The sequence below is a fragment of the Spermophilus citellus genome, assembly GCF_964194105.1.
Source record: "Spermophilus citellus genome assembly, chromosome: 7".
Lineage (NCBI taxonomy): Eukaryota > Metazoa > Chordata > Mammalia > Rodentia > Sciuridae > Spermophilus > Spermophilus citellus.
The window spans coordinates 96863689-96935777 of NC_138188.1; the positions used below are offsets into that span (position 1 = coordinate 96863689).

The 72089-nt window shown below is 39.7% G+C and overlaps 1 protein-coding gene across 1 annotated transcript; it reads left to right on the top strand.

The window, feature by feature from the left end:
- The first annotated feature begins 5792 nt into the window (after positions 1 to 5792).
- Positions 5793 to 52385, top strand: PLCXD2 (phosphatidylinositol specific phospholipase C X domain containing 2). Its single transcript, XM_081302124.1, has 5 exons — positions 5793 to 6006; positions 6333 to 6497; positions 33088 to 33548; positions 38882 to 39123; positions 46612 to 52385. The coding sequence occupies exons 1-5, from the start codon at positions 5985 to 5987 to the stop codon at positions 46769 to 46771; spliced, it is 1050 nt and encodes a 349-aa protein (XP_081158250.1). The 5' UTR covers positions 5793 to 5984; the 3' UTR covers positions 46772 to 52385.
- The last annotated feature ends 19704 nt before the right edge of the window (positions 52386 to 72089 follow it).

The window sequence follows — 72089 nt, forward strand, 5'->3', positions numbered from 1 at the left end:
ATTCTACCTATTTTAACTTTTTTTTTTTTTTAAATGGGAAATTGTCTGACATTTCCAAGCCTTGATCTCAAGTATTTGGGACATAATAATCCCCTGGGGAGCCTATTTAAAAGACAGGGGGAAAGGATGTCACGCTCAGAAGATCTGATTCAGAAGTTGACACTTGACCCCAGGAATCCCTACTTTGCATAAGCTCCCCATTGTTGCTGGTGCTGGTGATTTTGACATCTTTGGGGTAATTGAAACTGAAGGAAAATCTTCAGTGTCTGAAGTGTGCCCTTAGTACCAGCAGGTGGCTCCATAACATCTTAAATCAGGGACTTTGCTGCTCAATGATCTTTTCTAGGGGTGGGAAGTAGGGTAGGAAGAGCTGCAGCGTGCAGTGGGAGAAGGAATAAATGGGCATTAAAACAAACTCTATAATCATCACTTGTTAGTAGCTCAAAAATGTTATACCAATGTGGTGGTATTGCTAAAGGAAATTTTCTTTAAAGTATAGCAGAAAAACTTCATGTACAAATCATTTAAAAGACACGATCGTTTTTAGGTTCTTCCTGAGCACTGAGCTTTCAAATATGGTAGAAATGATCTTCTGACCAACCTCTGCACCATTCACCCTTGGGTCATTAGGCAATCTCAGTTATGAGCCATAAACACCAGGTGGGCATGAGGTAATATCCACATCACTACTTCCTGTTAAGCTACTACTGCTCTTACCCAGATTCTCAGGGACACTCCACCTGGATAAAATCAGGGAATGTGTCACAGTAACAATGACAAAACAACAGTCTCTGGCTCTAGCCCTGAGCAACAAAATTACTGGATCCCAGCATCCCGAATGCTTCCTGGATGGGAATGTGTGCAGGGTCTCCAGTGTATCATGTGTTCACAGGACAGTGTGCCTTAGTACTACCTTTACCTTGGAGGTTCCTGAAGGTCCCCTAGTGATGCAATGATGTCACTCTTCCTGGGGGTAATTCTACTGCTGTCATGTCCCCAAGCACCACCCATGTTGGAGCCATTTCTTCATTCTACCCTATCACCATTTTTTAATTTGAACTAGGAGAAGGAAACTGGGGTTAACTAAGAATAGACTCTGATGAGATGAAGCCACAAAACAAATCAGTTAAAATTCCATCTCATCTTTCATAACCTGGCACCTCATTTCAATCCCTTACCCTCACCTCACCCCACAGCCAGGAATAAAATAGTGTGGATGAGACATCACTGTGGAATTGAAAGCATCATAAAGCCTCACTCAGTTCCAGCCAATGTCCCTGGGCCGAATGTGCCTGTGTCCTGATTCTGTTTGGGGTCTGTTCCTGCCCATCTAGAACACAATCAGGAGATAAAACTTATATAGGGTCTCAGCTTTAGGGTCAAAGACAGCCCAACCTCAGCATCACTAACTTAATATACTTCCTTTGAGGACCTTTGGGACCTTCAATCAAGTAAAATCCAGGCCAGCTTATCCTGCTAACCAGACTTGCCTGAATGGTGAACTGTTTGGATACTTGCTTTAGGACCCTCATTATTCATTTATGGCATGAATTCAAACAAAAGAAGCCAGTTTTAAAACATAGACTCTTCAATGAATAATGTAGCCCCTAAGGAGTTGGTAAATGCTCCAATCAACTCTTTGGGAATCCAGTAAGGTCATCAACCAATAGAGGTAACAAATCAGAAAACAAAATATTTGAATGCATTTATAGAAATGAATTTGATTGTATATAATACAAGTGGATGAGTGACAAATATATGAAAAAATATTCACCTTCTCTAGCAATTAGAGAAATGCAAATAAAAACTACTCTAAGATTTCATCTCACTCCAGTCAGAATGGCAGCTATTAAGTATACAAACAACAAAAAGTGTTGGCAAGGATGTGGGGGAAAAGGTACACTCTCATACATTACTGGTGGGACTGCAAATTGGTGCAGTCAATATGGAAAGCAGTATGGAGAATCTTTGGAAAACTGGGAATAGAGCCACCATTTGACCCAGCTATCCCTCTCCTCGATCTATACCCAAAGGACTTAAAAACAGCATACTATAGGGACACAGCCACATTGATATTTATAGCAGCACAATTCACAATAGCTAAACTGTGGAACCAACCTAGATGCTCTTCAGTAGATGAAAGGATAAAGAAAATGTGGTATATATACATAATGGAATATTACTTAGCATTAAAAGAGAATAAAATCGTGGCATCAAGTAAATAGATGGAGCTGGAGAATATAACGCTAAGTGAAATGAGCCAATACCCCCAAACCAAATGCCAAACGATTTCTTTGATTTAAGGATGCAGATTCATAATATGCTGGGGGTGGGGATTAAATGAACTCTAGATAGAGCAAAGGGGAAAAAGGGAGGGAGAGGAAAAGAGGGGCCATAGGGGTAGGAAAGACGGTGGAATGCGATGGCCATCGTTACCCTAAGTACATGTAAGAAGACATGAAGGATGTGACTCTATTTTGTGTACAACCAGAGATATGAAAAATTGTGCTCTATATGTATAATATGAATTGTAATGCATTCTACTGTCATATATAACAAATTAAAAATTTTAAAAATTAATTTTAAAAAGTGGATGAACATTTTGATGAGGGTTTCAAATGATGAAACTTCATTTCAGGCTGCACTCAGGTCCTAGAATTGTGGGCCCTTGGAAGTGATGTGAGAGGGAAGTACCAGAGTGAAGGAAGACCACTCAGCTGGTGCCAGGCCCTTCACATGCTTTTTCACATTTCTTTCACACAGATAATTGATTTCAATGATTTACCTGAAAGACTCTTGTCTCCTTGACCATTTCCCATTCTATAGGACAATACCACCTAAAGTAAAATGTGAATCCTTTTACTCCCCTTTACAATGGTCCCTTTTGTCATAGAAAAGGAAAAAGGCCAAACTCTTTAATCAATTCGGTCATAAACACCCTCTGTGTGGTTTATAGTAATAACAGGTAACATACACTCACAAGTCCTTGGCACAGCAGGGGAGACACTTGGAGTCATGGTTCTCCCATGAACTAGCTGTGAAATCTTGGGCAGGGTTATGTGGCCTGTAAGCCCTGGAATAGCACCAGTGCTTAACTCCCAGGGCTCTTGTGAAGGCGAAATGAGAGTAGAAGTGTTATCCCATGTGCTGCTCTAGCATGCTCTCTGTTTCTTGCATCTGCTGCTGATTGTCCTAGCTTTGCCTTGGTTTTCTCAGCTGCATCTCCCTTTCCCTCAGCATAGTGCACCACCTATTTTTCCATGAGCAGAAGCTTTTCTCAGAATTCAAGACCTAGCTGGAATGCCTTTTCCTCTAGCTCTTCCCCCATCAAAATGTACACCTCTGCATTATCTTCATATGTCTTGTTCTCTATTTATTTTGCTGTACATTGCAATTGGAAATTCACATATTTGACTCCCATTTCTATTGGCTTATAGATCTGAGGATAATTTAACTTTCCTTCCATTCTTAGCACCAACCAGCATAACATGTACATGCCAAACACTCCATTTTGTTGCAATTATTCATTAACATCAAATTGCTTTAAAATTTCACTCCTCTTATTAATATATTTCTTCTCTCATTGACAATGTTTATGGTATAGTATACAAAAATATTAACTATTCAAATTCTAAATACTAATTTTATTTTAAAATATTTTCTTGGAACATCTGTGGTACAGTAGTAAAATCCCATTAATATGTTAATTTTTATTATATAATGTGACAGAGAAATTATTCTCTTAGAGATTGTTAGTCTGGATTTTTTAATATATATTTTTTGTTGTTGGTAGTCATTTATTTACTTATTTATTTGCATGCAGTGCTGAGAATTGAACCCAGTGCTTCACACATGCCAGGCAAGTACCTACCGCTGAGCCCCAGCCTCTGCTCATTAGTCTGAATTTTTAATGTACATCTATTTTTAATTACAAAAGATATATATATATATATTTGAAACCTTGGAAAAGGGAGAAGAAGCTTTGCATACCCTCATCTATCAAATTGAGTTCATTCTCAAAGTATAGTCTGATCCAGCCACATCAGCATCAGCTGGAATCTTGTTAGAAATGCAGACTATCCAGGGCATTTCATGCCTATTTAAGAAAAATGTGATTAATTTGGACCTTTAATTTTGAAAAACACTGCTTTTAGGTAATACCTAAAGCCCAGCAGAGCATGTCTCAAGAGCATCTCTCTCCTTCCAATAAATATTTTTTGAGCACCTCTATATGCCAACTATTATACTAGATGCTCTTTTCATCTTCAAGATTCTTTCCAGGACTGACTCAGGAAGAGTGTTGGCCTCCTTTTGAACTGTTTCTTGGTCAAATCAAATAGGTTAGCTCCTAATTTCAGAGAGGTGCAAAGCAACTCATTCTGAAGGAGTTCCACTTCTCTTCTTTTCTAGTTTTCACTCAGTAATGCCTTTTAAGTCTCTAAAGTTTGATGCTATCTTATATGCTCCCTCCTTCCATTAACAGCTGAAAAATGCAAGGGAATAAAGGCTTTAAGATGAGCATTTCACAGTTGAGGTTAAATAGCACATTTTGTTTGCCTTATGTGGCTTCCATATATTTTGTGTTTGGGAATTTTGTATCTATATAAAAATACATATTTACATATAATATATCAGAAATTATATATATATATATATATATATATATATATATATAGAGAGAGAGAGAGAGAGAGAGAGAGAGAGAGAGAGAGAGAGTCAGATATAATATATCTACAGATCTGTTACAAGAGACTGCAGTCTTCCCTTTGGGTGATTTCAGGCCTTTGTTTTCTCTTCCCTCAAGGTTCTCCTGAGTCACTGAGAATCTGCCTGACCAAGGCTCTCCAAAGCCCTACTATCAAGACCAGGATGCTTTTCTTAATTTGCTTGTTTGCCAAAATGTCTCTGTGACTTTCGGTGTGCAAAGTTCTCATATCGGTAGAGACTCTAAAGACCCCATCATAAATAAGTTTGAAGTAATAGGGATACTGCAGAAAGCAGGGGAACGCATTTGTATGTCTACAGACCTCCCGGCTACAGGGCCCCATTCCAAAATGAAATTTGCAAATAGTTCTAGTGCATGACCTGATCCCGGACTATTTAATCTGTTAAGGGAAGCATACCAGCAATCCTCCTTGCCTTGGGGTACTGTGAGGAGAAAATGGGACAAATAATTTAAAAGAAGGTTCAAACAACCGAGCAATACAAATGTGAAATATCATTTATTTCTTCATCCATAAAGTGGGAATCCTAGTGCAGATCGGCTGCTAAGTATTGTGTAGGAGAATCTTAATAATGTAATGCTTGAAACACAAACCATCCTTGATATTTTCATCTAAATATGAGATACAGCATCTTTCTCGGCTTCTTGGGCCTCTGAGCCTCTCCTACTTCTGCTGCTACTGTGATTTACAGAAATGTAATACTTTGTGGGTAATTGTCACCAACTCGAATGTGTGCAGGGCGGGGGAGATAGGATGTAGAGAAACATTTGTGGTCTCGCTGAACACCTGAGTGCTGGCGGTGTGAAAGGCTGAAGAAGACCTGAGGACCCACTGCCCAAAGCCTGCAAATCTCCACGTCCGCAGTAGCTGCGGAGGCAGCGGTCTACACTCAGGAAAGCAGGAGTAGCAGAGGGCGGAGACCTGACAGCAAGGGAGGTGTGGAAGCCGGAGGGAGGGGCAGCCCAGAGGGCGCCGGCCAATCGGAGCGCGCTGCGCCAGCGGCCAATCACGGGCCGCGTAGCTTGGCAAATCTGCCCGGCTGTGCGGGCGGGGCTGCCGGGAGTCGGGGTGCCGCCGGTTACTCTTGTGAGTGCCTTTCAGGAAGCCACAGGGCGGGCGGCGTCCGCGCTGAGGACCCGGGAGCGAGTAGCAGGCAGGCCCCGTTTATGCACAGCCCAGTGACATACACAGAAGCATAAATCCGGCTAGAGATGGAGCGCCCGGGGGCGCACATGTGTGCAGACCCCTAGGCATGTCAGCATGCCGTGTGGGCACCTGTCGTGTGAGTAGCTCCGGGCGTGGCTGCTCCTGGGACCTTCCTTTTCTATAAGATTTATTTCTAGGGGCCTACCGCCCCTCTCTCCAGAGGGGAACGTAAGAAGTTTAACGGAGCTGGGACTGAGAAGATTAAAGGAGTGGAACAGAGAAAGGGCCTAAAGGGTGGGGACTGTGGGCGCTGGGGGTAGAGAACCGGTTCTTTGACCCCTCTCCCAGCCAGAAAGGCATTTTGGAAAGACTGGCGTGACAAAAGTGGCCCTGAAATGTCTAGAGAGCTGGAACAGTGAGTAAGTGTCACTGGGCTGAACCTGGCCAATTTGTGATCCAAAGGGATGCTAGCAGTTAGAAAGGCAAGGAGGAAACTCAGGATGGGGACCATCTGTTCCCCCAACCCCAGCGGGACAAAGACCGCTTCAGACATCTGCAATGCCGACTGGATGGCCTCGCTCCCCCCTCGCCTCCACAACGTCCCCCTTTCCAATCTGGCAATCCCAGGTATTCTTCTATTCCTACTTGTTCACACTGTGTTGAATTCTGCCATTTTAGTGTTAATGGGTTGGGTTGCTTTTCCATTGTGCTGAGAAAATAATTGTCAGTGACCCCTTTTATTCCAAACCCAAAACTTAACACTGAAGCAGCTGCTGTAAAGAGATTTAAGAACACTGCATCATTGGCAAAGAGGACTCATGAGAAAGGAGGCACTGTTGTTTTTGTTGGTTTTGTTTTTGATAGCCTCATTCTATGAATATTAACCTTAATGTTGGGGCCAGGGGATGTGTGGGGTGCACTTACTTGAATCACTAAAAGAAAAAAGGAGAAATCAAGGGTAACGATTAAAAAGTCATCAACAATTTTAGATCTGGATCAAAATTAAAACTGAAAAATATTTCCTTTCTCATATTAGAGAAGCAAATAACAACAACAACAACAAAAAAAAAACAACAGATAAACATTACAGAATAGCTTTAGAATCAGGACTGAGTATAAAGACACATATTTGTGTTCTTGTTGTTTTTGGAAAGGCCAGAAATAGGGACTGCAAGCTATCATCACAGGTAGTCATTAGGTGTGATGAGGTGGTGGTGTTTGAAGCTTTGTCTATATATACACAAGTGTCTGCCTGACTGATCAAGAACTGCAGTCTTGAAAAGCACTTCTGCTCCAGCCACTGTGCCTCTGCTGGGGGTTTTATACCTTGACATTAGTCTCATTAGACTTGTTAAATGTGTTCTTTTCCTTCCACTGAAGAGGATATTAAACATGGTTTCTAGGGACAGATGTTTAGACCACAGTGAACTTGGCCTAGTGTGCTGAGCAAAGTCCAACAGTGGAAAACATTCAAGGAGCAAAGGGTGGACTACTGCCATGTTTTTCTCCCACTTGGAGTCATAACAATTAAAGTTCACCTCTAGACTACCAGGCAGACTATCAAGCATTCTCTGGAGCAGTCTGCCTTTTTGGTGGCTGAAAACATGACCTCATGCAACCCCAATTTGTGCTTTCTATGCATGAGGAAGAACAGTGCTAACTTCACATCCAGGCTCTTTGCACACCTCGTTTTCTGGAGGTCTTCCAGGTTCGATGTCTTCATGGGTCCTTCCTGCTTTTGAGCAAGGAGAGGGCTGCTGTCTTTCTTTATACTTAGGATCACTTCTGATTTACTAACATTTGACTACACACAGCTCGTTAGAAAATGTCAGACGGTCATGCCTCAGAACACGTCTTTTCCATGTTTAATTGACGCCTGTGGAGTCATCACTGAAATGATGCATGGGCCACTTTTAACATTAGTCATTTGCCTTCAGGCTTTCCAGTGCAATTATTTTGTCGAATGATATGGAGGGTAGTGTGTGTTTGCAAGCAGAATGGCATCTGAGGCAGGTCATAAATGGCCCTGTCATTCCAGGCATGTCCGGGTTAGGTAGAAGCTTCTTCCTTTCTTGTTGTACTTTGGATAGCTCAAACTGTAGCAGCAGCTCTGCTAGTGGATTAGCTGTGAATTCTGACTCCAGAACTCCAGAAAGGAGTTGGGCGTCTTTTTTCTGTGATCTATAAGATATCTTGCAGTTACTAGAATTGCTGGGGAAGCAAACAGCTGGGGTCTGTTGCGGTACCTGGAAATTCTATGATTAGCTGCTATGTGGGGCTCAGGAATTTTTTCATCCTATTTTGTGAAGTCCAGTCCTGCTAAGCAAAAAACAAAAGGGGGTGGGCAGGAGAATCTGTTTTTGAAAAACATGCTGAATCCACTACTGTGAAATGTCTTTTTCACCCAAGAATGGATGGAACATAAGTGTCTGTATATGTAAGCTCAAGTAGATGGTGGCACTCAAGTTCTGCCAAGCTTTGCTGAGAAATTCTGAAATATGGAAGACTTTCGGAAAGTGGGGTCGTCATCTTTCTTCTTCCTCTCTTGTTCTTCCCCCTGTTGTCACCTTCTTCATAATAACTATTCCTTACTGAACTCTGCCATGCAGCAACTTTAGGCAGACATAACCTAAAGTCCTTACACCTCCATGAAGTAGGTATTAACATCATCAGTTTGGAAATGATTATCCAGAAATTTTAAGTAATTTTCTCAAGATCACACAACTGCTAAGTGGCAGAGCTAGTATTTAAGCCTGTATGTAGCTACAAAACCAATACACTGTCCCTTTGCCCTTGAGGGGGCTTTGGGAAGTGCAGAGTAATGTAGCTAGTCTCTAACTGAAAACCAGTGTTCACAGACCACACTCTGCAGGGAGTAAAAGACTTTTTAAAACCAGGTGGTCTTTATCTGAGTGATTATGCATCACTGTGAAGATTAGGCAGATTGGTAGAGCTAACTAGATAGATGTATTCATTTTATATATCTGATGAAAGATAGATAGATCTTTGTTTAGAACTGGAGCCCAGTCAATTTCAAATTCAAATTTAGTGCTTTGACTTTTGTGTGTGTGTGTGTGTGTGTGTGTGTGTGTGTGTGTGTGCACTCCAGGGCATCTGTAAGACTGGGTCAGCTCTGTCAGGAGAGGGAGAGGGTAGCAGTGACATAGAAAAGGTCAGGGATAAGGCAGGGATTCTGGCAATAATAGCAGAACTGGAATGGAGTGAACTGTGTCAGATCTGAGTGCACCTGCTGTGTTTTCCTAAGTCATGACGGGAGAGAACATGTGTGAATGTGCACCTCTCAACTGTACTCATGTACTATTTCACTTCTGCAACTGTTAAGAACACCTGTTAATCACCAGTGCCACTCAAACATATTGAAATATCTTAGAGAAGAACCTCCAAAGACTTCTTATTGCCAAATTCATAGAACCATTTGATGTCCAAATGGTTGAAGGATCTGGAAATTGCAAAAGTTGGGTTTTAAAATTAAAACTCTAAACTCTACAAGTGTATTCATAATGTATTTATTGATATTATTGAAAACATGATATTTTCTGTGGATAGGTAGACTGAGAGGGGAAATATTTTTCTATAATGTGTACTAACTTTCAATGAATTATTTTTCTTTGTATATTTTAGTGCTATTTCTTTTTCTTTTCCTTTTAAGCATGCTCTTTCTCTGTTATTAAAGGTAAACTATTTTATCTGTTGGGAAATCTTGTTGATTCTCGTTGTGTGATATTGAAGAAGTATCTGAATTTCTCAGGACTTAGTTTCTTCATTCATAGTTAAGATATGGTATCAAATGAAAGACAGAGTCCTTTCCAGATTAAAAATCACTTGATTAATTTGAGGGTTTTGTTTTGTTACCTATTTCTTGTCCAAATTTAGAAAGAGATGGAAAGAATGGTTTGGTCTTTTTTAGGTCTGAAGGCCATTTCTTTTATGCCTCCTTAAAACAAAAACAAGGATTCACAACTTCCCAAAATGAAGCAGGATCCAGTCCATTCAGCATCCTAAAAGGGGATGTGTAGGTTCATTGACTGAAATGAACTTCCATCTGAGTATATTTTATGAAACTTCTACGCTCAGGCCTGTGGGAGACCAAAAGATGAACCAAACCCTATAGTCAAAAAAACCTTACAATGTAATGAAATCAGTAAATCTGTCTATCCATACATCTATCCATCCCCCCAACCCCCACCAAACATAGTTTTAAAGAAAGAAACAAATTGGGGTAAATGTCAGAACAGATATAAATAATGTGTTACATAAGAACACAGAAGAGAAAGATTAATTACAGCTTTTAAGATGACGAACTACTTTGTTGAGAAAATGCCATTTGACCCAGATTTGAAGAATGTCCAGGATTTCAAAAGATGTGGCTTGGAGGGTGTTCAGGGTTAGGAAGAGGACTTTCCAAGTAAAATAAAGTTAAATATTGAGGATCAATCAGGAACTGGCTGGAAGATCCCTCTCCTGCCCCTCCATATCCCTTGCTGGTACCTTTATCATAACACTTCCTGACACAGTGTTATTTTTAGGTGTCTGTCTTTCCCATGGTCTGTGAATAACTTGCAGATAAAGAATATGGCTTACTTCTGTTTTTAACCCTAAATTCTTGTAGAAGGCAGCAGCTCAATCACTGGTGACTGTTATGCAAATAATTCAATGCATAGACCTGCTGAGTAAATAAGGCTGCAGGAGTGTCTTGTAGCCAACCTCATTTTCCACTGGGATCAGAACTAAATGGGCAGATTAGTTAGGCTCACCTTTCATAAATAGCCACCTGAAGCCACAGGAAGACTTTTCCAATCCGTTCCTTGCTGTGTCTCATTCTAAAGCCCTACTATAGAAGGCCCCAGTTAAAAACAAAAAGAATTGAGACAGAAAATATGGCCAGAAGAGTCAGAGGCAGAACGTGGTGTAACTTCTGTTCTAGAAACAATTCTTTCACCTAGCATGCTTTCTGCCTTCTTTCTTTCCTTACAGCATCTCATTTTCCTGCCTGGCTGCTGCCTCTCCCTGCTCCTATTTCTTCTTCCCGGCTTCACCCTCCCTTTCCATGCCTGCCCTTCCTTAGGTGCTCCTCATGTTCTCCAGTTCCCAGATGGCTCTGTCTTCTCAAGTTGCTGGTGTTCACCTCCTTCTCTTCTTTCCTACTTTTCTGGAATCCTACCTTTCAGGGTTGCAGTCATGCTGATGACCACTTGGTAATTTCTATTGCTCTTCTCCCTGTGGGCTCCTGCTCTCTTCCCACAAGGAGACATCATCACTAAGGGGACAAGAATGATGGAGCCCTAACTCAAGTCCCACTGTGAGAAGTCAGACCAGGTCTTTTTTAGCTAAAAGAGAGTTGGGAACTATCCCCAACGACTGCAGAATAGCTTATCTAACACAAAGATTTGGTTGGCTCTACTTGAAGGATAGCATAAGCTGTGATTTGGGCCTAGAACAAATCCATTCTTTCACAGATGTGAGACTGGAAAACCAAGGACCAAGCTGCAGCTACCATTTCTGACTCAGTCAAGAAAAAAAAAAATTAGAGGAGACCAAAATGGTTTCTTAAATGGAGATAGTGTTTTGTTTTACTTCTCATTTTTCCTTTGGGTGATCATTGTGAAAAATAAAAAGAGGTTATAACTTTGATGTTCCCATTAATAGGTTCTTCTTCTGAGACAGTTCATCACTACCCGAGCACCTTCCCTACAAATCACACAAAAGCCACCAAGAATTCAGAAATCACACATATCTATAAGAAGCAAGATCATGGATTGGTTAATAGTATGAATGCTAGAGCCAGACTGGTTGGATTTACCCACCCTCAAGTTGTGTGATCTGAAGCAGATTACTTAACCTCTCTGTACCTTAGTGTCCTTCTCTTTGAAACAGATGATCATGGTACCACCTCTTTTGCCTGAATGTAAGAATTTAATTCAGATAGTGTACTTTCTTGATACAAAATAAGCATCATATAATAATAATTACTGTTGTTATCACATCATAATATTCATTTATTGAAAGCCTGTGCCTAGACTAGATAACAAAGAAGAGGTGTAAGATGCAGTCCATACCCTCAGGTAATTCACAATCTCATTAAGAAGGTGACTATCCAATTAAGCCATGGCACTCTATTTGATCAGATTAGGGCAACTTGACAGGCCACCCCTCCAGGGGGCTTTAGAGTTAAGGGAAGGATACTCAGAGGGCTGCCCAAGGAGTCTTAAATGCAGTGTGAGGGTGACTGATGAAGAGAGCCAAAAAATGTCAGACTTTGTCATCTACACACATGAGAAGCCTTTGGGAAAAATTCAGTTCTCTGTGACGTGACGGGACCATATTGTTCATTCTGCTTCTATTCCCATCTCCTCATCATTTACCTGAGTCCTAGCCCAGTCCTGTGTCTCCAGCTCTAGAGTGAGAGTACTGCAGAATGCTTTCCTATAAATGAACCTGTGTACATGTTCTATCACTTATCTCCCAGCACAAGCGTCATCCCCATACGATCATGCGAGCATCCTCCCTCATCTTCACATATACGCACACCCATACACATACTTGGCTGTGAGCTTGACTTTGCCCTCAGAGGCCTGGGTTCTTATGCCTGTTATTTTCACCCTTCATAAATGCCCTGGACCACACTTGCTGTCAGTTCATATGGTGGAAGCCTGCTGCTTGGTCCCTAACCTATGATCTGACTTGACCTCCCCTAGATGTGACAGGTGGTAACATCTGGCATATCTCTCTAGGGATAGCAGGAGCTTATGGGTACAGCACACTCAAAGTAATGTCAGCAAATGTTTCAGCATCCTGTAACTGCCTTTGGGAAAATTGCAAACCGCTTTGTAAATGCTGACTAACCCCAATTAGAGTTTTGAACCAGGCCTGCCTGCAGAGGAAGGATTATGTATAGATATTGTAATAGGTGGGTGTGTTTGTATGTGTGAAAAGACTTTGAGCACACATCAAGAAACAAATCTAGGTGGGGAAAACCTGTGATCAAATTTCTGTACTTCATGTGTTTGGTTAAGCAGGAATCTTGCTATTTTCTCACTTGTTTAGTTAAATATTGGAAGACCTTTGGATTGTATTGCCAGACCATTAGAATCAAACATTATACAGGATGGCATTTCCAAGAGAAAGTGGGTTGGGCTGTGGAGCCCTGTGTTGCTGTTAAGGGGGACATCTAGGCTGTGTTTTCTGGGAGACACAGGTAGTCTTTTCATGAATTCATTGTCTACTGGGCAGACTAAGAGAATAACAGTTTTTTTTTTTTTCAGTTACTCTATAACTGTTGGTCATAAAATATCCTTTCTTCTCAAAGGATATTTTATTTTATTTTATTTTATTTATTTATTTTTTTGGTACTGGATTGAACCCAGAGGTGCTTAACGACTAAGTCATATCCCTAGCCCTTTTTTTATGTTTTTTTTAAAAATTTTTATTGGTTGTTCACAACATTACAAAGCTCTTGACATATCATACTTCATACATTAGATTGAAGTGGGTTATGAACCCCCAATTTTACCACAAATGCAGATTGCAGAATCACGTCAGTTACACATCCACAATTTTACATAATGCCCTATTAGTAATTGTTGTATTTTGCTACCTTACCTATCCCCTACTATCCCCCCTCCCCTCCCCTCCCTTCTTCTCTCTCTACCCCATCTACTGTAATTCATTTCTCTCCTTGTTTATTTTTCAAAGGATATTTTATCAGTATTTTTTTTCTGTACCGATCTAACAGTATCAAAATAAAGGAGAAAATAGGACTCATTTGTGCCCAGTAATTGAAATGTTTTGGAATGCAGCAATAGTCTGCAGTAATGATAGAACTGAAAAATTCCTAGACTCTGTCAGACTGGGATGAATATTTTATGAACATGTATGATTTGAAGGCTATGTACTGAAAGCAGTATTCTTAAAAGTGCAATTGAAACTAGATTTTTTAAAAAAAGCCAAACAGCAAAAGGTGAAAACAGGGTTTGTACCCATCCTCCCTAGGTTTGAGTTCAGATCCTGGCAGGAAGTGCCCATATGGATCCTCATGAAAATTTTGTGAGCATGTTGTATTAATTTGACTAAAAAAAAAAATTAGTGCCTGTGTACTCCTTTTGTTTTTTCCAGTTTCCATTACCCATGTAGAAAACTGCATTTGTTTAAAAGAAAATTAAGTCACAAAATATTTATTGAGTATCCTTTTGTGCCAGCATTTGTGTTAGATAAAATGATTATAGAGATGAATAAGACTCTTCTTTCTGATTTTCATGAGATTATGATCTTAGAAGAAAGCTAAAATTCAAACATGAGGGGCTGGGGATGTGGCTCAAGCGGTAGCGCGCTCGCCTGGCGTGCGTGCGACCCGGGTTCGATCCTCAGCACCACATACCAACAAAGATGTTGTGTCCGCCGAGAACTAAAAAATAAAATAAATATTAAAAATTCTCTCTCTCTCTCTCTCTCTCTCTCTCTCTCTCTCTCTCTCTCTCTCTCTCTCTCTCCCCTCTCTCACTCTCTCTTTAAAAAAAAAATTCAAACATGAAAGAAAAGAATGCATAGTATAACACTCAGGAAACCAATGCCCAATTTTATTACTAGTAGTAAGAGAAAAGCTTGATAAACTGGGCTTCGAAGAACAGGTGACCTTTGCATTGAGCTTGGAAAAGTGACAGGAACTAGATCTTAATGTACCTCGTATGCCATACTAAGATTGAACATTATCCTGAAAGCAAAAAGTAGCCACTGAAAGACTTGGTCAGGTGGAAGCCTGTAAGATAACTGTATAAAAGTGAAATGAAATATAATGACCCATCAGTTATTAGAGTGAGGGTTAAGGTGAGAAAATCATTGTTTCTTTCACTCAATACAACATGAGTGTGTTAATTTCCTTCCATACGCCAGGCTCACTACCAAGTACTGGTAATTCGATGATGATTGATACAGACATAGTCCTTACCTTCAAAGAGCTTACGGTCTAGTTGGAGAAATGGATATTTCATCAATTAGTTATAACATGCCATGTAGGAGAACTGTAGGAGTATAGGTTACAGCTGGAAGAAGATATAGGCTCCTTAGTAAGTCTTTGGAGGCTTCCTGGAGGAAATCATGAGAAGCCAGACTCTGGAGGATACACAGGAACTAGCCCTCCAGATAACAATATTCTGGGCAGCAGATTACAATATAGGTGATGACCTTCAAGAGAGACAGTGGCCATTAACGAACCAAAATAATTTATCATAGTTGTACCAAAGTTTATAAGGAAGAGAGTGGCTGGAAATAAAGGTACTTAGAGGTACAATAAAACATGTTAAAGGGATTTAGTTTTATCTTAACAGGAATGTGAGGAGATCTAAGCAGGTGAATAACAAGGTCAACTTTGTGTTTTAGAAAGATCTCTCTGGCTGCAGCACAGAATGTGGGGAACCAGGAAGAACTGTGACCAAGGGGATGAATTGGGCTGCTGTTGAGGTCATTTAAGTGGGAGGTGACCTGAAAAAGAGAGTAAAACCATAGGCTAAGAAAAGGGACAGACTCTGGAGACATTTAGAAGGAAGTATCAACAGGCCATGGTGATTAATTGGAGGGTTAACACTTGAATAAGTGGTAAGTGGAAGGAAGTGGCATTCCCAAGGACACTAGCACAGGAGAAGCAGCAGGTTTGGGGTGGTGGAAGGAACAGATACACTTAGTCTGGGCCATGCTGAGTTTGAGGTACTTGTGGGACATTTCAGAATTGAGAGGACACAGGTGGAGCCGGGGCGGGAGGTGATTCAGGACTGAATCTTATATTTCACAATTTGTATGTTCCCTGCCCTCACCTATCGCTACTATTACATCTAAGATCAGATGGGTTGAGTTTAAAGCTTGTATCCTTATTTATTTTATTTTATTTTAGATTTCAACTAAAATTTTACTTCTTTCAGAAAATCTATCCTAAATTTCAAGTCCCAGAGAGGAGAATTTCCAGTCTGTCTCTTCTGCATGAGTTCTGTTATTTCTTGTTTATTTCTCCAGTCATATTGGAAGCTTGGAGGTGAGCATGGGAGTTAGCTATGTGTGCCAGTCAGTTCTGAAATGGGAACCTTTTGTTACTTTTACCTCAGTCATCAATACTGTTGATTTCACACATTGATGTACAGAATTGTACCAAAAGACTCAATAAAAGCAAGAGAATTTTGTAGTAGAACATTTAATTTAATTTTTTCTCCCAGCCTAAACCTCAGCATCATTCTTATAGGTTAAACAATGAAATGTGGTTAAATAAATATTGTCATCTAGAACTGAGACATTTCCTCAGGGAATGCCCAAGTGTCCCTCCTGAGGGGCTACTTGACAAAAGACGATGCCATCTGTTTTGGAGATGACAGAATGAACATTAGCAGAATAGAGGAAGAATTTCTTATTAATGAATCATCTCCACAATATCTTTTGGGGTATGGGGTTCGGGGTCTATAGAACACTTGAGGAAGAAGTGAATCTCTTGCAAAGAGAATAGAGACCACCCATGTGTGGAGGGATTTCAAGTACCTCCCATTATTGGCATTGAAAACCCTTTGACTTGAATGAATCATAGGCTGTGGGGTTTGATTTGGGGGCTGTCTATGGTGACTGAATAATTCTTGTGCCCTTCAGAATCCTGGAGAGGTTTGCCACCCTCTTGGTACCTCCCAGGACACCTCAGGGCAGGAGTGAGGGCTTTGGAGAGAGGCCTTTAACCAGAGAAGCTCTGCTTGCATTTGTTTCATGCATAAATATTTCATTTGAAAATATCATCAGTCTGAAAAGCACCCTGGAAACTTCCCATATACTCCACTTAACCTGTCCAGCCAGGTGGGGGTAAAAGCAGGACCCAAGACTGATATCTGTCCTCAGGCGGTGGATTGCTCACTAGCTTCTCCACACATAAAAATGAACAAGTTGATCAATATCCTCTGCTTCCAGGAGTCCTGCCTTCCACATTGCTTTGTTGTATTGTGGGTAATTACAAATTCAATGGGCAACTGATTAAAAATTAAATTGGCCACATGGCTCTCTTAGATTTCGCTGGCAGTTTGGTGGTTATTATTAACACTCTCCCACATGCCTCATGGAAAAGAAGGCTGAAAGGTGAAGTTTGTCCCTATGGATTGACAAGAAGGTTTAAAGATGTTGTTCTTCGGATGGAAGACTACTAAATGGTCCCTCAGTCTGGTTCTGGGACTCCAGGCTGGCTCATTTTGAATATGCTAAATAGGCCTCAGCCTTTCTGCACTTGTTAATAGGGAGTCAAAACCCCTACAAATGCTGCAGTTTTTTTTCTAAGGACCTAATTCAAATGTGTGAGATGAGAGGTCCCAAGGAGAGGTTATTAGAAAATAAATTACACAGGTATAAATTTCAGGGAATCTACTCTCTGGGATTTTTTTAATTGTTCAGTGCAATATTTTATTATAGCCCTCTTTTTAGTCATCCCTTCTGATTTATTTTTGTACTCTGTATTTTCTGACACTTTTCCTCTTCATTGACCCAGATAACTCAAGCTAGAAGGACAAATGGAGATAAATGGATCTAGGGGTAAACAGGTGCTGGGAGTGAAAAGGTAGGGAGAGTGAACTCTACCTGTGTAAAGGAGATGAATGGAACAGAGAAGCTTGGAAAAGGATCAGGACATCTATACTTACCAGCTTTAGGCAGCCCCCTGTGCGTCTGTTCATTCAGATATTCGTGACTTTACTTATTTGATATTTATGTATTAAATACCTTCTATATGCCAGAAACTTACCAAACCTGGAGATATGGGCATGAATTAGACATTATCCTGCCCTTAAAGACTTAGTCAGGTGGTCCAAAGTTCATCAGGTAGGAACTAAATGCCCTGGAAGCACAAAGCAAAGAGCAATTAAATTGGCATACTGGAGCCAGGTGACTCAAACCAATGATTGTGAGCTGGTCACATATAGGTAATCAAAATGTGAAGAAGCCTAGGAACAATAGGATAGTTCCCAAGGATAGTAAGGCTTCTTTGTTTTTTAAACAAATCTGACAAGAAGAACCTAGAGGAGAAAAAGCTTATTTGGTTATCATGGTTTTATAGGTTTCAGTTCAAAAATGGCCAACTTCACTGATCTGGGCCTGAAATGAGGCAGCAAATCATGGTGGAAGGGCTTGGCAGAGGATAACAGGACAGAGCAATCCAGAGGCAGAGAGAGAACTCTGTTCACCAGAGACAAAGTATATGCCCCAAAGAAACCCCCAGAGACCTAACTCTTCCAGTGACACCCTACCTGCCTACAGTTCCCACCCAGTTAAACCACTCTAGTGGATTAAGGCACTGAGGGAACACCTTATATTGAAACCATAACAGCCTCCATAGCTAACTGTAGAAATGACAGGTGAAAGAAATGGAAAAGATCTGGCAAAACACACCTATACTGGATTGTTTCCAACATTGCACTGAGTACTTGATCTTTGTTTTGTAACCTCTAGGGAGCCAGAGGCAATGTAGGACCCAAAGAAAACCCCAGAAGGAAATATAATGTCCTTTTTATTACTTCAGTCTTTGAACTTCTCTTTTCTCTACCATAATGCCCTCTCTTCTAATACCCACCCCCACTTCACTTGGCCACTTATAATTCATTCTGTAAGAAACAGCTCAGAATGGACTTCTATGCATGTCTCCTTTACAGGTGGGATAGTGTCACCCACCGGGACTGTTCTCTGTCTCTCTGCTAGGCACAGCAGTGTTTTGTCTTCTCTGTACAATTGGTGTCTGGCTCAGAGTGAGTACCTTATGGAAAAAATGGAGGTAGTCTGAGACGCAAGGAAGAGAGAGACATGGAATCTTGAAATGTCTACAAAGGACTTATGCATAAAGAACAGTTATTTTCAGGTAAGTTAAGAAAGCAAGTAATAATGCCTAGGATGAGACACAATCTTGTAACAGCATTGAAAAATCTTAAGGCTTTTAAAATAAGAAAACTACAATAATAGTAATAACAAAAGTAAAAGAATAGTCTTCTTAATCACACTTGTATAGGTGTCCAATATTGCTTTACTTGATGTATGTAAACCCTATTAATCCTATAATAACCCAGTGATGTAGGTATTCTTGTTAACCCCATTTTACAGATGAAGAAATTGAGGCACAGAGAAGTTAAACAGATTGAAAAAGTCCTGATAATAATGCTAGAATTGTGAAGATTAGCCTTACCAAATTTATTTAATTGCATTTAAGTAAAGGACATTTTTTGAGTTGGAAATTGACCTAGTATTCAGCTATAACTTCAGCACTTTTAGTTGGTTGTAATAAAAGGCAGTATTCTTTTAATCGGAGGGCTTTGTTTCCATGCCAGGCTCTTCTGCTGAAGCACCCATGAGGATGGTTATGTTTGAAGGACTTCCTGCTGACCTGGTCTGGCTGAACAAGTGCTCTCTCTCTCTCTCTCTCTTTTTTTTTTTTTTTTTAAAGACCAGACATCTAGGAGGCTTTTTATTGACTTGCAACAAAAGCAGCCTACTGGTTTAAGTGGTCTGTGTAGTAATCACCCAGCAAGGCTCTAGCAGAAGAAAAATCTTTTGCCTCTGTACAAAAAAATCAGCATGAGGCTTTAGCAGGTGGGCAAGCTCCTCAGAACACTGGTCTTTGAGAGTGGGTGTGTTTCTACTCACTGTCCCTGCTGAGTGTAATGTACAAATTTCCTTTAAACCTATCATTCCATATAATTTAGACTGTGACTTATTGTATTTTCCCTCCTCCCTTTTCCCTTTCCTCTGTCAGAGCACTGGGCTTAGCCGTTCATTTATAGGAAGGAAGAAAGACCCTTCTTGTCCTTGAGGGGATCTGCTGAAAAGCATCTTTCTATCTTGGTTATTCTTCAGTTTGTCAAATGAATCTTAAAATAACCCTGCACTGTGAAATATTTCAGCCAATCTTCATGATAACAAAGGTGAATTATCTTCTCAAAGCCCCCATGATAAATCTTATTAAAATTGCCCACAAAGTAGTGAGCCCCAGCCTTTAGAGTAAAGGAAATTGTGACATAGAAACTAAACAAGCAACGAGCTTCCAGCCAATGCATTTGGTCAATGTAGGGTAGACCCAGCGTCAGTGGACAGGAAAATGTCACTGTGAATCTGGAGGAGAGGAAAGAATTTCTCCAGCAATTTGATGAAATTCTGGATGATCAAAAAAGAAATAACAACCTGTTTTGGAAATGATTTGAGGGCTTTTTTTTTTGTATATATGATGAGTTAAATCTAAAGCACATTTTCAGTTTAAGTGTGGTAAGTATGAAAGAGACATTTCTTTGCAATCGTTAATAGTCCTTGTTAAATAGGGTCATAAATCCCTTTAATGAGTAGTTAATAAACTGGAAGCATCCAATTCAGGATAGAAGAGACCCTAAGGCTTATTTTATCTACCTTCCTAAGTTTAGAAATGGAGAAACTGAGCTCCGAGTATGAATTTGCAAACCCAAGTTTAAATAAGTACCAAAGCAGAACCAGCACTGGGACCAAGGTTCTGAGCAGTGGAATTACAAAGGAAATGTTTACTCAACTGAAAGAAGGTTAGAGTGCCCTCCTGTGTCCCTATATAGAAATTCTTCCAGTCTTTACAAAATTTAAATAGCTTTAGTCAATTTTCTCTGTACTGGGATGAGGGCCAGGCATTTAGCTCTAAAGAAAAACCTTGGGTGTTATCAAAAGTAGATGAGCATGTATTTGACTTACTTAATCAGCAAAGATATAGAAGAAATTATGTTATCCCTAGAGAATCTTTATGTGGATTTGAGTCTGACAGACCCAGATATCTATCCTAGGTGGCCACTTGGAATCTTTGCAACCCTGAGCTAATCCCAGACTCTGTTTCCTCATCTATAAAATGCAGGCATGTGACCACTGCCTTGCAGGATTGTGGGAGAGATCAGATGAGATGATGTAAATAAAATGCCCAGCCTGGCATGTGATTAAAAACATTCAACAAACTGAAGTTGTTTTAGTTAGTTTCAGACAAGAGCCCCTGCCAGGGGTCACCAGCAAGTTAATGTAGAAATATGAGGTACAAACATTGGGGAGGGAAACCGAGTGTCTTTTAGTTCTTAGGTGGAAAAGCTTCCATGGGCACTGGAGGCAAGGAAAAGAAGAGACCATTTTTGAAGAAATGCATGCTGAATATGTGGTTCCTCCAAAACAATTTCTCTTTCAAACAGGGAAGTTTCAGTGGTACTTGGCCATATGGTATTCCCACAGATAGGAACTCTTTCAGAGGTAACACCTGATCTCTAAGCACAAAAGGTCTAGCAGTTAAAAAAAGAATAAAACACCGTATATGAAGGAAAATTTTTGAAAACTAGGTCCTATTTATGTCATTATTCCAGTTCTTTTAGGAATATTAATTTATTGTGAAGCAAACCGTATTATAATCGATAAAAATTGAGGTACAAAACAATAGCTGGATGGATTCATCCTTTAATTTTCTTCAACTCTTTATGACATAAGCTATCACAGGTAAAGCATTCCGCAAAATTGCAGTAAATCAAATCTTTTTAGCCCAGGGAACTTTCAAAGGTTTCCCCAACACCACCCCCGCCCCAGTATCTCTCAGAGCTATCCCTTTTGTACATGTGGGAGGAAAATATCATTATTTATGATACAAGGAGACTTGACCTTTAAATGTCAGTGCAAGTGTAGAGTCTGGCCATTCCATCTGTATCTTCCACCCCCTTATTGGAGAATTGCAGGAAATAGTTCGATGGTGTATAAATGGTAGGGAGGGAGGGGTGAGAGAAACACAACAAAGGGGCCACCATCTTTTTGTTACACAACTGGGAAAAGTAAAGGAAGAAATGGGCTGGCTTCTGTTATCCAAATACATGTTCAGGTACAGCAGTCCCAGAAAGGTTTATGTAGATTATTATCCTTCCAGAGCAGATTTTAAAAGACTGCTCAGAGTTTGCAGGCCTCACTTCTGAGTCCCAGTAGCTCGATTTCCCTTTCTGGTAATCTGTTACCTTGAAATAAGGCACACACAGTACATGAGACGAGGCATGCATTATTTATAAAAATCAGAGTCATTTATAGCTGTGGAGCCACAGAGCTGGAGCCCCTGGTCTTGGTGGTGCAGACCTGCCTCATTCTAAGCCACCAGAGTGCTCCTCTGGGCAGAGTAAAGCTCCAGCTGGGCTCCTTTTGTGGTCATGAATGTTGAGTCAACTAATGAAAAGACATTCCCTGCCTCATTTTTGAAGATCTCCTATTTGTGCAGATTAACTGAACAATGCATTGTTTGGCTATTGCTGTAGTATTCGTGAAATGCTATTCCTGCTGTTCATCTCATTTTCTACTGTGCTCTTTTGTTCCTTTATTTTGTACATCTTATTTCTCCTTAGAATGCCCCCAACTCTGTACATCTTGCTTACCTGTGTTTATACTTCTGGTGGACCCTGTGAGAGGGTTCTAATACCAGTACACCCAAATAAATAAACAAATAAGGGCTTCCCCTTACACTTTTCTACCTTCTTCTCCCCTTTGGGTAGTACAACCCTCTTCCCCAGTAGATTGGCCTCTGCCTGTAGAATTTTGTCCAGGTACCAGGTGAGACAATGCCAGGAGGGAAGATCTGAGAAAGCAGAGCTCCTGGTGGGATGGGGCCTCAAAACAGAGTTGGATTGAGACACCTGTGTTCTTCAGACAGCTTAATAACAGGGCACTCTTTTAAATTGTCACTTTAAAAATATTCATTCATCTTTTAGTGAGAAACACAGAAGTGAAATTGCACTGCATCTATGAGAACTCTGCATTTGGTTTGTCTCTTCTGGGGACTCTGCTTCCTTCGTCCTGCATCCCCCTATCAGATCCCCTTTCTTTGCCCTACTTCCAGTCTCAGTTTCCTCAGCCTTTACTCCTAGTGGGTGGGCTTCTCTCCCCTTCCTCCCCAGAGCTGCTTAGGTGTTTCCAAGCTTCTGTATCCAAACTTGTGTGAACTACCCAGTTATTAATACCGGTTCAAGTGTGTCAAAAGCTCTTAATGCCAGAGATGAATATTTTGCTTGTGCTTAGCAAACAGAAGATACTGCAGTTACCAGGATTCACTCTGCTTAGAGGAGAATGGGGAATTAGAAATGGCTTGTTTTCTCTTATCACATGTTCTTTTCCAGATAAGGCATTTACTATGCACATTCAAGAGAGCATTTTTGTTTTTTAACATGTCCATTTTGTAAGAAGTCATGGGTAAAAATCTGCATTAACTGGCCCCAGATTTGTGGTTTGTTCCTGCAATTTTTTTACATCCCTGCTAGACTGATTCCCTCTGTCCCTGCTCTGCTTGTGTGCCCCTTCACAAGGACATAATTGAAAGCCCCCAGTCCAACAGAGCTGGCCCCTGTCCTGAGTCAGGAAAACACTGGAAGGGAGGGCCTCCACCGGGGGTCAGGGCCTGACCACCAGCAACCTGGAGCCCAGCTGGACCAGTGCTCTCTGAAGGGCCTCAGATGTGACCCACGTAGTTCTTGTCACCACCTAATCTGAGTGCACACTCATGCAGAGAGAGTGAGCTGTGCCCAAATGAGTGAGAAATGCCTGAATTGCACTTGCTGACTGACACATATTGAGACATTTGGAGTCATTTGTAAATTTAGTCATTTGTCAACAATGATCTCTCCAAACCTTGGGAAAATTGCCAGATTTTTTAATCAAATGATTTTGAGTGGGAATGTTTGACTGCCTTCATTTTAGTACATTTGATTTTTGTTTTTCAACTTCTAAAAAAATCATAAGTCACTAAAATGAAGCACTTTTAGCGAGATAACGTTGAAGACTAAATCTCATTTTCCAGTCCATTTTCTAAAAAATATTGTTGAGAGATTATTTTAATAGAAAGTCTGTGAAGACAGAATCTTCTGTTCTCTGTGTAAATCAAAGCATGAATTCCTTTTATTCTCTCAGATGAAAAAAAAAAAACAAACCTTTAAAATTGCTTAATAAGCAACCAGGCCATCATCTCTGAAACTCAAAGTTGGACTGACAGTATGAGGTAGAGCCATTGTCCTACTGAGCCTCTCAGTTTCTGATTCCAATTCCATTTGGGGTGTGTTCTCGTTTCTTTACCTTCTTAAGAGATAGGAGCAAATTACTCTCTTTCTTGGACTTACACACTTAATGTCTTTTCTATAGCACAGTGTAGCCTTCTCTTCTGCTGTCTGCACTGATCATCTTCCAGGCCACTTGAGCCTTTGCTATTGCCCAGACACCTCCTGGTGGTAGCCAGCATCATATGAATGACCTAGCTTTACTAAAGTGTGAGCAAGTTTTTGGTCTTTGGCCTGTTTTTGTTGTTGTTGTTTTTGCACTGGGCAGGGTCTTTGCAACTAAAATCTTAATTTGCCCACAATATAGAATTTGTACTTACTGTGTGTATTTTACATTAATTTAGAAGAAATAAATTTAACATTAAGTGCAGTTTTTTGCAGCATCAGCTTCAGTGGGTAACTGAAAAATCTGCTGTACCAGGTGATTTTTTTCCCCCCAAACTGCCTGTATTACTCTGGCCTCCCATAACACATATGGTGTAGGCTAACAGCCAGGGAAAGAATATGCAAATTACAAATTAGGAAACCTAAAATTCAGACTGATAAAATAGAGAAACTCTAATGGAACTCTCTATTTCTAATAGAAAATATATGCATGTCAAGTACATGTTTTTAGCCCAAACTTGTAATGGAACATACCATCTTAATTTCTACAAAAATAATATGATTTAGTCCTGATAAAAATATGGGGTTTATGTGGTGCTTAGGTGATCCTATCAAAAATGGTCCTAGAGTAATATTTGCCTCTAAAATGTTTTTAGAGAAAAATTAATAATATCTATTAGAAGTTCTATCAAATATTTTAGAGAAATAGATTTGTTCACTTCTCTTAAAGATACTTTTTCAAATAAATAAAAAGTGGTATTTTTCCCTTAAATAATAGGGTGGGTTTTTTTTTGGATTTCATTTCAAATGGGCCAGTTTTATACATATAGACATGCACACAAATACTTTAATTGAAAGAACATTAGTTCTAAACAGCTGTATAGATATGCCTCACTATCCAAACTCTACCTATCTATACATTTGCTATAACACTTACGTTTTACTGGGAATTCACTGTCTGAATTTTTTTTAAAAAAATCTCATTTCAGTCGGTTTACATGCATGAGCTAACTAAAACATTTAAGTTGCAGGTGCATCCAGGCCAGAAGGTGGAGAATGCATTGCATCCTTATTCTGCTGTTTTCCCAGTAGACTGGAGTTCTGCATTAGTGCTCTCAACTTATCACATTATTAAGTGAAAATGTCTCCCAAAAAAAGCAAAAAGACTGTGAATAAAATGGGCAAAGTCAAGAAGCCTCAAAAATCCATACTTGCAAAGAAAAACAGGAAGTGATAAAGCATGTTGAGAAAATACAGAAAAGTTGTTGTTCAAAATAAATCCAGAAGAGGTGTTTTGAGTGTTTTAATGATACTTGTGAAAACTGTTAGGATGCTTTTTTCAACCCATAACCTGGAAAGACATTACTGGATTTTTTTGTTTCCATTTTAAATAATGGATTATGTAGACTTTTACTCTCCAAAAATCTTCTATCCAACATGTTTTTTTTTTCAATAGGTTAGATTTGTTTTTCTATTTTTTTATATTTAAATCCCTTGCAGATGTCTGACTCTATAATTTAAAAAAAAAGGTTCAAGAACATTCTTGGAACTTTTTTTCCTACACTCTCAAATCATGATTATTTCCAATTATGGACCTAGGAACAGACTGGACATCATTTATAAGTTTTGTTTTAGTGCTAATAGAAACTTTAATTGTATAATACTGTGATTTGAAGTTGCTTCCTTCAATATTGATTTTAACCTAAAATAAATCACTTAAACTTCAGACTTCTTTTTCCCAGCTCTAAATGTTAATTGTCATGACAGTACCTAAATATAAGTATTTACTGAAGTTTCAATTATTTATTTCTCTGATAGTATCATCCAAGTAGAAGATGACAAATTCTTTAATAATAGGTTATGTTTGAGCCCATTCTGTTGGCCAGGGAATCTTCCAAGTGCTTTCCTGACTTGATTCATTTAGTCTTCACAATAAACCAATGAAGTTAGTACTGATGTTATCCCCATTTCGCAGATGAGGAAACAAAACACAGTATTTCAGTTATGTAGCTAGTCAGTAGGTTAGGAATTCAAGCAGCCTGCTACCAGACCCTATGCTCTTAACCACTGTGAGAACTCTCCACTTAGCTTCTTCTGAGCTGAGGTAGTTCACTAAATTAGTCTCAGGGCTCATCATTTGTAAATTTCTGCTTCCTAAGCTGATGTATAGAGACTGCTAGTCTGGGTCCTTTGGGGCTGAGAAATGACTTCTTGGTCCCAGAGATGACAACTGGGAATACCTTAGAGATAACTGGAAGAGAAGAACTGAAAGGTTCCCAGCCTTCTAGTGTTCTGGGTCAGAAAATGAGAATAGAACTTCTTGGTAATTGGTCACCTATGGATGGAGGTCCAGTGGGAAAGAATTGCTGGAGGGATTTGAGAAACATGCCAATAAGGACAAAAAGAGGCATAGTCTCAGAGGTGAGGCCAGACAAGCCAGGGGCTCAGTCTAGGGCACTGTTTCTCAGTCTTTTGTTTATTATCACTCTGCTCAGCAGTCTTTTTAAACATCCCTATCCTGATGGCAACCCCCATGTGAAATTTTAATACTGCAGATGTACTATGTATCTATTTATGTACCTTATGCATATCTGTGCATCAGAGTAAGATTCCCCCCCTCCAAGAACTAATTTTTGTGATGTCAATGCTAATAGGCCAGTTACCCTGAATGGTGAGAGGCACCCAGTCAAGGAAGGGGTCCGTGAGCCAGCCTGGAAAGGTGAATGGACTTCAAAGTTGAAGGCTCAGCAAAGCAGAGCAGTACTAGAGGAAGGTGGAGACAGAGAGATTCTTAAACATGTCATGTGATGAGTTCTTTGACATGGGATCACCACCCCCACCTCCCTGTATGCCTCCCAGAGATTTGGTAAAGAAGTTTCCCTGAACTCCTGCCCCATTCCTCCCTTCATGGCTTTGAGTATGATTACCACATGTTCTGATGGGCCACTGTGTTGTAATGCAGTGGATAATTTTAGGTACAGAGTGTGTGATTTGAATTCTTTTCATTTTATTTAGAAATCAGGTTCCCAAGAAGCGCACCTTAAGTTCTTTCTAATTGCGTTCAGAAAATGGCTACTATTCCAATTTGCGAGAAATGGGTAATGAAAGTGTTTTAACTAAAAACTGCCATATGCTCACTTGAGATTTCTAATCCCCAAATAACAAACCTGTGAAAGAATTAAGCAGCAATGTGCGCTCCAGATAAAGAGCAAACTGATTGTCCCTGCAACTCACAGGGTCACCTTCTTTCTTGCTGTTGGCCTCTTAGATTTTCTTGTGCTCCAGTGGTGTCCAGGAAGAAATAATTGTAGCTCCAAACAAAGATCCTGGAGCCTTTTTCCACAATAACTCTCTTTCCTCAGGGCTTTGCTGCCCCAGTGACTTCCTTCTGAACTCTCCAACCAAACACACATCCCAAAGGCCCCTATTAATCTCAAGCAACCTCTTCTAATCACTGCCTAGAAGATACAGTAAGGAAAGCCAGGTCTCCCAATATCTTTTTTCTCCATTTAAAAGCTGTGATTATTCATTGAATGTGGCATTCCTAGACAAAGGGATGGCGAAGAGAGCATCCATCTCAATACAGGAAAAGCAATCTTGTTATTTGGAGAATTGAAATCACTAGATGAGCAACCTAAGAAAGCCACATACAGAAACCAATGAACTTGTTAGGAAAGATAAGCTTGTATTAGGGCCATGGATGTCAAGCCTGGGAATGCAAGAGAATCATCTGGGGAGCTCCCACTCCAGAGAGATTCCAGATGGGATCATGGTGGGGTTGTGTTTTTTGAAAACTCCCTCTGAATGATTCTAACATCTAAGGTTATGGATCACTGCTTTCTATTACAAAGTGTCTTTACATACATTATCCAGAGGTTGGTATGCATAGAGAGGAAGAAGAAATTTTATTAATGGCTATTGATGGTCCAAGAAAATAGAAAGAAAAAAGAATAATAACTGTGAAAAATAAAAAGACAGAAAACTAAATTTCCAGAAAATGGAGGGGAGAAAAAGAAACCTTTACTTTTCTATAGCTAAAAGTGGTCCTAGGATTATAGAGTATTAAGGAAGGACTTATGTTCATATATCTTACTACTTATACAATTAGTCTTCAGATGACAGCAAAAATCCCTGAGGAGAAAAGTCTGAAAAATAGTGATCTAATAATATTTGATGCTTATTGTTTCCTAAAACTTACAGAAGAGGAGAAAAACATTTGCTGTTAATCAAAAAATTTGTTATGGGCTGGGGCTGTAGCTCAGTGGTAGAGTGCTTGCCTTGCACGCGTGAGGCACCGGGTTCGATCCTCAGCACCACATAAAAATAAACAAATAAAAATAAAGTTGTTTTTTTTTTTTTAAATGACCCTTCTTCTTTCCCTTCCTTCTTTAAAAAAAATGTTGTTAGAAAATGTCATGTTAATATTTCCATGTGCATCTTGGGGCTGTGCACATGATTTATGTGAAGACAATAATATGATTTAGCAGTGATTCTAACAGCTTTCAGATAGTTATAATTACTAACCCTGCAGGTGACAATGGTAACTGAATGGCCTCAGAAAAAAAGCTGAAGGATGAAGAAAATCCAGTACTGGGCTTTGGGATTGGTGAGAAATGTAAAATTGCAGTTGCAATGAGGCAGAGGAAAAGTAATTGTGATCAGAAAGTAGCAAAATCAAATGATAGGATTTTAGAAGTGGTTGTGACAGCTTAGTCTGTGACTAGAGAATGTTAGCTGTGTTCAATAAAATGCAGGCTAATCTGTCCTCTGTATATCAACCAATAAGACTGTGAGGAACAATGAGTCAAGTACAGAAAAAAAGAACACCTTCCAGAACCTCAGTATTGAGGATAAGGAGCTTCAGTTGATAAGTCCTTTGCCCTCTGGTTTCTAACAAATAAAGACTGGTTAATAATGCACATCATGATAGTCCAGCACTTCCTGTGTGTCAGCGTGTACCTAAGAACTTGGCATGTATTAGAATATTCACAATTCTATGACAACAGGTACTGTTGTGCCCATTTTACAGATAAGAAAAGAGATATGAAGTGAGCAATTTAATATGGGCTGTAAATTCTGGGGAGGAGATATGGACAGATTTGGGATGAGAGAATATTTTACAAAGGGTGGCAGCAAATGAGAGTAAACAGAGTCCAGAAAGAGATCTGTCTTTCTAGGTATACTGCACTCCAAGGATGCCAGGCTACATAGTGAGGTCTGGGGAAGGATGAGGCCATGAGGCACTGGAGCCATATTGGAGAAAGTCCTAACTCCCAGTTTCAGATTTTTGAACCTGATTTGGGAGACAGGAGGAAAGTGTCATAATCATAGCTGTGCCTTAAAATCACTACCTTTTGATATGAACAAATTAGAGAGCGGCTGGAGTGAAAGGATTAAGGGTCCTTTTAGTCCTGATTATTTGACAGGGAATGAGTCTGTTAATGAAGAGCAGCAGTCAAAGGTCGAGGGAAGAGACACGTTTGATATTTGTTGCAAAGGTCAAGTGTAAAATTTCGATAACTAGTTGGAAGAAGGGAACTGGGGTGTGGGAAGAATTCAAATAGAATCCAAGATCTCAAGTGTGACTGGGTGATTTATTGGCCAGAATTCAGGAAAGGCACTTTGCAGGGGTGACAAGAACAGTGTGAATTGCTGACTTAGGAAATATGTAATTTGTCTTGTGTGCAAGCTGCCAGATGGAGGACCACATTTAGAGGAGTCTGAGCTAGAAAGGAAGTTTCTGGTGTCACCTACGTAACAGGTGCTGTGGTCAACTGGGAGGTGTGTAATCTCTGAAGTGGGAAAAGGGAGAAAATAGAGAACATATCCTTGGAAAACATTTAAATTTGGAAATAAGAGAGAGGAAGAGGAGCAAGCAAAAGAAATAGGACAGAGATGAAGGAAGAATAAGAAGCCCAGGAATATTCAGCCCTATCACTGAGTTCAAGGCAATGGGAGGCTCCAGAAAAGAGCTAGGTTGGCAAGACCTCAAAGAAGCCAAGAAGAATAAAACTATTTGGTTGATTAGAAGTTGTCAGGATCAACAATAAAAGGGTGGAAGGAAGACTTAGATGGTAAGGAGTGAATGATAGATCAGAGCAGGAAAAGGCAGCAAGCCTGGTTGGCAGGGTTAATTTGACCACAAGAGGGAAAGGGAAGACAGCACTGTTGAGGGCAAGCCAGAAGAGGGAAAGTGCTTTGTGTTAATTAGAAGAGCACCATTTAAGTCCATTTTAGACAAGCAGACATAGAGGGTCGAGTAAAGATGACAGTCAGTGCTGGGTAGTAGCAGTGAAAAAGCTTTCATCGGCAGGAATTCACAGAGGATGAGCCCCTAAACTGTTTTCTGGCCTTGTCATTAAACAAACCAGAATGCATGGAACTGCTGTCCTTAGTAAAGCCCATGCAGCCATTCTCTTAAAGAAGAAGTCAAGGACTAATGAGCAGAGTCATATTTCTCCTTTTCTGGGGAGTACATGAATTTAATTCATGTATCCCAGAGCAAGTGGGGGAATCGCTCTTGTTGTAGACTGTTTTTAAAGAGTAAAATAACTTCCCTGGAAAGAGAAGAAGGGAAGAAATTTTGATAGTGAATTTGGAATGTAATGAATTTACACTGTAAAATGTAAGGATTTTTATGAGTACTGTTTGCAGATTGCTTTACATTGTAAATACTGTCTGCACAACACCGGGGAGGTCATTTTGAGCCTGTTTTTTCACAAAGTAGTTAAGTGCATGACATTGCTGGAATGTTATGTAACTCACTCTGTAATAGGAAAAAGCTGTCTAGAAAAAAATAAATAGAAAGACAAAAATATTGATGGTAGCTATTGAGTGATGGTTGCTTTTGACTGCTGTCAGCCTAGGCAGGACAGCCACTATAAAACATTCAGCAAACAACCTGTCCATCATCTTATCCTGTCAGGTTGGGGAGTAGGTACCAAGCACAGGATGTCAGAAAGGATGAGATGAACCAGAGAAATGATAAAGGAGCAGAGTTAAGAGAGACTCAGTGTTCAGGGGGACTATGCCTGTTCTCTCTTCTATGGGATGAGCTGGGTACCCTGCATGTTCAGAAACGGCCCCTAGGGTCCCTTGGTTGTCACATTTCTGCACAGTCCTCAGACATGGAGAAGAGTGTTGGAGGTTGTTAGCACATCTCCCTCTGGAGTTGAAACTGGGCTCAGCATCAACAAACGAACCCCAGCGGGGATGTGTCTCTCCTCCGTGCTTGGATAATGGCTATTCCCAGATGCCCAGGGAAGAATTAAGTTCAGTATGTGCCTTGTGCTGTATTACATACTGCATCCTGAACAGCTGGGCTTTTAATACAATTTAGAAAGAAAAGAACTGGCTGTTCACCACCCGTATATAAGGTATTTGTAATAAATCTCTCGATGAGGAGATATAAAAATTTCTTGTTTCTGTATAGCCAAAGGAAGCAGAGCATTAGGCAAGTATCCAGTGAGTCTTATTAACAATGATAACCAATGCGGAAGATCCGAAGGGACTTGCTCCACATTTCTATCAGTAATGGTAATTTTTTTTTATCTGAAATATGCTGTTAATTTTCTCACTTGCAAAATTCAATTTGCTTAAGGATTAATAAATATGATTTTTCTTAATACTTATTGAATCCCCTCCATGTTCTAGATGCTGCATAAAAATAGAGCATCATCTGTCACCTGATTTTCTTTTGTTCACTTTATCTCTGAGATGATAAAATAGTAAAGCCAATGCAAGATGATTTCTTTTCAAGAGAATGCAAAATAATATAAAACAGTGGAGTTTTATAAAAAAATTCATATTATATATGAAGTTCCTACTCTAAAATTTAGTAAAATAGAAAGTATGTGACAATGAACTAGTACAAATACAAGAATTTTGGTTCTCATGTGGGTGTCTTTGGTAGGGACATGGTTAGTAGTGTCAGAACGAGGACGTTTTCCTCCTAGATTTGTACATGTCAACTTCTGTGTTGTCCCCAACCTCAAAGCCAGGAACAGCCCTAAACAAATTATCCTGCCACATGAGTTAATAGATAATAAACAGGATAAAGACTGACAATGGATAGAAAGGAATGACAAATTAAAAATAATTGTTAAAATTTCACCTGAAATATTTACTAGTAAAATATTTTCTTACCATAGTCAGAAGTACACAGATCACAGTCACTTATACTTTATACCAAAATAATTTCAGTGTTTAAGAGGATTCCTACCCTCTTGTTCTTAAGGCAGAGGAATAGAATATGTAGTGGAACTATTGAATAGCAATTTTAACTATCAAGATATCAGTTTTTAAAAAAGAGTACAAGATCACTAATTTGTGTTCAGTGCATCAGATTATTTGATCTGTCAAGAAATCATCCCTATTGACTCAGATTTTTACAATAGTAAAATGGCACATGTACATAATATTTAAATTTTATTTATCTTTTATATTCTAAAAGCACAAAAAGGGGACCAATTCTTTAAATTCGACATTTCCTAAAATTAAAATGCCTATCCCAGCATTACCTAGACACAGTGTTTTCCTGCCCTTTGTTTCAGTGACAGTGTAAATAAAGTGTATGTGCCACCATGAAGCATTTTTCTCTGAGGGGCACTTAAGCAACCTCCAGTTTCTGTGTTTGGATATTCTTCAGCAACCATCTTTGTATTTCCTAATATTTGAGTTTCTTCCCTCCACACAGCTTTCCTGAAATGAAATTACTGGATTAGGGAAATGAATATTTTAAAGCTACTATTTCTCAACATATTTCTAAATGGCTTTCCAGTAGAGTATTTATTAATTTACCTCACACTAGCAATATGTGAGAATTATAGTGTTACCCTGGGCTTAACAAGCTGCTAATAAGACTGCATTGCTTTTATTTGCATTTATTTCATCCTCAGCAAGCTTGGAGAATCTTGCAAGTATCCATTATAATGTTTTCATACATTGCGTTCTTCATTTTTGTTGCGGTCGTTTTCTTATCGGTTGGCTCCATGCTCCCAGCTCCCACCTCATGTCTTCTTCCCTTTTATTGCCTTGTCCAGGTTCCCATGATTCATTCAGCTACTGGGTGGATGAAAAGTCCCCCGTGGGGCCTGACCAAACTCAGGCTATCAAACGCCTCGCCAGGATCTCCTTGGTGAAGAAGCTCATGAAGAAATGGTCTGTGACTCAGAACCTGACCTTCCGGGAACAGCTGGAAGCTGGGATCCGCTACTTTGACCTGCGTGTGTCTTCCAAGCCAGGGGACACAGACCAGGAGATCTACTTTATCCATGGGCTTTTTGGCATCAAGGTCTGGGATGGGCTGATGGAGATTGACTCCTTCCTTACACAACACCCCAAAGAGATTGTCTTCCTGGATTTTAACCACTTCTATGCCATGGATGAGGCGCATCACAAATGCCTGGTTCTCCGGATCCAGGAGGCCTTTGAAAACAAGTTGTGTCCAGCCTGCAGTGTGGAAAGCATGACGCTGCAAACCCTGTGGGAGAAGAAGTGCCAGGTAGGAGGGAAGGAGGGACAGGAGGGACAAGCGGTCAAGGGCACGAAGGCAGCTCTTTGTGCTTTTCCTGTGTATTCATCTGTAAAACAGCTCAACCCTGGGCTCAAAGGCTGGAAAGTGTGGGATTGTTTGGTACATTGATTCCTGAGCTCTAGGATAGTTGCAAAGCTTCCCTGAGCTCTATTTCACTGGGTTAACCCCTGCCAAATGTTTAAAGTTTGGCAATCTGCTTGGCATGTAAATTGACAGAAAAGCCTGCTCAGAACTAGCCAGAGGCAAAATTGTGAAATGGGCCAGTAGGTCCTTACCATTCTATCTTCCCAGAGGTCTGCTTTAAACCCACACTCTCAGGTCTCTGCAGATCACCCTTGCCAAGGTATTGAGTGACAAAGTTGTATGAAGTCATTCATCACAGGAATATGACTATTTTACAGGCCCTCCTCATAGAATTTGGGTCACAGACAGAGTTAAGAAAGGAAGACCTGTTGAACACACCTGCTGAGAGTGTGTTTCCAGAAGAGCCTCCAAACCTAGACCATGAGGGACACAATCAGGCAAAGGAAGTGGGACTCAGAAACATTCCACTCTGGTTTCACGGATTGTAGCAGCAGGGAAGAGCTTCAGGGAAAGAACAGTGTTTTGATCAGCTTTTTCATCACTGTGACCAAGGCCTGATAGTTAAAGAGAAGGAAAAGTTTATTGGGGGCTCCCAGTTTCAGAGATTCCGGTGCACTCTATACCTCTGGGCCCAAGATGAAACAGAGCATCATGAGAAAAAGGAGTGGTAGGGGAAAAGCAGCTTAGAATATGGCAATGGGAAGCAGAGAGAGCTCCATTCACCAGGGACAAAAACTCCAAGGGTACATCCCCAGAAACCTGCCTCCAGCCACACCCTACCTGCCTCCAGCCACACCCTACCTGTCTACAGCTACCACCCAGGTAATCCCTATCAATGTTTTTTATCCATTGGTTAGGTTACAACTCTCACCATACAACCATTCCACCTTAGAATGGAATGGTCTCAAATGGTCTCACACATGAATTTTGCGGGGAGCACCTCATATCTAAATCACATCAAGCAACCAATAATTTAGTCTCTTAAAAAAAAAAAAGCAAGTACCTTAAAGCAAAGTTGCTTATTTGCCTAATAAATGCAAAAAGCAAAACATCCTTAAGAGAGGCAGATGTTTTTGAACTCAGGGAGAGACTTAGTTAAAAATAAGTTAAAGATTATGTATTTGTAAATTTTTTAAAGAGAGAGAGAATTTTTAATATTTTTATTTTTTAGTTTTCGGTGGACACAACATCTTTATTTTACTTTTATGTGGTGCTGAGGATCGAACCCAGCGCCCCGCGCATGCCAGGCAAGCACGCTACCACTTGAGCCACAACTCCAGCCCCTGTATTTGTAAATATTTACTGAATACCAGTATGTACCAGGTACCATTCTTATCAGTGAGTAAGCAGACAATGAATCTTGCCCTAGTAGAGCTTTCATTCAAGTGGGTAGAGATAGGTCATAGAACAAAGGTAATACATATGTGTTGGTGAAAAGTGGTAAGAACTGTGGAAAAGGAGAAGCTCAGCATGGTATCTGGGAACCAGGACTGTGTGGGTGGGTTGGTTGAGTTTTGCATAGGATGAGCAGGGCAATCTATGTGAAGATTTATGGGAAAGGTTGCATTCAAAGGAGTGAAACATGAGGGTCTTTGGAGGCAGAGGAAGCAGCCAGCACAGAGGCCTTGAAGCAGGAGTGTCCCTGATATCTTTGAGGAAAAACAGGGACAGAAGCTAATAAGCAGGTAATGAAGAGCAGGAAGAGGACAGATAGATAGTCGGTGGTCACACAGGGGAGAGTTCTGAGCACAGCTTTGCCCTGATGCAGGTCTTAATGGGATCCCTCCGATTCTTGTGCTAGGACAACATCAGGGGCAGGGGGGAGAGGGCAGAAGTAGGGAAACCAATGAGAAGACTTGACGGCAAGTGCTAAATGTTTTGACTCCACAGAGGCTGATTGAGGTAAATCTTAGTATTTGTTAAAATATGTCTAAGTCATTTTTTCCTCACTAAAACTTTTGTGATATTTTGCCAAATATTTATCACATCTCTCCCCCAAACCCAAGTTTATATATATTCAAAGTCACAGGTCCAACCAACCTGGAGAGATTTTGATCCCCAGAGAGTTTCTCTTTCACATCACTAGATAATAGTAATAATAGCAGTAACACCTAAGCCTTTATTATGTGCTAGGCAAATGGATTAACTCACATGATCCTCCTAACAACATTATGAGATAGGTACTTTATTAGTATTCTATTTTACAGATGAGGAAACTGAGGCATAGGTTTATTGAGCAACTTGCTGGAGGAAAACATTGTGGGTGAGTGAAGAGCGAGGATTCCATCACAGGTTCTTTCTGCTCCAGACTTCCCATGGCTTCTGCTGCTCTCTGAGGGCTGTTCATGCTCCCTGATCATTTCACAACTGCTCTCATCTGTTTTGCTAATAAAATGCTTTTTCTTTATCAATAAGCCCCTAATTTCAGAGGGTCCCAGAGTAGAAGAGAAAAAAGGAAAGGTTTTGATATGGGGTTTCAGGTAAGGTTAATTTGAGTTCAAATAAAAGTTCAGGATTTTTTACCCTGCTCATATTCTGAATGGCTGATGTATTGCAAACTAAATTGACTACAAACCTGCAGGAGTTAGAAGTATCTTCAGGAATAACAAATAGTATGAACAGTGAATTTCTAGCAGCAGAAGGAAAGTTCATTGTGGTTTTTAAGAATGGGATAAATTAACTGTGTCATCCAACCTCAAATACCTCTAAAGTTATGCAGAGTCTATGATGACATATCAGAAAGGGCAGTCTAAATCCCAGGATCCCCCTATGCTCCTTCCTTCCCCATGTGACTGGTGCCGAGTCTTTAAAAGTTAAAACAAGAAGTCTCAAGGAGGATTACCAGTTTTTTTGCTGTGCTGGGTTGGGCTCCCACTTTAAATATGGTCAGACTCTAAATATTCATTATGTAATGACCTGCCTTGTGTTTAACCCTGAGTATTTTATTATGCAATTTAATATCAAAAAGTGTACTATGATCTAGTCAAATTTCATACATTCAACATGCAGGTATGTCGCAGCTCACAGGCATGCATATGGGGTTGGAGGGTACAATGAATCAGAAGATTGAATGTACATCTCCAAAGTATTTATGATCTCATGGAGAAGGTAGGAATAGACAACTCTAGTAAATACAAAATAATTAATATGCAAACACAAGATAAGACTACCTTGAATGCTCTGTAGCATAGGAAGGGATTTTTTTAAAATAAATCAGATGAAAAGTAGAACATAGCATAAATCTGCCTCCCAAGGCCCCCAGTAAAGAAATGCTCAGAGTAAGAGGCGGTCAATCAAGGAATAGTTCTTAAAGGAAATGAGATTTTTAAAACTGTCTCAAGAGGAAAACCGAACATGAGCTGCTGAGCTGTAGGGTAAAGTGTTTCAGAGAAAACTGCAGCAGAATGAGGTGGGGAAGAGGACGCAAAGCACAGGCGAGAGACTCCACCCCTGAAATCTTGTAGAATGAGAGCTGATTTGCTTAGGCTGGCCTCCACTGTGGGCAGAAATTCCCCTGAAACCTTCAGGGTCAGATTGCTCAACAGGGCTCTTGAGGAAAAGCATGAAGCCCCCTTGCAAAATTTGTACTGTTTGCACCTTTTCAAGGCAAAACAAAGGATAGCACTGTCCTTTTGGGATGCTTAGCCCAGGGGCCAGATGTCAAGGGAGACCTGTAGCAGGCCTGACACAAGCCTGCACAGCTTCCTCCCCCTCCCACAGCCCACTGCCCAGGGCAGCTCTTCTGGGAGTCCCCAGCCTTCCAAATTTGCCAATTACACCACTGCCAGGAGGAAATCCTCCAAGATCTCCCAGGCAATCTGCTTACTGTGAGCCTGTGATTAACCTCATTAAGGCGTGTTTACCACAGACATCATTTGCAGCCAGTCAGCATTATTCAAAACCATTAAAAACAGCAAGCCATGACCCTGCTTAGTGCATGCAGCCTGGCACTCGCTGGCTCTGGGCCTCTGGGACAGTCAGTCAACACCTTAGTCACCAGCTAAATGTACACTGGAAACATGATGGACTGCAAAGCCCTTGTTCTTGGGTGCCTGGAGGATTGGGCTCCAGGCCAGCTATCTGAGGACTGTAGTCCAGGGACCCTGCATCCCCAGAACTTTCCTTTAGCAGATCATGGGAGCTCAAAATGGCAAGAAATATATTACTTCTAGAAACCTACACAGAGATCCAAATTGGGACAATTGAAATAGCAATTCCCTGTCCCACAGCTGCCTCCCAGATACTAATTAATGCTGTGGATGTGGCTGGCTAATTATTTTCAAAATTACCATCATTGTGAGTGGTCCCACTGGAGGCCCATTGCCTCTGTGAAGTCATCCCTGCCTCGAGTGGCACATTCCCTTCCTCCACTGGGAGGCATGATTTCATTCAGACTCAGTGCACATAGTTAAAAATCTAAAGACTCACAAATCAGTTCAATGTGTTTATCGAAACTCCAAGAGCTCGGTGTCAATTTCATGAACACAGGAAACATAACTTCTAAACCACATAAGCTAACCCAACCTGAGAGTTTTCACGCTTGAAGTCCATAGATTTCCCAAGGGGGTATGGATGGATATAATTTAAGAAGACTGAATTTGGATGGTAAAATATTACACATTTGTTTTTACTAAACTTTAACTGAAAATTCATTTATAAGTACAGGCAGTGGCCCACAACGGTGTTGGCTTTATTACTTTATCCCCATAGATGTCCATCTCACATTTCAGTTATTGCAGCTATCTTAAAACCTCACTTGTGCTCATCACTAACTCAAATTGTGGGACTTACTAGACTCACAATAAAATATTTTATTCAATGAATTTATCAGGAGGGGTATGCATTTATTTATTACAAATGTACTTAATATATTCATAGATCTGTTTTCTTATCATTGGTTTCCTTTGTCATCTTGTCTATTTTATTTTCCTTTGTGATCTTGTTTGTTTTATATTCATTTATAATTCTGAGAAGGTGGCAGTGATTCTTACCAGACTTCCAAAGTTGTTCATGACAAGAAATAAAAGAATCTTTGAGTCAGTCATATAGAAGTGCTTAGTAAATCTTTGCTCATTGATTTTTTTAAAGTATGTACATAACAATTTTTTCATTCCCACATATATTTGTCTTTCCTCCCAGTAATCAGTGTAAATCCCAGGGGTTAGTTAGCATTCAGCTTTTTCATGAGTTGCCTTTCTTGGTTTTGAACATTTCAGGTTCTTATCTTCTACCACTGTCCCTTCTACAAGCAGTACTCCTTCTTGTGGCCAGGAAAGAAGATTCCAGCACCTTGGGCAAATACCACAAGTGTGAGAAAACTAATCCTCTTCTTGGAGACCACCCTGAGTGAGCGCGCCCCCCAGGGCTCCTTCCATGTCTCCCAGGCAATTCTTACCCCCAGAGTGAAGACCATCGCCCGAGGCCTTGTGGGGGGCCTCAAGAACACCCTGGTTCATAGGTAAGAGTTTGCTTCTACCCCATGTGTTAGGTTTTTAAAGAATATTTACCTTGATTCTCTTCTGAATACATCGAAGTAAAACTTTAGAGATTAAAAAAAAAATTTAAAAACACCAAGTATTGGAAATGAGATGTGAATTTGAAGGGGATTGCATTAATAGTGCCCAAAAGAACCCTAAACATTTCATTAAAATGTATACATTATTCCACAAATACTCTCTACATTTTGATACTAAGGCAACCCACTTTGCGTCAAAGCCACTGTCTGATCACTTCTGACATCTGGCCTCATCATGTCCCTGCCCCTGCCCTGTTAGCCCAGGTACTCACTCATTTAAGTGGTATGAATCACTACTCTGCTGAGCGCTAGGAATTCAGATGTGGCCCATCAAGAATTTGTTCTTCTCCCTTCCATGGGGACCATGAGTCCTAAGTTCTATGACATAGCTTCAAATACTTCCTCAAGGAAGAATTAAGCCTGACTGTACAATTAAGCAGGAAGCACTCAATCATTTCATAGGAGATGATGTTTTTTATCCTGGACACCAATGAATACAATGAATGACAGGTGTTGCAAGAAAAGGATGGTTTAGTTGGATGTATTATTTACATATATATATGTAAATAATACATTTGAACAATAGGGTATCCCTCACAATTCCATCTAATATGTTTGAGTAACAAAAGATATTCACAAGAATCAGTTTGGTTCCTGAGTTCCGTATGGTGAGTTCAGATTTCAAATAGTGAAATATTCATTCAACACTTGTCCCTATTTGTTTGTTTCTGAGCTTGGAGAGCATGAGTTCAGATAACAGTAAATCAGGAATTTAGAGAGTAAGAAGTACCTGCAGTTTTCTTTCTTGGTGAAAGCTCCTGATTTTGTAGACTATGGACAGAACCAGAAACCCCTTTCGGTGTGCCTGTAACTCTTAACTTAGAATTTATGTACTTGGCTCGAACCAAACAATCCAGTGTGATATCTCTTTGGAGGATTCAGAATTATAAATTTTAAAAAATAACATATATTCATGAACTTGCACCATTTTCCTCATATCTTTAGTAAACTTGTAGATTAACATTATTTACTTATACATACAACAAACTGAGTACCTAAGAGGAAGTAGGTGTGAATGTACAAGATGAATAACAGTGTCTGCCTTGTGGAATTAATTCTCAGTCTCACAGAAAACACTAGTATGAACATTTCTACTTAGAAATGTGAAAAATCACTATAATAAAAATCTGTTCAGAAAGCTGTACTAGTAAGAGAGGAAGGACTATTTAAAAATCAGCATAAGTTAGATCTTTTTACTGTTTCCTGAGTATGAAATGCCTTTTTTGCATGTGACTTCATTTGGTTTTTAAACCCAAGCCAGGCTCCAGAGGACACATTCTCTAAAGCACTTCATCATCCCCACTTAAGGTGGAATCCAGTGGCTCTAGGTGACCCACACATCTTGTACTCTGGTCATTGCACCACCACCCTCTCCAGCGTGCCACACTGCCATGGATATAGCACATTTTATTGCCCTGTTCTTTTCTGCTCTACAGGCTTTTTGTCTTCTTAGTACCTGAATCTGGTCAGATCTCCTTGTTCACAACTGTTAACCCTCAATTTCACCATGATTTTTATATTTGTTAATTCTTAGCACTTTAATATGCCTGAAAATGAATCCCAAGCTCCTTGTGTGGTAGTAATGATAGTGGCATGTGCCTAAGGCCAAGATCTTTCAGTGTGCCAGAGCTCTTGTCCAACTGGTAGTAGGCTGAGGTCCCTGATCTTGGAAAGATACTTTGGCATCTTAATCCCTGTTCATCACAAGAATATCATGGGTGTGATCATGCATTCCTATGCCTGCTCATCAACCAAAGGAGGAAATGCAGGTCTGGCCAGGAATGTGTTCCCAGATGCCAGCACAGCATGTGGTTGTCATTTCCTCTGAATTACTGGGCAAACATCTGTCCCTCCCCTGAGCATCAGCACTCAGAGTGTCTGTCCTAAGATATAAAAGAATAGGGGTGCTTCAGCTGACCCTAGGCACAGGTTATCATCTCAAACCAAGGGGAAGAAGACAAGCTGCATTATTCTACACATGCAGAGGTGGTTTTCTCGGCAGGGAGATAACCCCCACCCATGGGACCCCAATAAAGCCTTCAGCAAGCTTTGGACATGAGATCTTATATACCTTGGTTCATCACCCTATAAGGAATCCACAAAAACTGAATTTTTATGGTACTTTCCACCAGACTCATAGAAATCTAAAATTCAGATTCCTAGCACTCCCCCTGAAATCAGAAAAAAAAAAAAATGAGTTTTGCCTAAGCTTGAAGATAGAGCAACCATGGAACTCAAGAAGGTGACATGGACTGAAATCAGAGGGCCTGAGACTGGAGCCTACATTGGTCCCTGTTGTGGTCTGAATTATGCCCTTAACCCCTAAATTTATATATTGAAGCTGTCACCATGCTTCCTTAGAATGTGACTATATTGGGAGAAGGGCCTTTTATAGAGATAATTAGGACAAGCCCTAATCCAATCTCACTGTTGTCATTAAAGGAAGAGATAATGTAGACACCAGGCATGTGTTCAGGCATAGGAAATGTGAGAAGGTGGTCATCTACAAACCAAGAAGAAAGGCCTCAGAAGAGACCAGACCTGCTGGCACCTTGATCTTGGACTTCCAACTTCTGGAATAAAAGAAAATATGCTCTAGTTGTTGAAGCCACCTAGCATAGATTTTATTAGGGAAACCTTAGCAAACTCATGCCGTCCCTTGGCAATAGTGTGGCCTTGGACAAGTTCTCTGGGCTGTGGTTTTTCTCACCATTTAAAAGGGATTAATAGAACCCCACAAGATTATTATCCTAACCTGGAAATGCCTACCACAGTGCCTGGCATAGAATAGGTATGCCATCCCTGGTTGTAAAAAAACCCAGGAAGGCAGTGGGAACCAGCCTTGTCCTAGAGTGAGCCCCAAAGCCAAGGGGAAGTTTTTAGCTTACTGTTTTGCATCCTGAGGGGATTGTAGCCTGAGGGGCTGTCAGCAATATCTGTCAGCCTTGTTCATGGGTCTCTCATCCTGGGAAGTGCCAGGAGTTAAGGAAATAAAGTGGCTCCTCTTTCCAGTGGATTCTACATGTCCTTTTCTCTACACATAATCCCAGTTATTTTATGGGTGCCTTAGGGAAGACTGACCCGCAATGGACGCAGAGCTCTTTTTTCCTGGAGACCAGATTCACACCCTCCCCACATTTCTCTGCTCAGACTAACAGGGATCCCTCAAGGTTTGGCTCTGGCTGCTATTGGCTGGGGTTGCATCCAGGCCTTCAATTCTGTTCATTCCCAAGACAGCCAGCAGATGGCACTTGCACCTCATACTTTAACAGACTAGGGATTCTTTTTGTTTTGTTTTTGTTTTGTTTTGTTTTGTTCTTTTGTTTTGAAAAGAAGTCTGAATGCCTCTTATCATGAGTACTAGCAGGTTTTTCACGTGGGCCACTAGATATTTGTGAACTCTGTCTCCAAAATATGTCAGTATTTGTAGCCCCTAACACTCAGATCATAACATTTTGTTGCCTAAAAAAAAAAGATGACTTTTTGAAGGCTTTTTTTTTTTTTTATTTCCAGCTCCCAAATATCTCTACCTTATACTCTTTTATTCATGATTCTTTTTCTTTTGCCAGTTTCTTACATGCTACTTAATGTATCCCAGGTACTGCACTAAACACTTTATATATATATATTATTTTACTTAATCTCTACCCTCAAATCTGTCTGAGAGCATTATTACCACTGCTTTACAAGGAAGAAGCTGAGGGACAGCAAAATTCAACAAGTTAAGGTCATATTGAGATTATTAAGTTCTCAAGAATCCCAGCTAAAACTGGGAGCATTCTTGAGAGGGTAGTCTATTAAGTCATAATCTGCTACAAAATATAAAATGTAAATTGATTTGAGTTGATAGTAGAGTCCACTGATTAAGAGAAGAGATCCAGGACTGATTATAGGCATCATGGTAAGAGGAAAAGCAAGAGGGGAAGGGGAAAAAAAATCTACCAAGGCTGTAATAACATTGTCTTTCTAGAAGACTGAGAAGTTAGATGTATTCCTAAAGGAGGGAGGGTGGCTTTAGATGTATTCTGAAAGAAACAGAAGGGAAAAATTGACAACCAAAGAGTGTGACCAAAAGAAGAGAAAGAGATGAGTTAATATAATACTTCACTTATTCTCAATTTTTGACCTAAAGCAAATCTTCCTAAAAAAATTCCGGTCCCTTCACCAAAGGTACGCACCAGTTTCTATCTCCCTCTAGTCATTGTCAACCCATTGAGGATTTAGTGAGCTGTTTTTATCATGATGAAAAATTACGAGTGCACTTTACGGCTTTCTCCTCTATAGTGCCCATGGTAGTTCACATTCACTACTAATGTAGAAACCATCACACTGAATCTTGTTTTAAATGTTACTAAACTGAGCTCTGGGCAAAAATATAGGAAGCCTTCGGTCTCGAAAATGGCACCAGCAGACTGTTCATGAGGCAACTGATTAGATATCAGTCTATCAGGAAGCCACATGTAGTGACAGGATAACTGTCTATCTGTGTGGAAAAAGTGAACTTTGACTCCTACTTTATGCTATACACAAAAATTAACCTGAGATGGACCTTAGACCTGAACTCATAAAGCTTTTAGAAGAAAACATAAGATATCTTTTTGAATGAGGAGTAAGTGAAGATTTCTTAGATCTCAGAAATTATAAAAGAACAAATTGGTAAGTTTGAGTCTATCAAAATTAAGGAATTCCACTCATCCAAATGTGTCATTGAGACAAAAGCAAGCTACAGGATGGGAGAAAATAAACAAATATATGAAATAATGTTTATCATCACTAGCAATTAGAGAAATGCAAATAAAAACTACTCTAAGATTTCATCTCACTCCAGTCAGAATGGCAGTTATTATGAAGACAAGCAACATTTTTTATTATCAACATTTTTTATTATGTTGGTGAGGATGTGGGGAAAAAGGTACACTCATACGTTGCTGGTAAGACTGAAAATTGGTGCAGCCAATATGGAAAGCATGGAGATTTCTTGGAAAATTGGGAATGGAATCACCATTTGACCCAGCTATCCCTCTCCTCAATCTATACCCAAAAGGCTTAAAAACAGCATACTACAGAGACACAGTCACATCCTCTCTTCTCCCAGCACTTTCCTCTGAAAACTGGAAACACATGGAGACTCCTATTTATAGTAGCACATTCACAATAGTTAAACTGTGGAACCAACCTAGATGCCCTTCAATAGACGAATGGATAAAAAAAAAAAAGTGGCAATGGAATATTACTCAACAATAAAAGAGAATAAAGTCATGTCATGTGCAGGCAAATGGATGGAGTTAGAGAAGATAATGCTAAGTGAAATTAGCCGATCCCCCCAAAACAAATGCTGAAGGTTTTCTTTGATACAAGGAGGCTGATTCATAGTGAGATAGGGAGAGAGAGCATGGGAGGAATAGACAAACTCTAGATAGGACAGAGGGGTTGGAGGAGAAGGCAGGGGGCATGGGGTTATAAATGATGGTGGAATGTGATTTACATTATTATCCAAAGTACATGTATGAAGATACGAATTGGTGTGAATATACTGTGTATACAACTAGAGATATGAAAAGTTGTGCTCTATATGTGTAATAAGAATTATAATGCATTCTGCTGTCATATATAAATTTTTTAAAAAAGCAAAAAAAAAAGAATGAAATATAATAAAGATTGGTTGAAAGCATTTTAAGTAAAGATACTTTGTTGATAATAAAAATAATCTAACAGACTAGAACCTAGGACATATAAGTAATATCAGTAGCTGAACATGTTCAAAAAGTGAAAAATGTTAGTAAAAGAATCGAATAGCTACTTCATGAATGGTCAATAAGCACATGACAAACTGCTCAACACCATTATTCATCAGAAAGATGCGAATTATAACACTGTGAGATGTCACTACATATTCACTAGAATGACTAAAATAAAAAGATAGCACCAAATTTGAGGAAGGATGTGAGGCAGCATCCACATGCACAATCTCTTAGGAACAAGTCTTATAGTTTCTCATAATGCTAAATGTAAACCAGCCTTATAATACAGTAATCCCATGCCTTGGTATTTAGCTGAGAGAAATGAAAACAAATGTCCATAAAAAGCCTTGTAGAAGAATTCCCATAACAGTTTTATTCATAACAACTAAAAATTGGAAACAGCTCGTGTATTCATCAATAGAAAAATGGACAAACTGTGTTATGTTCATTCTGTGAAATAGTATGCAGTATTTAAGAAATAAAAAATACAGATCCCTCCACGCATGGTGGCGAATGCCTGTAATCCCAGCAGCTCAGGAGGCTGAGGCAGGAGGATCGTGAGTTCAAAGTCAGCCTCAGCAACAGTGAGGTGCTAAGCAACTTAGTGAGACCCTGTCTCTGAATAAAATACAGAATAGGGCTGGGGATGTGGATGTGGCTCAGTGGTTGAGTGTCCTGAGTTCAATCCCTGGTGCAAAAAAAAAAAAAAAAAAAACCCACAAAAATAAAAAAATACAGATCCATGCAATGCCATGGATGAGTTTGAATACCATTATACTGAATAAAAGAAGGCTCATACAAAAGAATACACATTGTATTGTCAACATGAACTTTAGAATAGGTAAATATCATCTATCATGGAAAAAAAATCAATACAAGTTGTTGCCTCTGAGGGAATGGAGCAGGAATTGACTGGGAAACGGCATGTGAGAACTTTCTGGAGTGTTGGTAATGCTCTATATAGTTATGAGTTTGGGTCATTTATATATGGTTGTCAAAACTCAGTAAGTGCACACTTAAAGATGTGCACATTTTATTGAATGTAATCTTTATTTCAAGAAAACTGGAAACACATGGAGACTCCTATTTAATCATATTTTTGCTGAAGCATTTAGGGGATGTGTATAAATGTTTGCATTCAACTATGTGAAAAACAGCTGGATTGATGGAAGGATAGTATTGGTTGATGAATAGATAGGTGGCAGGCAAATATAGAAAAATTTTAGTGGTAAATTATGGGTGGTGGATATATTTACTTTCTGTAAAATTTTTTCAATGTTGCATATGTTTGAAGTTTTTGTTATAATAAAAAAAATCAAAGAACCCAGCAATAATTAGACTCTTGAGCTTAATGTTTCAAGGTCCTGTTGACATGGGTATCCCTTTGAAGCTTGGGACAAATAATCTCCTCTTCTATTAAAGAAACCCTGGAAAATTTAATTTTCTGATGGATTAGAGACAACTTCATCCTTGCTGGAGATATAAGCTTAAATGGACTTAGCCCTGGGGGCTTGTGCTTTATTAACATACTTTTGTTATATTGATGGAAATGTTGTGTTTCCTTTTCTGGAGAAGTCCTTCTAAACTCTCCGGTCTTTCCTCTCTTCTCCCAACACTTTCCTCTGTGTAGGAATCTTCCCGCCATCCTGGATTGGGTGAAAACTCAGAAGCCTGGTGCCATGGGTGTCAACATCATCACGTCTGACTTCGTGGACCTGGTGGACTTTGCCACAACCGTCATTGAGTTGAACGACCTTCTGCAGGAGGACAGAGCTTTGGCTAAATGCTGATTTGTTTATTTAACCTAGGGTTGAAGTTGTTGATCCAGGGTAGAATTCTTTGAAGAATTTCCTGTTGGGGTGGCCCCTGGGCAGTGGTAGTGAAAAGAGGAAGAGGGCTTCTTTTTTTCTTTTCCTTCCTCACAGGGCCATTGGGATAACATTACAGGGCCTTCAGTTGCATTTTTCCCAAATGAGACTTTTAAAAAGCTTAAGTCTAAGGGAAGAAAGCATGTTTCATGTGCTCAAGGTCAGAATCTCCACAGTGACTTGAGGTAGTGAATGGAATATGGAAATAGGGTCTCCAGTCCATTGGAATATGGAGTATCCCTCAATTGATCCAGTTCTCTATTGGCTTCCAGGGTCTTGTGTTTGAGCCAGTGAGAAGGCTAAGCCAGAAAGGTGTTCCTGGTCCAAAGGATGACTCATTGCAGGTTTGGACTACCCTGTGGCTGGCTCTAACTTCAACTTGAGGTTCTGTTCTGGGAGGACAGGAAGCCAAGCATCAGTTCTCTCCAGGGTTGTCGAATGTCTCTACTACTTCCCTGAGGGAATAAGACCTGTTTGTCACCAAGGTGTCTCATCTACATGCTGTTTATGCATACCTTGTGTTGGTAACTGGTCACCTGAATTCTTCAGTTAAACAGTGCATACTGCCCTTGATATCAGAAATGTTTTCTAGTTTTAAAGCATTAATTCCTTTCTAGTATATGGGGGGGCCCTTCTTAAAAGGGAGGGAACAACGATGGGAGATCTTTTTGGTACAGGGCCCACCAAGAGATAGACATGCATGTTTGCTGCATGCCATCTTTCTTTGGTTTTCTCTAGTAGTTTTCTAAAATAACTGCCGAGTGAACACCTGCATCATTTTGGCAAAGTCCTCTTTGGATTGGGGTCTTCAAGCCAGACCTTGGAATTGCATTTCATTGTTGTCTGCTTATGACTGAGACCTGCACAGTGGCATACAGTGCCAAGTAGAAGGCACTTTGTCCATGACACCATGGAGGCTGACGCAGGATGCATGGGAGAGTACAATGGCATTAAAGGAGGAAGCTCCAAGTGGGTTTGGAGCCATTCTAAAACTCCTGGAAAACAAGACTACCTCGAGGACCTTTAGGATGACTTGTGTGTCATCAAGTGAGAAATACCCAGTGTTGGGACTTTTCCAGTGCTTGTCTGATTGCTCTACTTTCTGCAGGTTGTTCTGAGCCTACTTATCACTACTGCATGAGGGCTTTGAAACTCAAGAGGGGATTTTTTTTTTTAACTGATAAGAGGTGCTTATCTATAAAGAGCCCTCTTGTGTTTTGGTTTATTTATTTATTTATTCATTCATTATTTATTTATAGAGTAAGTATCTGCAGTGCTTCTGACCTCAAGAGCACTCACACAGGAGATAACTGACCTTTCCTTGCCCAGAACAGACGCTGCCACAGCCTTCCTCCCCTTACCAGGACTGTGCCTCTCAGGTCTGTGAGTGAACTTGGATTCTGCGGCAGGTGTCCTGGCTCCCCTAAACCTGCTGAGGACAATGTGGATGTGTAGATGTGATCCAGATCCAAGAACAACTGTCGAACCACACACAGGGACAGAAGATGGAATGGGTCATGAAGAACTCTCAATCCTTGAGTAGACCCTCCAGCAGAAAGCTGGAAAGAAAGAAGCCAGAAATAAAACTGGGCCTCAGGATGCACTCATTTTGATGTCCCTCAGCCCTGTTATATTGATGGGATCCCTAAGGAAGTGTCAGTTTTTGGATTTTTAAAGAGAAAATATAAACCTGGAATCCGGAATGGATGTGGGCATTTATAAAGATTGCTGGACTCTTCTTCCAGCAGTTTCCCATTTCTGTCCTTTGATTTCACAGATTTTTTGCACATTGCCTGTATTGGGGGATATCTTAGGTGAGCTACCAACAGCACCTACGTCCCCCCATCTACTGGTCTTCCAGCCTTCACTTTCTGTAAAGCAGCTTAAGCCCTGACCTTTTGCATCCTCAGCTCAAGAAGAACACAACAGGAATGCCTATGGGAAAATCTGGTTTAACTTTCCCTGTTCTTGTATTTGAACTCTTCCCTGAAGAGGTTTCTAGGATAGTATTGTCAAATTCTGTAGGGCCTAAGAAGGTGGGTGTCCTCACTTTCTAAATTTTCCCTCAGTTCTGCTGTTGAAGTCTAATGACTGGCTCTGAAATCCCTAGCTTAACCTCCGGGTTTTATTTTTGTTTTTATTGCTCCATTTTGGTTTGGTTTTTAATTCTTGGTCATTTGCTAAGGACCAGATCATTTTTCCTCTCCTAACCTTGTGGTACTTGACAAAGAGATAAGGAGGCAAGAGGAGAATTATTCTGCTCTGTTTTATTTGAGCCTCAGCTTTGTCCAGGTGCTTGGTGCTATGAGGCCAGGTGTTTTAACAGGTATCTGCACAGGAGGTGAGCAACACCCAATGGCTGCTGACTGTCCAGTAAAATGTTTACTTGATGTTCTTTCTTCATCTTTAAATATATAGTTGCACTTCTCTTGAATTGTGACATTTAAATGCATCTTGGTGTTTGCATGCTAAGAGAAAAATCATGGAGCACGACATAGAAGAACAGAAAAATCCTAAGATTTCATGTACAAAGCCTAGCTCTGCATGAGCCCATGCTGGCTTTTGCTCCTCCATGCTGCTCTGGGTTGCCAGCCTTGCTTGAATTTTGCAAATCTGCACTAGAGTTCTGGGAGGAAGGAGGATTTTTTCTTAAATACTCAAATCTCTGCCCCCAGAAAAAGGCACACTTTATTGCAAAAAAAAAAAAAAATGTGTGCATTCTGTTCCTTGATCATGAGGTTACACAGGAGAACTCCGGCACATGGCACAGAGAGAAAGTAGACTTTAGGTCAATGACTTATTCCGCAACCATAAAAATGGTGATCCATCCCCATCACTTGTTCCAACAAGTTCTGAGTGATCAAAACAAGATCAAACAAAGACTCTCACACTTGCCCAGACTTAACTTCAAGATCAGCTAAACAGCTACTTGATTAAGCCAATGAGGAATTAATCTCACAGAATTTGGTGTCCTGTTTACTCAGAAATATAACTGTTTTTTTCATGAGCTCCATCAACCATTCCAACACCATCACATTTCCATGATTTTGTGGCAAAGGGACCATCACAGATTTCAAATCAGTGAAAATAATGTTTTAAAGGCTTGGACTTTCAGCTTATTAGAGGTACCATGTGGTGTCATGGAAAGAGAAGATATTCTGAAGACTGGAGAGAGAGGTCAAGATAGGACTGATGGAATAAAATGCTAAGTTATTGAGGATTAAAGTTTTTTATTAATGGCAGATGAAAGAGGGTCATGCAAGATTTTTTTATATCTGCTGCATTTGACTCAATAATAACTGTTTAGTCATTTTCCTTAGTGCTGAGTCCAGAGCCCTGAATTTTTGAGGTTAAGCCACAGTTCAAATACAAGTTTTAAATAAATGCAAAGAAAAGCACAAGATCTGAGCCCAGGTGATGATATATCTTAACTATTTTATAGTTTCTTCTTGCATGACCTCATATTTACATAAAAAATTATGTTTCTGTCCAAGAGGACAATGTAATAGAGCACCTTTCTTAGGAAGAAAAAGGGCTTACACAAAATCAGGATATTGCAGATTGCATTCCTGCCAGAGGGGAAGTTTTGCAGTGTTCTTCATTGCCTGTTAGGTTCTGGGAAACAGAATTGGCTAATGAATGGGACACTGCCACAAGACTCCACTCCCTTAGCTGAGCAAGCAACCCTGTGCAAAATTGTCCCTAGTTCTTTCATCTGTAATAAAGATGCAGTCTGCTACCTAGTGATGAGTGTTTGGAAAACCTTGGTGACTGGTTCCTGAAAATATAAGATCCCTATGTTTAGATTAAATGCCTTATACTCAGGGGATGTACAGTTGTGGTAATTCTTCTTTCTATGCATGTGTATAGAGAATCCAACGTGGGCTCACTTCCTAAAAAAGTGTGGTGTAGGTTGACAGAACTTGACCGGGAATGGCACCTTCTGTATTATGTGTAATGAAATATGTAGGGCTCAAAAAACTTCCAACATGCTTATGGGTTTCTGAGAGGTGGGCTTTCTCCATATATGCTAAATAGTCTTGTTAGGCCAAGAGGAAATTTGATATGGCACAGAAGAATATGGTTGCCCATTGAAATTCCACTCACTTTCCAGTATATTTTGATCCTGTGTTGCAGGCTGGATCCCGATGTTTGCCACCATAGCTTGTCATTCAAAAATATTGCCCTGGGAAACACAGGAGTGCAGTGATTAAATGATAAGAGGTTTACCTGGAAACTTTACCCTTAATACCAGAAGATTCTGATCAGCTCTTTACTGCCCCCAAGAGACACCTTACCTCCTTAACCTTTGGATTCCCAGCTTCCTGCTAGAAACAGCACACCAACAGCACTGTATTTCTGAACTAGCCCTAGCTTGGAAGTACACACTGCAAAATGCTATTGACTTTCTTAAAATACCACAGTCTTAGATATTGTAAAAAATACTCTTGAGATAATGCTATCCTGCTTTAGATATAGTGTTTTAGCATCTTCAACAAAACTTGTTCTACTTAGGACTTTTCAAACTCATTTCTAAATCAAATGATTTAGATAAAATATTTCCCTTCCCTTTTCTGGTAGTTCAATTCCACAGTCTGTTGAAGCAATTTCATCAGCAGGCTAGAGGTACTTTTCTGTGTGATACTTTCCTCTCTTCTTCATAGAATACCACTTTGTCCTCTTGTCTTCTGGGCATCCTCCATCACCTGCCAATCACTCTTCATTACAGGATGCTGGAAAAAGCACATACATACGTACAGTGATGACCAGCACACTCTATCACAGTGAGGTTTTTCTTCTTAATTGTTTTCAGTGCATAATTCTGTCCCCCAGCCCTACCCAATCATTAGAATGATACTTGATTTCAGTCCAGAACTTGGGACCAACACTTTGTTCAAATAGCACAGGCTTGCTCACAAGCTTTAAGCTTAATAAAAAGCACAGCACTTTGAAAAGGCAAATATAGATCTTTGGTAGTTCTGTACATTTGAAATTTTACATTGTTATTAGTTTATAGCACTAATAACACTTCAGTTATGAATCTGTAGTACCAACATGATAAATCTTAGAACCTATTCTAGAAATATTACCTTGCTGCTATTATACTTACTAATTTACAACCCAGTATTAGTAAGTGTTAAACATAGATTGTGTATGCATTATTTGTATTGTGTATATGCCAACTATAATACTTAACCTCACTGATCAGCAATTAAAAATACCGAAATTGTCATAGTGAAAATAAGTCTTGATCAATTCAGATAATTTATGGATCTGATAAATGCTCTAATAGATATTATATTTTCTCCTCTATTACTTGTTTTACACTACAGTGCATGTTTGTTAAGTTAAAAATAATAATAAATTGTACCAATTTTAAGGCTTTAGGATTAAAATTTTGCATATATGCTCCTTGATACTCTAAAATGTGTTTTATGGCTTAATTATCTTATTTGTACACATTCACTTGGCTTTTTTCCCCTCTAGGAAATAATTGTTCAAATATATCTCTTCTTGTTACCTTGATTAAACTGTGTAATTCAACCTAGAACATTGTAAAGCCAAAATACCTCATTTTAACTGTGAAAAAAAATGTCAAGGGATATGATGACATGATGTGTTTCCTTGTACTTGATTTGAATGACATAAATAGGCTTATAACTAATAATAAATATTAAACATCAAAACTTTGACAGGCATGTTTCCTTTGTTTTAATGAACATTGTATTATTGGATTCACTCCAAATTTTGTTTTAAAGAGCTACAGACTCAGTGTCAGTAAAATAGCTCATTATGCAAATATTAGATGAACGTCCTTTCAGCTCTGCCTAGAACATGTTGGGATTAGCTAAATATGCCCACAGTTCCCAAGATGAGCAGTGTGTGAAACATGTACATAACCACATCATCCATGCTTTATTCAAGCTTTATCCTTAGAGCACTTCAGTTACTTGTACTAGTTTTAGACCAGTTCTTATTGACATCCATATTCTCATGCTACTGCCTTCTCTGATGCACATTAAACTGAGTGATTCCTGGATGCCCAGAAGTAGAGCAATTCAAGAGATGATTTGTGCACACGATGAGTAAATAAAAGTGGACCTTCAATTTATGTTGCAATGTCCCACATTTTTCTCATTCCTAATTATTTTTTACAGAATATCTAAGTGCACTTTCAGTGATTTTTTTTATTTTGCCTTATCTGTTACAAAATAATGGATTATTGTGAATGTCCTTTCTATGGATTTAACAGAGATTCAATTAATTCTAAGTAATTATCTATTTGATATGGTTTAATGTTGGAACAGGTGATTAGGAGTAATGATACATGTGTTTAAGTTCATAGCAATTTAGAACATAGTCACAGTCAGAATTTTCTGCCTGTATTTATTGTTTAGTAACTCTACTTTAATGTCCTCTGGTTGGTTTTAATAAGCACCATGTTCAGTGATTCCAATTTAGTTTTTAGTAGTAAGTCACTAAAATAGTATATATTTTAGTGACTTACTACTAAAAACTGGTTGGGTCCAAACATAAGCAGAGTAGGTATAACCTGTGTGATTTAATTGCAGAGATATTGCTGTCCTGCCTCAATTTCTCAACATACACTGTGGTTAATATATTGCTGCTATGATAATGGAGCTCTTGCATTATGTAGGAAGTCTTCAATATCTAATCACAGATTGATTTATCAGATTACTACAAAGTTATAAACATGTACAGACCCAGATTTCTATTCCAACTGCATCATATTCTGGCCATGTGACCTTAAAGCAAATTATCTCTGTATCTCTATGTGTATAGAACACAGGGTTATTAAATGTCTGCTATGAAGGTGTTAAACCAAATAAGAGAGCTACAAAACTAAATAAGGAAATGTGTGGAAAGCATTTTAGCACAAATCATGGTACATAGTAAATTCTCAAGAGTAGCTATTAGTATTAAGGGAAGGAATTTTATACTTGCCTTCTCCAAATAGTACTAAACAAAATCTTTTTAACATGATTGGCTGATAACCTTTGTGTTCATTGAATGATTTAGCAGGATCTAATCAATGAGAGATAAAGTAGCTAGATTTGGATGGTGGAAGAGAAATGTATTGAAAATTCTTTGTGTGGCATATTTACAGGGGCTGTGTAGCAGAAGGTCAAGGCAATTAGAGGATGCTGGGTGCTTAGACTGGGTCATATTATCTCTCTCTCTCTCTTTCTCTCTCTCTCTCTCTCTCTCTCTCAATAGGTGAGAAAGGGTGGTAGTCAGGGGCAAAGAGCTGGACCTTATATAAGGAAGTCTCTGGAGACAATGTCTTATGATGTATCTATTGGGGGTTACCACTTCTGGAAGCTTCCTAATCTGAAATGCTCATAATAGACAAGTCTAGACCCAATCCCTAGAGTTCTAATTTCTTAGGATATTATCTCAGGAGGAGTCAATGAAAAAATATACTTTGGTTTTCAGTTAGGCAGGACATTTCTGGACTAAATATGCATTGCTCAGAAAGTGGAATTCATGCCACTGGTGATATTTATGATATTTATGAGGTGGAAATGGCCACATCTTTAACATTAGGCATCAAGACCACTAATCACTCAATCAATCCTGATTAGTTAGGAAGGAAGTCTTAATTTAGTGATGAATCTTGTCTATCCTATTTATCATTCCACCGAGAAAGGTAATAATATCTAACATTTAGTATTATTTGTTTATATTGTATTTATTTTGTGGTTATCTTCTCTTTGTAGCAAGTGGTCCTGGGTTTTCAGTAGTGATATAAAATTCCCTTTCAAAATGAATTTAAGATTTTTAATGAGTGTACTATGAAGAAGCTATAGGAATGGCCTAAATTTGTGATCCTTCTCATTTTGCGGGGAGGGGTACCCTTGCTTCAGCCACACATTTTTGCCTACAACTGGGTTTGGTTATTGTCTTTCTAAACATCTGTACTCACTAAATATATAAATAGGCTACTACTTGAAATAGAAAGTCATCTCTCTCTTTCATAAGGGAACTTTCTTCATGTTTTTGGCAGAAGTCTATGCTCAGATAATCTCCATGTCCTATGGAGGAATTTAAACTAGAGAAATCAAGTTCTTGGAGACTATCCACAGACGGCTGTTCTGGGTAAACATGGAATACCAGAGAGCAAACTCCAGTTCTTCAGCTTAGAAAGTGATTCCTTTTCTGTGAATCCCTGATGTTAGGATGCCTGAATGTCCTAGATTTTGTTATGGTTTTTTTTTCCTCCAAAGGAATTCTTCCTATCAGCAGTATGTTTTTGTTTACCCCTCTGCAAATCTGCTCACTATGACCAAAGGAGTGTTATTATTTTTAAGACATGAAGCCTTTCATTTTCAGAGAGGGTGGGAGGTTGCAAGGGAGGGACAGTGGACAAAGCTCATGTGCCTCAAACCTCACCCAGGAAGGCTTGGACAAGTGTCAAAAAACAAAAGCACAAGTCAGACCAGGGTGTTTTCACAGCTGGGCAGTGTTTGGGGATAGCATGGGGTGGTTGGGAGGACACAGAAGTGTCAGCCTCTGTCCAGTAGCATCATGTGATTGAGAGAAGTCTTAGGCAGTCAGATGGCTTTAATCTAAGGGGCCAAGCATCTAAAGAACAGGATTTATCCTGCAGAGAAAGGTCCTAAGAAGCAAAGCTCTTACTGTAGAAGGAGGCCACTGAAAGCTGTTCTTTGTTTAACCTAAGAACTTAGCTGCTTTTTGGGCTAAAGACGTTCCTGCCCTGATTCTTACTGGAAGTTCACTCAATCCAGGCCCAGTGGGTCTCGTTTTTAGGACCTCCATGAAGTGTAAGAAGAAAGTGTTAGACTGATTTTTGAAAAGCTTCCACTAAACAATGACCTTGTGAGTGTAGAATGCACAGGGTAGTGCTTCAGGTCAGTTAGCATGCCTTGAAATGACGCAGAAAATCTTATATAGTGTACACTCAAAAAAAAAAAAAAACGTGTGTATAGCTTTCTATAGCTTTCATTGAATTTCTTAGAGAAATTTGTGATCCTAAATTGTTTTAAACCACTCTCTTTCATGTGTCTAAGAATTACCATTTAAGCAAGAAACAATGGTTAATTTAAGGTATGCTGGATAGACTTGGTCCTTCTGACTTAAAAAAAAATTAAGACATATGGATTTGTTCACTATAGGTGCTCTCTTTTAAGAGGTAAGGCCAGGCAAGACAAGATAAGAAGAAAAGACTAAGCCAAATCCAAACACTCCCAAGGAATAGTTATGTGGAATCTTATAAGAGAGTGTGTTCAAAGAGCAAGGGAAGAAAGAATGGCTCCAAGAATGACATCAAAAGCAGATCTGAGCACCAAATTTTGAAGTGAAATGGAGCTTTCCCAGAGGAGGGCAACTGAGGGAGGGAAGGGCCCAGAAGTTATGTTACATGAGAAATGAGGGGTGTTGGAACAAGAAAATGTGGGAGAAAAGTGACAAGAATATCTTCAAATATATTCAAATTGTTACATGTCTATGATTTTAAAGTTTTATGACTTTAGATGTAGAAAGGATCAAAGAACATTTGTGCTAGGCACTACCATTACAGGAGAAAAATCTGAAAGCCCATAAAGTACTGACTGGCTAAGTGTCGCTATGGGCAAAAGGTGCCACTTATGCAGTTGAGGGGGGAGAAATAAAAATGTCCACACGCTTCTGCCCTTTTCAATGCTTTATTCACTCAAATCACTCAAAACAATTTCACTCTATAGGTTCTTAATCAAGAAAATGACAATCCTTAATGCTAGGCACTGCTGTAGACATAATCAATTCACAGCAAACAATTCTAGATTAATTCTAAACACTGTAAACACACTTAATCACAACAGGTTCATGACAGACACTTCCTCTGCATGATAAGCTCAAAGGTCAGATCAAAATTCTCAAGCCTTAGGCTCTAAATCTAGCAGATGCACACTCACTCAGACCATGGGGATCAGGTCAGGAACCAAGGCAGGCTTCTCCTGAGGTGGAGCTGACAGCTGACTGAAGACAGGGTCATAGGGAGAAGTCCTTTTCTCACCAGAGTCAAGAGGCTGCTATAGAGTTTGAGAGCCCTGAGAACACAGAGGATTGGGCAGATGAGAAGAGTTGGGATGTCATTCTGGGTCCTCATCAGGCTCTCAGGCTTGTGTGCATCAGTGTCGGCTGGCTGAATATCTGTTCATTTGCTCTAACATTTATACTAAATTTTGGGGCTTCTGACCACCCTTTCCATCACTATCAGCTGCCACTGGATTTCTCAGTGACGTCATTTGCCCTGGGGTTAAAACATCTGGTCTGATGGTCCCTAACCTGATTTCCTTGCCTTTCCCCCTTATTGGGCAAGGACAACATGACAGAGACTTTACTGTGAGCTCGTCAGGTTGGAGAGAAGTGACTTGTTTGTGTCTGAGGGCCATACTAGAGGACTCTGTAGGTGTGCCTGGTGAGACTTCAGGTTTCAAACTAGAGTTTTAAAATGGAGTTGCTTAGGCTAAGGCATAAGGCCATCCTACACTAAGGCAGAGCTGAGATTAGAATCTAAAATCTAGACTCTGAGTTCCTTTTCAGTGTCATTCCCCACCATTTCCAACTGCCTCCCTATGTGCATTATGTGCAGTGAAGAAGTAGGGCAACAAGTTGCCATTTCAGTAATGTGGAGCTTGGCTTTATGTGGAATGAATGCTAAGTGAGATAGTGTGTTCACCACCATGAAGACTATTTCTGAGGGAGTGTGTATTAGTTACCTATTGTTGTTGTAGCAAACCACTACAAACTTGATAACTCACAACAGCACAAATCAATTACCTTGCAGTCTGGAGTCAGAAATCTAAAATGAGTCATCAGGGTTGTGTTCTTTCTGAAAGTCCTGGAGAAGAATCCATTTCCTTGCCTTTTTAGTGTCTAGGGTCTGTTGGAATTCCTTGTGGTCTTGTGGTCCCTTCTTCCATCTCCCAAGCTAGCACTGAAGCGTTTTCAATCTCTGACTCAGATTTTGTCACCACATTGTCTCTGATTCTTACCTCTTATAAGGACAAAACTGAATAATCCAGTATAATCTCCCATCTCAATATCCTTAACTTAATCACATCTACAAAGTCACTTCCACCACGTAAAGTAACATATTCACAGGTTCTGGAAGTCATCTTGGTTATTGTCATCTTTTATTCAACATACCACAGAACATGCTCAGAAAATTCACTGTTGCAGACACTGGCGTTAGAACAGACCTGAATTCTATCCCAGTTTCAATGTCTAGTAGTTGTATGACCATCACCCTTTTGAGTCCCTGTTCCCTCAATCAAAAAATAAGAATAAAATCCCAAGTTTTCCTGAGGATTTGTGATCCTATATATGAAATATGTAATAAATGCAACCGTATTTAGTCAAAGAACTGCTAGGTGGTTCTCATCATACATGAATTAAACCAAAGAAACTTTATTATTCAATGGGAGATTTGATAAAGTGACCTCCAAATTCCCTTCTGAGACTGCTAAAATATAAGGGAATAAAATTTTGATCTCTTATGTAAATTATTGTTAGGGCTTCTTGTCCAGTTGACAGATCCAGTTTCAAGGCAACTACTTTGCTGGATAGTCAGTCAGTAGCTATCAGTCTCTGCTTCCTGCCCTGATTAGTCCTGCTCTCTGATTGTGACTCTCAGCTTTCTGGTCAGATTTGAGCAGGACTAGGAACTTGGCTGGTGTGTAATGATTGGCTGGGCCTGCAGCTGAAACCAGCACGGACTCCCTCCTTCACATCTGTCAACATACCTGACTGCAAGCAAGCTGCTGCCTGTGGCCACTGCCTGCGGGAGCCAGACAGAGCGAGAAGTAAGTGTGGTGAGCGCCTTGCTTGGAGAAGAGTCCCATACTCTCCAGGTTGAAATAGCTGTGGATCACCACTGCTGAGTCAAGAGGAAAGCTAGAGGAGAATCTGGATTGAAAAGAAGCAATCAAGGTAGGTGATTTGTCTGCTCATTTACAAAAGAAGTACCTTGTTTAGTCTTGTAACTGGAGGGTCTCTGGCAATGATCTACTGAAGGAGATGGGCTGGCTGAGCTTGTGTATCAGGAGAATTCAATCATCTGTCTGTCAGCAGATTCTAGAAATTAGGCTATATTTCTTTCCATCTTCTCTTTCCCCTGAATGTGCTTGGTATTCTACAAATTTCAAAAAGTTGGAAGTTTTCTTTTTATCTTTTGATACACAAAATCATATTTGGGATATATTGAAATTTTTCCATGGATGGTGGATCCACAGAAATGGCTGTCTTCCAGAATTCTGATTGCATGAATTCTTTCTACTTTCAAGATATACCAGTGAAGACAGTGTGCATGTATTTCTGAGGAACATACTGTCTGTTCAGAAGTCTGTTGGGCTCAAGAGATAGAATCTCCAGGAAAGCCATGTGCATTTTTCTGCTTTGGAACCTAGGGAGTTAAAAGTCCTGAAATTACTGGAGCAGAATCAAGCCTGTTTACCTAAGCTTATCACATGCAGGCAGCCACGTCAATGATTTACTGACCCAAAGCTATTTCCTACCTTTAGTGGAGGACCACTGAGGTCCTTGTCTGAGTCCCTAAACTGACTAGACATATGTAGCAGAAGACAGCTTTCTTCAAACATGATCCATATTCTCTTCTGACCAGGTAAGTTTTTATCCTACCTAGAATAGTAAGCACCGCAAGGACCCTCCCAGCTCAATGATTAATAAACATGAGCAAGGTTCATGCACAAATCTGATACCTGATATCACCTCAAGCACAAGAGCTTGTGGCTTTGGAGAAAGCATCCCCCCCATTACTGGAAGTCTAAACTACATGGATCAAGGTAGTAAGTGATTCTTGAGGGAGAATAAGGTTATGAAGTAATCATAAAAAATGAAAATTTCCTTTTCAACCCTATACATTCTGGAAATACTGTTTTTAATGAACACAAAAATAATATTCTTCAGGTCTGAATATAACTCCTCTAATTGCAGAAATGTGGTCATATTGTCACCACATTGACTTGTCAGGTCCATGGAATGGTTTTCTGGTTCTTATTAGTTAGGAGCCCAGTGATAGGAGGCCCTATTTTTCTAAACTCCTTTTAGGGAATGGGGTGGGCCATGAATGAGACAAGGTATTGTTTGACAGCAGTTTGGTCAATCATTTATGGAACTGAAGTGAATCCACTTGGGAGAGGTTCCTGGCTGGAAATTTTAGTGGGTGTAGCAGTTACATTAGATTCAGGAATTGAAGCCATTGCAAACACAAACCTCACATGAGATTTGGGGTACATCCGGACTATCTCCCAGGAATGTTGTAGAGAATTTTGGAAAACTGTGAATTCCATGAAAATATTAAGCCCTGTAAAATGTTAAATGTGTGTGTGGGTATTACCTAGCACGTGCTCCACGATAACAGAATTGATGGAGGCAGATTTAAAGAAGGTGAAGGGTCTCAGAACATTTGAATGCTTTGGGCAGATTTTCTCCTGGTGCTGTAGGTTGCCTCAGGGACAGACACACAGTACTGACCTCCCTTTTCTATGCAGCATCTGGCTCATAGCCAAAAATACCTTGGAAGACCCTGAAAGTATATCCAACTTTTCTTTCCATTTAATATGTGTTGGATATTAGAAAGAGGGAGATTATTCTTGAGACTGACTGGATCTGATAGACATTGTTATTCCTTTTATATGTTGGGAAGTTAGAACACAGAAGTCAATTAATTTGCTCAAGATCGTGCAGTTAGCTGGGCACAGTGGTGCACACTTGTAATCCAAGCAGCTTGGGAGGCTGAGGCAGATGGATCAAATGTTTGACATCAGCCTCAGAAACTACTTAGCCAGGCTGTAAAGCAACCCATTGAGACCCGGTCTCAAAATAAAAAATAAAAAAATCTGGGGAGGTGGTTCAGTGGTTAAGCGCCCTTAGGTTCAATCACTGGTACAACAATAAATAACTAAATAAATAAATAAACATTGTGCAGTTAGAGGCTTAACCAGAACTCTACTCAGCTCTGCCTTGTTTCCAACAGATTGCCTGTCCTATAGGGTCATAGAATTTAACACTTGGAGGAGCAAAAATGGGAGGGTCACTAAGGTAAACAAAGCTGATTAACAGGTTCTGCACTGGGCCTTGCCTGAGGATACCATGCCTGAGGCCAGTTTGCTGTCACTATAACCAAAAGGCCAGGGTTAAACTAGACTGGACCTTCCATGAGGGGAGGTACCAGGAGGTACAGGTGGAGAGAAAAAGGAAGTGTTTCTAACAGCTGCAGTCACTATAGTCTTCCCGATCCTGGATATTTCCTAAATAAATCCAGCTAATATTCAGGCTAGACCTCTGTTCCTTTCTATTGCATGGACTCAAACCCATAATCCCCAACTGAAGTACAACACCAGAAACATTTCCAGAGAAATAAATGAACCCATCCCAGTCCTTCTCTGGTAACTCAAGAATTTACTATCTCATGCACCTCAACTAAGATCCACTAATCTAAATACAACAGATTTGACTTAAAAGCAAGAGGAGCCATCAATAGTCCATCATATCAAGGCTCTAGGTATCTGCAACACAAACAGACCCACATTGTTTGGGAGTTCAGTGTGTTGGTATCATTTAAGCTGTAAATGGGTAATCTGCAGCAACAGGCCCTCCTAACCCACATCCTCAGGCTCCCTTGTGTTCAGATATAGCCTAAAAATTTCAATAGCCACCTGGTAGAAATTCCAAAGTAGCTACAATCCCTAGGCATTTACAAGAGCAAGATAAAGAAATGCCACAGTGAGATATGGTCGGCTGAACATCTTTGAACAGAGTTTTTTCTTTTTACTGACCTGCTTCATACATACCTCAGCAATGTGATAGCAAAGGCCTTCCAAATGGGAATTGCATCACCACATTCGCCAGTACCCTTCCTAATCAACTGACCCCACATGAACTGTACTCATGTGCCATCATTCTATCACTAAACCCCCAGGAGAAGAGAAAGTGCTGAAGCTGGAACTTAAGGACCCATATCAACATTCTGCCTTGATCGTGGGCTTATTATAACACGGAACTGATCTGCTGCCTGTGTATCTACACATTTTTATTTGATTCCCATTAAAAAAAACTATATAATTTATCCAGGTCACAGAGTTAGTAAGGTAAGGTGAAATCTGAGTTGGTATCTGGCTGATGAGACAGCTCACGTTCTTTAGTGCTCTGCTCTGGGAAATTTGCTCAATCCAGTGTTCACACTGTCTGCATTCTGAGTATAAAACATGAAGAGTCCTTCCTAAAGTATTTGCTTAGATACTCAGAGTATACATTTCCTTCTCCTTTCCATCTCCACCAGATGTTCCTGACCCTGTACAGTTATAAAACTTAGTACCATGGTGTTTTCCTCTCCTCTAGGAAAGTAACCACAAAACACCCACACATGTGCACACCCCTGCACCCCATAACAATTGCCCATGGGTCCACATTTTCATCCCTTTCTGAAGCTCTAGAGATAATTGTCCTTATCTCCTGTTTCACAAACATTGTTTGATTGATTGTAATATAAAGGAAACAAATTTTTTTTTCATTTATTTCACAATATTTTTAAAAGTTGATTTCAGTAGTGAAATTTGCCTGGGAGAAAGCCAAATCTTTCGAAACTTCCTAGTACATTCATTGCTTTATTTAATCTTCTTGACAGCGCTGTGGGATGAGTACATTTCTAAGTGATATCCTTTCAGATAAGAAACCTGAGACAACAGCTCTGAGAGCCTCTCTGTTTCACTCAGCTTACAAATTCTGTAGGTCTAGGGCACTTGTAATTCTTTGCTCTTTTTTTTCTAATACATAAGAAGTTCTCTGGATTCTTAAGGCCTACAAATGGCAAGAATGGAGCCCTGAAGCTATTTTCAGAAATTAAAAATACCAAATGACTACACAGCCTGTTCTCAGGCTTTAGAGACCTACTCAAACAGCAATTTCTTTGCTTTTGGCTAGAATTCTATCAGGTCAGGGTGGTAATGCTGTTACTCTCAATTAGATTTTCTCAGAGTAATAAAAATGAAGACGTTAATTGTTACTTAATAAAATCTGCCTTAAAGGCCAAAATCCTTGAAGCCCATGTGCCCATGGGCAAAAATATCAAAGGAGTTCATGTTAAGAGAAAGGTAAGAAGCCACTGTCCTCTGATCCGTTGTGTGCATATAGGACAGTATTCATGGGAAAGGGTCAGAGCCTCCCCATGCACATACATGCTCTGTTTGGTTAACATAATAATCAGATGAATGTCTCATGGGTCAAACAGTTGGGAACCTAAGAAAGTCTTGCACCAAGTAAGAATCTGTTATGAGGTGGAGAACCAGCTATAGTTAAGGAGGGATTCCTGTGCCCTATAAATTCTATTTAGGTCCTAAGATGTTCTGAAGCTCTTGGGAGTCCTATGTCCCCTGTGCATCTGGAGATCAAGTGTTTCCTTATTCCTAAAACTTCATGAGGAATTGTTCCTGACTGTCTGCCTGAGTCTCCATCCCGTGTTTTCTTGTCCATGCCCTTGCTTGGAATTAATGTGTATCTTTATTATATATTTTGCCCTCATTTCTGAGACTTGGTGGTTCTATAGATTGTGGTACAGGAGAACCCAGATTTGGGGGGAATGAACAAACAGAGAATGAAACTACTGCCCTACATCCACATGAACAGGGTTTCCTCCTCTCCACAGTCCCAAGGTCAATTTTCCTATGGGAGCAGTAAAGGGGACTGGAGGTCACAGAAAGCTGGCAATTCACCATGCTTTGGAGGGGTTCCCAGAAAGGAAAATGAAAATGAGATTGTTTTCACATTAGACCTCTGTATTTGGAGAATAGGACTCAAATCTTTTGAATTACAGTTTCACTATGCACTGAGGTAACCCCCACATAGTCCATTTTCCCCCTTGCAAAGCCAAAATATTATCAAATATATTTCCTGCAGAGAACTCTAACGAGGCAGAATTCTTTTTTGTCATCACAAGGCTGATGTTTTCAAGGATGCATTTCTCTAAGATAAACCTTGTAGTGTGCATTTGGCCAGGGCTCATGTGTACTTCAGTGGGTGACAGCCCATTTTTATGGTGATCTCATTAGGATTCCCAAAGTAAGCTGCTGAAAACTTGTGATAAGTACATAAGCAGGCTGGAGAGAAAACTCAGAGGCCAACGAGAAAATTTTGCAATAAATAAGTACATGGCAGGTTTCTTTATGGCCCAAGGACAACAAGCACCCCGATCTGATTATACCAATTCCAAGGAGAAGTATCCTCAATTTCAAATATGTATTTTACAAAATTTAACTCTACTTCCTACCTAGGAATTCTGAACATAGGCAGACCAGTCCCCACACTTTCCAGAATCTAACCTTTCTCTACCAAAATTCATCTTATTTTCCTTCTCCATGAGAGTCTATTGTTATAGAATATGCTTATGTTGGTAACTTGCTGTCCAACCAAAAGAATATAAAGCAGCTCAACAGAGGCATCTTCATGCCAACTCTACAATTGTCTTTCTCTGTGGGTTTGTGCCAATGTTTAGGCTTTATGCCATCGGCTGAGTTTCAGTTGTGTACTCATCTGCATCCTCAAAGTGAATAATCACACTTTATGGAAGGGTCATTCTCAATTTGGCAACAATCTCCTATATAGATCCTACAGATGTGTGAGAGACACTGTGAAAACAGTACTAAATAATATATCCATTCATCAGAAATAACATTTTTCACTTACAAAGCAGGTCAAACCCCAATCTTCTTAAGTCTTGTGTGTGTGCAAGAGGGTATGTGTGTGAGCTTATAACCATGAATACAGTACCCTGGATATTATGGAGTCCCGGTAAATATTTATAGGTAGTAATGTGAATTTAGCAAAGAAAATGATTTTTATAAAAGACTTTGGACTGGATGTATTAGCCAGAGGTGTGGAGGGAACATTAAGAGTCTGCCTGCTCTTCTGCTGTCCTGGAACAGAATAGCTCCATAGGTAGGAGACCTTGGATTTTTTTGTTTGTTTGTTTGTTTTTGTTTTTGTTTGATTCTGCCACTATACAGGTTAATCACACAACACCCAGCAAGTCAATTCTGTTCTATCAACCTCTATTTTTCTCATTTTCAATACTGAGGCAGGAAGTTGGGAGTTTGCCATCTATAAGGTCTCCAGTTTTGATATTTGGTACTCCATGAAAAACTAAGGAAACAGAGGTCAGAAAGTGCTTTTTAATATGCTTAGACAATTAACCCTATCTTCTAGTTAAGGGCAGAGGGAAATGAAAAATAACTCAAGAAATTCCAGGTATTTAACCTTGAGATGTCCTACATTGGAGAGGCTAGGAAACATCTATCTTTGTAGAGAAGGAGCCACTCAGCCAGGAAAATGCAGGACCACATCTGGCTTCCTTTGTCCAGCTGCAACCTGGCATCAGTACTCAGCTTTGCCACACGTGTGTGCCACTAACAAGAGCTGCAGCAAGCAGGCAGTCATGAGTGTTATCCTGCTTTTATAAATAAACAGAAGCTCTTAGAGGTGATGTGGCTTGCTCAAGGTTATAGAAACATGGCAGTGAGTCAGATGGAACTGTGTGTGTTTGGGGAAGGGAGAGCAGATGACATTATAAGCAGAAGGCGGATGAATGAGAGACAGATCCATGCTTTCTCTAAGTACAAAACAGTGGACAAGCACTGTGGAGGAGCTTTAAGTCAGCTCTGGATCCTGAGGCCATCCCTGCCCACCTGCCCCTCCCTGAGCCAGCTGCCCTGCCCAGGGTTACTCACTGGGCTGTTGTTAACTGGGTGCCTGCGCTCTTGCCTTTTCTTGTAAGCTCCTTGAAAGACTATTTATAATGACACAAAGACACATCAAGGAAGTGAGACAGCATCAAAGATCTTCCCTGAGGCCCTGAACTGAAAGGCAGTTTTCTTTGGAAAGACTGCATTCTCTCTTACAATCTGAAGAAATTAATGGTCATCAGAATGATGGGCAGAATTATAACATTCCATTCCAAGCACTGATACTTTTTTATTTTTATTTTTATTTTTACCTCTAGGGCTAGTTCACTCCTCTCTGCTCTACTTCCCCACATAAAAAAGAAAGAATTATGCTGGCTCACTGTGACGTTGTGTAGAAGAAGGCAGCCCAGGGCAGTACTGTTCAAAGAAAACTGTTAATTCCACTGAACACCAAAGCAGGCTAGAAACTTTGATGAAGACAATGAATTAGCATCCAGGCCCACACTGGTTCACTTTTTCACCTCAAACCTGTGACCAGGGAGCTGTAAGATGCTGAAGATCCACACTCCCAAGTGATGGCAAAGGACCTCCATTCAAGAAAGCACTGAAAAAAACCAGGCATGAGTGGTCTTTTGTCTCATTTCCAGGTTATTTACCTCACAGTTTGTTTTGGTCCCTTTTTGAAGAAGAAAACAAGAAGAACATTAATTGTTGGCATTGGGAGATATCTGATAATTTTCTGTGGAAGGGACATAATGTGAATTCAGTAAGAATTGACTGGTTTCCTCAAGTGAGTTTCTGTGGTGCTCACCAACAATCTTACCAAATCTTCCCACTCTTCAGCTTTCATTATACTCCTCATATCTAATTGACTTCTTCTTAGGTCTCTTTTAGGGGAGGGAACGCTCAGTTGACACAGTCCATAACCATTTTAGAACCACAAAATCGACAAGTGATCATCAAAAGTTACCCATATACAGCCAATTAAAGCTGGATAGGAGGAGGATAGGCTTGAGATTTAACCATGTACTATCTCTTAATGAGGCCAGAGAATCAGAATGGCTCATAATTCCAACAATCATCATCAATGTCAAATGAGCTCAAATGCAGACTACTGCGCTTCCATGTATTACCATTGTGTTAATCAGGTCTGGATCACTGTGACCCAAATACCTGGACAAGAACAACTTAGAGGATGGAAAGTTTATTTTGGCACACAGCTTCAGAGATTCAGTCCATGATGGGCTGACTCCATTCCTCTGGCCCAAGGTGAAGCAGCACAACATGGAAAAACTCAGCAGAGGGAAGCTGCTCATGGTAGCCAGGAAGCAGAGAGAGAAAGGGGAAGGATGGAAGGGGCCGCAGGGAAGATGAGCTCTTCCAGGGCATACCCCCAGTGACCCACTTCCTCCAGGCAAGCCCCACTAGCCCACAGCTAGCACCCATTAGTCCATTCAAACTTGGGTGGACTGAATAGATTACAGCTCTCATAATCCAGTATTTCACCTCCAAACACTCCTGCATTAACACAGGAACTTTAGGGGAGAGGACACCATGCATTCAAAACATACACCCATCAAATAAAATAAACAAAAAACAACAACAAAAATAAGCAAGGCGCTGAAATATGGGACAATTCCATTCATTCTCTTGGCTGGTAACTATCAGTTGGTCTTCTTGTAACTTCTTCTGTAGTATCAGTGAGCACATTACTTCTTTTTTTATTATTATTAATACCTTTATTTTGTTTATTTACTTATTTGTTTTTTATGTGGTGCTGGAGTTTGAACCCAGTGCCTCACATGTGCTAGGCAAGCACATGAAGTAAAGTTGAAATCTATTCTCCTACTTTTAAAAATACTATCCGACTGCTCCTATGGTTATTTATAACCTTCCCTCAGCCCCTTGATGGTCAAGGAAGTCAGACTCCATGGATCTCTCATCTGAGCCCTTGTCTGCCTGACAGTTAAAGAAAAGGCAGCTTGTCCAGGAGAGGCTTTCCAGAAGATGCAGAACTATTCCCCAATAGTCCAGTTTTTCACAGCCCACTGGGCCAAAGTGGAGGAAGGCAGCATTTTAACCAGAGGAGGGTTTCATGTTATAAATCTTCAAGTACATGGGGACTCCAAGTATCTGGCTGTGATTGAAGTGGAACTAAAATAATTTACAAGTAGTGTGTGTGTATTCCATGGAAAGAATCCTAGTGTGACAAGGGCATTAGATGAATTTTGCAATAAGAAAAATCTTGTCTGGACTATTCCTGGATGTGGGTTACACAAACTCTAAATACTTCTATAATTTCTGGAATTAATTAGCAAGTGTTTGTTTAAAAGACTGGCCTTAAAGATTTCTATTGATAGCCTACCCTACAACATATTTTGATCATTTTTAGAAAAGGCACAATAGAAGAACCTTCCGGCATGTAAAAAATTCTTTTGTAATGTCCAAATAAATCTCGGGATTGGTTAATTATATGAACTTCAGATGTCTCCAAGTAACTTTGGCATGTTGGGTTGTATATCCCATTACTATCCATCTTGTTTTAGGTGGTATTATAAGAAAGATTAACTAATGGAATTCAGATAAACTGGCCAATGAATACAGTGACCTGAGCATCACTTGTTAGAATTGTGTGCATAGCCTACCCTCCAAACATATTTTTTCTTTTGTTCTGCAAACACACATACTAACCATGTCTGGTTTTTCTTACTCTTTGGCTGTTCCCCTAAAGAGATTATCGGAGGGTCACCATATTTCCTCTTGTAAGCACTATCTGATAAACCTCCAGCTGTGGTACTATTCTTCACATGCATTTATATCAAAAGCTATTAGCTCCCACTTCCCCTAAGCCAAGGTCATAACAGCATGTTGGAATCAAATATTTTCCTTTGTTCTAACACAGATTCAATATGAAGTGCTATAGATTTAGAGATGAGTAATTTACAGTTCTGCCCAAAAGGGAGATAACTCTCTCACCAAGCAGATGAACCAATGAAGAGGCAGCACAGCATCATGGGAGGCCATAGAAGCAGCAATAATTGAACACAACATGGTGAAGTTCCAAATAGAAGCTCAGGAAGACTACCAGGAGAACTGAAGTCCAAGTAGTATTCTAAAGAAGAAAGAGATTAGGATTTGCATTCTTCCTTTTTAATAATTCAGACTTTGAAGAAAAAAGCTGCTTTCTTTTAGGGATTTACCAAATATCCTAAGGAAGAGAAATTACAAGAGTTGTAGTAGTCATGGGTAAGAAAATTTTGATCCTTGGAAGGAGAAAGAAAAGAGGAGAATACAAAAAAGTTCTTTCTAATTAATATGTAGGCAAAAGATGAACTTTGCCCTGAATTAGTCCATTCCTAATTCCCATCCCTTGAACCTGGAGACTTGATTTAGAAACATGTTCTGTGGCCCAGGCCTTACATGCTACCCCTACTATCTCCATACCATAGGGACCTTTGTCTGGTGAACAGTCCTATTACAAATCTGATCTCTAATCCGTTATGACTTAAATTAAATTGATTTTGGAGCAACTTTAAACACAAAAGATGAACAAAGTACAAAACTGGAGAAGTGACAGCCAAGTCTTTGGATGTCAGTAGCTGACCAGGTGGGAAATTGGAGATTAAATAACAGGGACAAGACACCCAGCACCCAAAGCATCAGCATTTAACATCCAAACCCAACCTGGACTTTAATGCTGCACATTTAAAGCAGAATATAAATCAGAAGGGTAAGCTTGTAGCTTTCAACCTATCCTGCCTAGAAATCCTTCTTAGGTTGACTTAGGTAAACATTTAGAATGTAAGTGGAATTTTCATCATCTTTAACAATTTTGATGTTTCCTAAGGTAGGGGCCAAACAGATTGTTGAATTGTATGATTCCTTTAGAGACTCAGATCATAAATCAGACTCCTAGTGGATCAACTTTTATGTGTTTCTTTCTTCTATCCGCTGAAAGAAAGAATATATGCAAATTATTAGGGTAGATTTGACTGCATAAATATTTAAAGCTCCTTTTACAAATTCTATAAACAGATAAAAATAGAAAGTGAACTGGAAAACTACATTTGCAACATAAATAACTGGTAAAAGGTTACTCTCCCTAAAGTGTTTATGAATCTATGCCAGCTAGAGCAAAAATCCCAGTAGAAAGTTGGGCAGAAAATGAAATGACAGTTCACAAAGAAGAAAGGATGTGACCTACAACAAACAAACAGATGTTCAGCCACATTAACAGTGAGATAAAGGCAGATTTAAACAATAAGGCAATATTTTCTTTTTATGAGACTGGCAAAAATCGGGGACTAGAGGCCATTGGTAAGATGTGGGCAACAGGCATTTTGACACATTGCCACTGGTGGAGTGCCACTTGCCAAGGCTTTGTTAGTATGGGCAGTTTATCAAAATATATAAAAATGTTTTACTGTAGGTAACTCTTGATTTAGTAAACTCACACCTAGAACATATTTTTAGAAAATATTAAGAGTGAAGTGCATAAAGTGTTTTCCATAATACACAGATATTTAAGTGAGGTTTATTTATACTAAAAAAAATTTTTGACAAATCTAAGAATTCATCAGAGAGGGAGTGGACATGAACACACATACAGATACTATGCAGACACATAAAATGATAAGATCCATGCAGCAGTGATAGTTCAGAGCTTGAACTGTGGAGTCAACAGATCTGGGTTTACATTTCAGCTCTGCCATTTATCAACTGTGTGAAATTGGGTAAGTCACCTGACCTTTGGAAGCCTCAGGAATCTCATTTTAAAGAATTGGTGATAATACTGGTACCTATTTCCTTGGACTGGGATGAATTTATAAAGCCCTTAGCATGCTACCTGACACACAATAAGGCAGAGAAACTGTGAACTATTGTTAGTAGGAGTTTATTAATTCAGTACTGCTAAATGAAGGAAATTAAGATAAAAATAGCTCTGTTGGCTTCTTCACAGGGTAGCAAACTAACCTTATGGCTTCACCATGTGATCCTCCCAAGATCTTATTGAAATTAAAATTTTAAGGTAAAAAAAGAATATGCTTATAATAGAAAAGAAAGAGGAAAGCAGATATCAACAAGTTGCTAGAAAGTTTAAAAAAAAACACTGAGCAAGAAGAATTGCATTTGTAAAACAATGAAACCACTAAATAAAAAGAAGAATCTTAAAATTATTTAAATGATTAAAATTATGTTATAAAAAAATCAATAGGCAGACTAGGAAAGAATGTTCAATAAGTTTTTCAAAATTTAAAGAAAAATAACATGGGTGAAAACATGAAAAAAGATAATTTAATAGTAATAATAAAATTAGAATAGCCAATATATACTAAAAGCACTTACATATGCGCCAGACACTGATTTACAAGCCCAGCATGCACTGTTTCACTCAATCTTCCCAGCAACCTTCCCAGCTAGGAAGGTAAGGTAACAAGGTAGCAAGCAAGGTAGCTAGCAAGGTAGCTAACAATACTATTCCCTCTTTACAGCTAGAGAAATTGAGGTATTAAGAAATTAAGAAAGTCACAAGCCTAGTATGGGAAAGATTGGTGCACAAAGTCTATATGGCTCTGTACTGGTTTGTCTCTGTCACTTGGCATTTCCAAACCCTTCTAAGGCTCCACATTGCTGAGAAGCAGGAACTTGATTTCCAGCCATCTCCATATAGTTCCAGATTAGAGCCTGGAGCAAGGATCAGTGTCTAGGAAAGAAGAGGAAAAGAGGCCATTGTTCTCCAGAGGGAGATATAGGCAGATGCATGGGCAAAGATCAGATGTGAGGTTTCAAGCAGCTTCAAGTTGAGCATCTAGAGAATCATGCACATTAGGGTTGGCGGACTGAGCCAGGCAGTAACAGTTCAAGAAACTGCACTCTTCCAGACCTTCAGTGCTGGAAAACATGGAAAAGCTTTTGTCTTACTGACTGGCTCTGACTGACACAGGTTCCAAACACTGAGATCCAGTCTTGCAAGTGTTATATTTAACTAAGGTGTTTCAGACATAGCATAGGAATTTGAAAGGAAAAAATATCAAAAAGTGGAATCAGTGCTCAAAAGACACAAAACGGCGATGGAAGCTTTAGAATCCAGCACAACAACAAAACTCTAGCAAAACCCTAATTCAAAGCTTAAAATAGGATGTACACATCTTTTTTTTAACTAGTAAAGACTCCAAAAATTTATGCACAATGTTTTAAATAAGAACAAAATCACAGCTCACTTAAACTTGCCCTGGAATGCAAGATGATGATATATAATCATTTTAATACTATGGATTTATTTCCATGAGTATTAAAAAATATGAGGCACAGCAAGCTTCCACATTTATATTATTTAGAACAAAGGTATTAGCGGCATTGAGGTATAAAAAAGAACTTTAATAGAATAGGTAGAAGGGGAATATGGAAAAATTGTGAGGACAGTATACAAATGACTGAAATTTGGGGGAAAAGTTGACGAAGTAAATTAATTTATCAAGTTTGTTTACTTACATAATTAATGTATGATCTCTTCCAAATAT

Excerpts from the sequence above, each read along its gene's own strand:
- PLCXD2 (XM_081302124.1), top strand. The coding sequence starts at position 5,985 with ATGCCGTGTGGGCACCTGTCGT. Across the intron at positions 6,007-6,332 it reads GCCGTGTGGGCACCTGTCGT|GGATGCTAGCAGTTAGAAAG; the intron begins GTGAGTAGCTCC and ends TGTGATCCAAAG. Across the intron at positions 39,124-46,611 it reads AAGAACACCCTGGTTCATAG|GAATCTTCCCGCCATCCTGG; the intron begins GTAAGAGTTTGC and ends TCCTCTGTGTAG.